Below are 72089 nucleotides of genomic sequence, written 5' to 3' on the forward strand. Positions count from 1 at the left end.
ATAATAATAATAATAATAATAATAATAATAGGTGTTGTTTGTAGCAAGGCAAAATCTTTTTCAATTCTTCTTCAAACGAAATGATTGTAACGCCATATCTCCCTTACAAACAAAATATTAGCAACTTATATCGAGAGAACGGGAAATTGTAGAGTGATGGGAGCAACGTTGGACAGTATGCACTCATAGTACTCAGAAAAATAAGCGATTTCAATGCAAAATGAACGAAGAGTCATTGTCATGGGTAGTCATGGGGCCACGGCAGAGCCCTCTTTAGGCAAAATGTCAATAACTTATATCGAGAGAACAGGAGGTGATAGTGAGATGGGACCAACGTTGGACACCGTGGACCCATAAGGCGCATCGAAAAAAATTAAGAGGGCGGGCGCCAGCCAGCCTTACTTACTTCTACATAATAATATAAAATTATATTGTCGAAATACACACACGAGTTAGCTAGTAATATTTCATATTATTATTATTATTATTATTATTATCAACAGCGTTTTTCATTACGTGTGCATGTTTGGCATGAAGCCAAAGAGAAGATGCATCATTCGAAGAAAAAATAAGAATAGTCAGTTACTTTAACTGTGAACGACGGAGAAAAATACGAAAAGAGTGGCTACCTGTAGCGAAAACAAACAATACTTTCTCTCAAATGGATAAAAAATCAAGCCGAGATAGATTCGAACTCGCATGGACGGCGCAAAAAGCCAGTGTTTTGTTCAGTTTTTCTTTTAATTGACTCACGGAACGTGTTTCAGTAACTTACTTATTGATAATTTCACTTGCATCACTCGTTTAACTTGCTTTTTCTAATAACTTACAACAACAGGGACACGAACACAGAAACACCGAGGACAGTTAAAAAATCAGAGAGGCTCTCCTGCCGGGAATCGAACCCGGGACCCCATACACCATACATTCGGCGCACGTGCTAGCCACTAGACCAGCGGGGATGACACCGCTTGCTCCCTGTGTCGTTAGGGATTAGGACCACTGTATTGCCAGGTATCACTTCTGTGGGTTGTATACTATGATCACATGTTTCTTCTTTGCTGGAAGAGTTAAACCTACATTGTATGTAATACATGAGCTATTTAGGCCTACATGCTCTTCATATAATGTAATAAAAGGGTCATGCTGGGAATAAGGAAAAGAACATTAGGGAGTTTAACTGAATTCCATAATTTTCCGAAATCCGGAAAGTGAAAGTTACGCTTCCGAAAAATGAATTTATTTTTGTTAATATGAATCGTGGCGGAAATAAGTCTTTGACCAGGTAATGGCGACTGCTTTGAAAGAAATGGGGTGTATTCAATTCAATTCAATCTGTCATATTTGTAGTTTCGTGTGGAGAAAAACCAAACTTGTGAACCAACGGTTTAAGAAAAACTCAAGTTATTAATGGAAACTTTTCCGACATCATAAAAGAAATACGAAAGACATTTTGAATCGAAGAAATATAACATACAAGTTTGCAAGCGGAGACAAAGAAAACTAACGTAATCAGACTATAGACAAATCGTTTACCGCGTAGCGATCAAGGTCAACTGTTTTCGAGGGCGAATTTCGAGTTGAGTCGAGTTTGATTTTGGCTCGCTCGCTCGTTGAGCTCGTTTTAACTCGTTTTGAAATAATGATCTGATTAGAATGGAAAGCGAAAGCCATGAGAAATGTAAGCAGTAATGTGGAATACTTTTAGTGTTGCTCACGACAGGGGTGCGTCTCGTCTCGTAATTTTAGTGCATCTCGTGGGGCAATTTTAGTGTATCTCGTCTCGTCTAGATAACGAGAAGACAAGAGTTTTTTTTTATTATTATTACGAGACAGCCTCAAATGTCGTAGTCACCAATATAAGTATATACGGTAGTTCTTAAAATCAAGGCTGAGACCTTCACTGTCGAATTCTTGAGCCCAAGCAGAAGACCAACTCGGGTAGTGATATCAACCGGCTCGGCTCGTATCAACTGAGCGAACAGCTCGAGTCGGCTCGGTTGGGATAAGCCGATGACCCGAGCCGGCTCAGTTGGAACGAACCATCGACTCAGCTCAATTGAGCCAATGGCTCGAGCTTTCTCGGTTGGGATGGGTCCTCTACTCGGATCATGTAAACCGGTTCAAGCCAGCTAAGTTGAAACTAGTCCATCGGCACGTTTAGATCCAGCTCAACTAAGCCGATGGCTCAAATCGGCTCGGTTGGGTGAGCTGTTGGCTTGGCTCACTTCTCGGTTCGGTTCAAAGTGAATGAGCTGTAAGCCGAGCCGCTCGGGCCGTTGAGAAGCCTAAACCCGGTCCCAGCTGTTTTGAACATGTTTGGCTGAAGCCTATAACTTTTAACAATTTTTGGCTCGAGCCCGAATACTTGCCTCTTCGGAACTCAAACCCAGAGCGTGACCGCTGTCCTTCCCTCCTGAAGACTTCTCGACGACCGAGATCGACAGTCAATTAGTTTTTATTATTCAGATACAAACCGTATATCTTTTAAAGATTATACAAGGTGTTGATATAATAATAATAATAATAATAATAATAATAATAATAATAATAATAATAATAATAATAATAATAATAATAATAATAATAAAAGTTTTAAACTTGCCGTTGAAATTTGGCAAATCTTACTTAAAAGTAGAGATTTCGGGGAAAGGGTTCCGTACCTTCAAGACACACCTCTGCAACTACCAAAATTTTAAACTGCAACGTTCCATTGAAGTTTCATGTAGAAAGTATTCTACTGTATGTTTTAAGGAAATAACTGTAATAAATATAACTGAATATCACGCAACAGTAAGGCATATAATAAACTAATTTTTAGAATATGCAGAGGCAAATATAAAAGCTTTGCTACAAAATACCTACACAGAGCATAATTCAATGAGCTCTGAAATAAAATGTAACGAAATAGCCTATGAGATTCAGTCTACAGAGCAATTGTTACTTAAAGAATGGACATACACTATTTCGAGAATCGAGACAAGACGGGAAATGTTTACCATACTTTTCGTCTCGTCTCGATTCTCATCTCCAAAGAGAGACGAAAATTTTGAGTTAGCCTTGACCCGTCTCGAATGTAAAATGTTAATTCTCACGTTATTTTATTTGTTTTAGAAACGAGATGAGAAACTCCTCTTCTCGTGAGCAACATTAAACCAAACCAAAATATTCTTTCCAAATGTCACGTTTCTGCTTGTAATGGTATGACCTGAGCGATAATTAGCTCCTAGCTTTTAACCTTCTACGAGATAATAATAATTATTATTAGGTTATTATTATTATTATTATTATTATTATTATTATTATTATTATTATTATTATTCCTGAAGATTTGATAGTTCAAGTATTGAAACATCCGAGTATTCAAATATCTGAATATAATAAAACGTATGTTATCGCCGATCAATCGCCATTCGCACAAGCACCATGACAACTGAACCGCGATCGCTACGCGGTAAAAGATTCATTTTTAGTCTGGTTACGTTAGGTTTCTTTGTCTCCGCTTGCAAACTTGTATGTTATATTTCTTCGATTCAAAATGTCTTTCGTATTTCTTTTATGAAGTCGGAAAAGTTTACATTAATAACTTGAGTTGTTCTTAAGCCGCTGTTTCACAAGTTTGTTTTTTTCTCCACACGAAACTACAAATATGACAAATTGAATTCTCATACACCCCATTTCTTTCAAAGCAGTCGCCATTACCTGGTCAAAGACTTATTCTCGCCACGATTCATATTAACCAGAATAAATTCATTTTTCGGAAGCGGGACTTTCACTTTTCGGATTTCGGAAAATTATGGAATTCAGTTAAACTCCGAAATTCAGAAGAATTCCGGAAGTCGGAAACAATCCGGAATTTAGAATATTCCGGAATTGAGAAAACTCCGGATTTCGAAAAAAACGGATTTTTCGGAATTCCGGAATGTTAACAAAATCAGAAATTTATAAATGCCGGATTTTTCCAAATTCCGGAATTATTCCAAAATCGGAATTTTCCGAATTCCGGAATTTGTCCGGTTTGACCTTCGGGAGTCCGGAAAGTAATAATTCCGGAATTGGCTATCTCTAGTTTATACACAACCTTTCAGAACACTAAGCTAGTAGCTGTCTACAAACAAACATGTAATGCAAAGCATTTTGTATCCTGTAATACGTCATGTATTAAAATCCGACAGCAGTTTCAGTATCTAACCAGAAATTGCATGTATCTAGTTACCGGAAGCTGAGGTATGAAGAATTGTATTGTGTCTTATCTTTTTGTGTCTTATACAACCCTGCAAACCACTGAATATCTAAACGGCTTTCGTTAAATCCAAGTTGTAGTACTCACAGTTACAGCCATTTGTGTCTGTATGATCGTGTTACTAAAGCTTTCTATATGACAGCGTTAGTAAGTCTTTTTCTGCTCTCCCGTAAAGTTGTGATACGATCTACTACAGAATAAAGAACCAATTATCAATTTAACAAAGTTGTTGTATTACTACACATCTGCTTCCGCCTCTGTCAATTTCGATTTCGTTGGTCGATTTCGTTGACGAGACATAATTGCTTTTTTATACCCCTTTCTTCGTTTACTGAACTAAATAGTAACTATTCTGAAATATACTACTGTGCATGCCTCGTAGATAAATATTTCTGATGCCAATAGTTTCCGTTTTGTCCAAGGAATCTTCTTTTTCTTATTCCCAGCATAACCCTTTTACTACATTATATGAAGAGTATGTAGGCCTAAATACCTCATGTATTACATATAATGTAGGTTTAACTCTTCCAGCAAAGAAGAAACATGTGATCATAGGATACACCCCACAGAAGTGATACCTGGCAATACAGTGGTCGTAATCCCTAACGACACAGGGAGTGAGCAGTGCCCTCCTCGCTGGTCTAGTGGCTAGCACGTGCGCCGGATGTATGGTGTATGGGGTCCCGGGTTCGATTCCCGGCGGGAGAGCCTCTCTGATTTTTTAACTGTCCTTGGTGTTTCTGTGTTCTTGTCCCTGTCGTTGTAAGTTATTAGAAAAAGCAAGTTAAACCAGTGAAGCAAGTAAAATTAGCAATAAGTAAGTTACTGAAACACGTTCCGTGAGTCAATTAAAAGAAAAACTTTACAAAACACTGGCTTTTTGCGCCGTCCATGCGAGTTCGAATCTATCTCGGCTTGATTTTTTATCCATTTGAGAGAAAGTATTGTTTGTTTTCACTACAGGTAATCACTCTTTTCGTATTTTTCGCTGTCGTTCACAGTTAAAGTAACTGACTACTCTTATTCTTCCTACGAATGATGGATCTTCTCTTTCGCTTCATGTCAAACATGCACACGTAATGAAAAGACACTGTACATAATAATAATAATAATAATAATATGAAATATTACTAGCTAACTCGTGTGTGTATTTCGACAATATAATTTTATATTATTATGTGGAAATAAGTAATGCTGGCTAGCCCCCTAATTTTTTCAATGAGCCTTATGGGTCCACGGTGTCCAACGTTGGTCCCATCTCACTAACGCCTCCTGTTCTCTCGACATAAGTTATCGACATTTTGCCTAAAGAGGGCTCTGCCGTGGCTCCATGACTACCCATGACAGTGACTCTTCGTTCATTTTGCATCGAAATCGCTTATTTTTCTGAGTACTATGAGTGCATACTGTCCAACGTTGCTCCCATCACTCTACAATTTCCCGTTCTCTCGATATAAATTGCTAATATTTTGTTTGTAAGGGAGATATGGCGTTAAAATCATTTCGTTTGAAGAAGAATTGAAAAAGATTTTGACTTGCTACAAACAACACCTATTATTATTATTATTATTATTATTATTATTATTATTATTATTATTATCATTATTATTATTGTTTTACTTACCACTAATGTTGCCTACCTTTATTTGCAATGCAATGTGTTACTAAAAAGCAAATCAAATAACACTCCTCGCCATTCAGGCTCCCGAACTCGAAATACATGATTTACAGTTCTCTGTGTTAGATGAAAGCACATTTATTATATTATTCTTTCAAATAACACGTTTAACAAGTTACTTCACTCTCAATGTGTAATTTTATATTATCACTAATAATCATCTTGTTCCGGTACGAAAGGAACCCCCTTCTAAAAAAAAACTGACCGTAGCGAAAGGGCGTGAACCTGCTTTAGACGATTAATCGGGTCCAATATTTCAATAAGTCTCTGCACACAAATATTTCAGTAAAAGAAGAAATGTTATTCAAACTTTCTGAATACCTATTTATGGGCGAAATTTGGTTCCCTTGGAAGTTTTTAAGAGTTTGAAGGGCCACTATTTTGAACATTTTCATCTGATTATTCTGGTTAACGAACTCATCAAGATATTTCAACAATTAATGTTTGTGTCAAGTTTCGTCTCAATCCGCTGAAAATTAGGGTGGTTAATGCATTCACAAATAGCGTTATATATATATACACAGATAGATAGATAAATAGACACACAGAGGAAGAGAGAAAAAGTGTTTTGCTCCCTTCTCGCACCTGTGGTGCGTCAGAGCTAAACCGGGCCCCTTTGCAAAACTTATTGAGCAGCCTAACCTAAACAGAAACCTCTTACTTGCTAACGTAGAAACGTGGTCGGGAGGTGTAAGGTATGTAGAAATTGTATTTTTAATAACCATGAGTATGGATTCGAACACTCCACTTCCATGATTTTCTTTTTACTTTTTGCAGCTACATCGGAACGTTCAAATTTTATTCTTTACTAATTGCAAATGGCGTTTACATTCAAAATATGAGGAATTTTGGTGGCATTTGTTCGGCTTTTCTTCTCTTTCAAAATTAAGACAAGAATAAAAGCAATACGCAAAGACAAAAAGTATTATCAGTACTAAACATTACCAATAATAATTGCTACAAAAAACTAAATACGACCTCTTTTACCATCTCTCACGAGCTGCATGTATTATTAACAAAAATTTTTAAAAACGTCTTCACCGAAGATTCGAACTGGCGACCTTTGCATTTGTAAGCCAGCACCTTAATCACTACACCAAGATCACGGCGTGGTGAATGTTTAGTTGTCGGCGTATTTGTTGTATTTATGTTTTATGTTCTCACTTCGATAATTTTTACTCTTTTTTCTAAGTTTAACAGCTGTTTCTGGCTTTCTCTTTCGGTGTCGTCCTTTATTTACACTATGCACTATTCGTATTCACAGCTTGTGCCCCTCTGCAGTGTCTTATTCAGATTAAACTTTTCTTTTTGCCCCTCAGTAAACATTTGATTGATTTAATTCTCATACTCTCCACGGATGGAGCGCAGGAATGCCAGACTCGAAAAATAGGTGTACATTTACTTTCCTGACAGATAATACTGTTTCTGCAAGTTCGAGTCTTGATCCATCCGAAACAGCAGGGCGTAAAAGTAAGTTCCAGGATTACTTTGAAATTGCGACGAATGCTGAGTTGGCTATTTGTAAATTATGTAAGCCAAAGAAGATAGAATTGAAAATGCATTCTCGTAATATAACGGGGTGAAGAAACACTTGCAAAATATTCACAAGAAAGAGTACGCGATTCTCTACCCCGACAGCAACAAAGATCAGAAGAGTAGCTGCAGGAAGGAGGATATAACAACATATTTCCCTCAGAAGAAGGAAACTAAGGTAAGTGCATAGCATACTTGACAGTGTCTAAAGTGTTGAAAATTAATTATCACTATTCCCCGCGGCACTCCAGCCATTGATATAATTGTTATTAGTATATAACATAATTATGTTGTATATCAGTTATTTAGTTTAGTATATTAGTATATGTTATCCACAAGTCCGTTGACACTAGTAATGTTATTCCTTGGTGGCTGGTGTAAAGGGAGATAGGCGACAATAGATGGCAGCGCTGTTCTCCTACACAAGTAATGTATTTTTATATTTTCTCTGCTGCTTCCACAAATTTAATGCTAGAGAGTTTAAACTTTCTGAAAAGAAAGTTCAAACCTATTCTAAGGGATCTATCCGTGTCAATTTTGGATATTGTGACGTTAGAGCATTCCTCGGACTAGAAGCAGGCAAAGACAAGGTTGAAATCCGGTTAAATAAAGACGAAGAAATTTACATATAGATATATTAAAAGGATCCGGGTTTGGTTCAATGAGTTCCAAAAAACAGATACGAAAACGTTATATTCTTTATATCCTAATTACATTGGCGACTTTTTTTCGGGGCGAAAATGTGCCCGCATGCAGGGGCGGACTGGTCCACCCTGCTACCCTGCAGATGCAGGGTGGGCCTCCCAAACAGGTGGGCCCCCTCCACCAAATTTTAAAAGATGTGCTCAATTAAACCTACCATCATCAAAAATATGGCAGGGTAACTCCCGCAAACTTGTGTTTTGCATAAAAAAGACGTAAAGTTAAACTTTCATGAACAGGCCTTATTCTTCTTCACGTTTATCGACTTGAAAAGGTTCCGTCTGTGAGACAATCAGGCCCTAAAACATTGTGGGGTTTGTGATACAGCAGCTGTTAAAAACGAGCACGTTAACTACTACTTTTTTAAATATAAGAAACACAGTAGATTTCAGGCTGTTATTGGATTTGGATACCATTGCCTACTCCGGTCCTTTTACAAGCCGGCGAGTGACGATGTTTTAAAGAAACAGTAGTTTCGTAGATATTGTTATTGGGTAAAGTGGAGGTGGAGCCGGAACGCTTTTGAACTGCATTGTCCTCAGACCAAGCTTCGAAGAAAGAAATCGGTTCAGTTTTCTTTTTTTTTTCAGTGCGGTAAAGCGAAAAGAAATTAGTCGCCACTATCAACGATTGTTTTATACAAACCTCAAACAATTACTATGAAGTTGCTGCTCACTGCTCGTGTTTTATTTGTATATTACATCGAAGAGCAAATCCGATAGCAGCAATTCAATTATTGGAACACTAGTTACGTGTCGTTTGTCGTGGAAGACAGAGGAACTGCTCCAATTTGCTCGTCAATATAGGGACTATAATCCACCAATATGTAAAAAGCAGGATATTTTAAGAAATGAGCATGGCAGTGAGCAATATGCTCATAGTAGTGAAAAAGAGAAAAATGAAGAAGAGGAAGATAATGAAACTGAGAGTGAGGAGGAAGATGAATGGAAATGCAAACCTGCAAGGCAGTGTAAAGTGTGTCTAGTTTGTGCACTGCACCTGCTTCACGAATTAAATCTTTATGGTCCATTATATCCATCGTTGTATAAAGCGTGTAAGTATGTTCTAACTCTATCGTGTACCCAAGTATCATGTGAAAGAATTTTCTCGATTATGAAAGTGATCAAAAATCGGTTGCGTTCATCGCTTGGACAAGATTTGTTGGAAGACTTTATTCTTTTATACATAGAAAGATCATATACGTTTGATTACGACAAAGTGATTGACGATCTTGTATCTAGCTCCAAAGAATTAGGTAGATATTTGAAATTGTGAGTGTAACTGGGGCATGATGAAGATATTAATATTAGGATACATTTCTGGCATTCATATTAATATTATATTATAATAGGTTACAGTATGCAATTCAGTAGAAAATTTCAACCAATTTGATATTAGAACTGATTTATGAGGAAAGAAACATTATTTCTGTCAGTGCTTTAATTATTTATGTTTCAAAGTTGACTTGAGATTAGTTTTTACTTATTGCACATGTATATATTTTGGGTTTTCTAAAACATGACATTCATTTGTTTAAATAAATGGTTTAAATTCATTACATAAAAAACAATAGCACTATATAAATAACTGAAAGCACCAATTCCGGTATTGTGTGTGTTTACAATAAAAAATGATAATGCCAATTACACACTGTATGAGTTACTATTAAAATGTTCCTACTTCAGATTTTTTGTAATTAATGTTTTGCTTTTGTATGAATATATGGGATACTATTTATAGGTTCGAAGATGGACTTTTATATGTAATACATATGAAAAATGCCAAGTACATTTTTTACATTTTTATATAGTGGGCCCTCATTTCAGTTTAGCAGGGTGGGCCCTATGGTTGCCAGTCCGCCCCTGCCCGCATGGCATATTGCTGAGAACTCTAAGCTGGAAAACAATGTTGGATGCAGCAACAATTTATGCTGGTTTTGCTGTAAATTATGCTATGCGAAAATTAATGGTCCAGCAATCAAATTCCAGCACAACTTTTCTTTTAATTTGGAGCGGAATGGACACAAGTTCGGATACCATGTTGAACTCTAGTTTCCGTCTCCTTAGGATGTTATGAACATTCATCCCATGGAAAGCAATGGCAAACCACCATGGATTCACCTTGCCAAGGGACTTTTAGGTCAAATACCTGCCTTCGGACAGAATATCACATCATTATTCATTAACAGCCATATAATAACACATTGCAAAATTTTGACCCAGAATATATGCGAGACTGTGAGACCATGCGAGAAAGTCTCGCGCGAGACGCGAGACGAGACTCAAAATTTTATACGAGACGCGACATCACATTTGCGAGACGAGACGAGACGCGAGACGAGACCAACATTTGAGGCTGCGAGACGAGACGAGACTTTTCCATTTCTCGTCTCGTCTCGTCTCGCGTGCATCCCTACACGTAATTTATACTTTATACAAATGCGATACTTCTCCATTATCCTGTACTAACAGCAGAATCGTAGCTAGGGAGGTGGGCGAGCGAGGCCGTAGCCCCGTGCCCTGATAGCAAGAGGGTGCCGAACGAACAAGAAGAAAGAAAAATTGTTGGAAAGGAAAAAGTTTTGACGCCCTATTAACTCAATATTGTGGGATTGCAAAGGAAAAAAAAATTTTTTTAATCATCTTCGCTTTCCTTGCAACGCAAACGTTTCAAGAAGTCGCAACAAACTTTTACTTATTACTTAAAGAAAGTCACTATATATGATTTGTAATTGACAATGTGATATAGAAGGCCGCAAGCTGCTGTTTGTGCGAGAATATTAGAAATAAAGGTAAGCAAGGGGGGGGGGGGATAATAACATTTTCGAACTTGATGCAACTGTAGAATAGGGGCTTATGGAGTCAGAACTTAACCCAACGCATTCCGTTTTTTTTTCAAAGACTGGTCACTACCAGCGATCTTTTTTTTATTCCATTGGCATGAAATGCTTCCAATTTGAAGGAATCTATTGGTATGATTTCACCATCAACTGCTTCTATCGCCAGGATATATATATTAACATATGTGTGTATGACTTAGTGTATTTTCAACATGTTATTTAATAATAAGTAGCCTTAAATTCAGAACTTTCAAGTAATTGCTAAAATTTCAAACATATGTAGCAACCAAACCACATTTGTATTTTAAAAAGATACATTATACATATTCTTCATCTCCATGATCAATATTGAGAAATTCGCAAAGAAGGTTCCTTCTGAATTTCCGTTATGTTTCACAAAATTTTTTTTTACCGTAAAAGAATCGAAATTTAAAATGCTATTTGTGTGGTTACATACAGATTAAAATTTGAAAAGTTTACAATTATTACTAGAAATAATGGTGTCACCCATTTCGAACATTTTAAAAGCACATAGATCATAATGCATTGAAATTTCATTTATTATCGATAGTATGAAACGTTGTAAATAGTTGTAAATTTCTATAACTGTACACCAGTTGGATTTGCATACAACAAAAGGTAGTTTTTTTTTTTTTTTTTTAGTTTAACGAAACTAATATAAGCCTCTTTAAAAAAAGCTCTTATCTGTAAAAGAACACTAAGCGTGGTGAGGTGAGTGTAGGGGAGGAGAGCGTCGAATTCTACTTCGTCTCGAGCGCCGAAATCTCTAGCTACGGCTCTGATTGACAGCGACCAATGGGATCCCAAAAAATTTTTAAACTTACTGAAAACATTTTCACCATAAAAGTTTTAAAAACATGCCATAAGCCACTCGTATATAATTCATGGATCCTTTTGAACACGTTGAGAGAGGGCCAACATGAAAGTTTTGGTGCGGTTCCCTTTTATTTTCCGCTCCAGGGCCCTAATTGTCTTAATCAGGCCCTTATATTTTCTATACGGGAAACAAGGTGCTGTAAAGAGTAAATTATTATTTAATTTCAAGTTATGGCATTATTTGAGATTCCAATTTAGCTTAATACTTCAATATTAGCAAAAGTGTCAAGCAGAGTGAGAAATCAGGAATCTTTCAAGTTTTGAATTACGAAAAATGTGAAAGCTGTTTCTGCAACATCATGGGCTAGCAACGCTGGTCTTGGATTAGCTGACTGTATTGCCGGTACTCGACGTGTGCCTTTTTGTTCATATACCGCTAGTTACAATACGAGGCGGAGGGCCCACTAAAAATTCACCGTCCAGGGCGCACAAGGAAATTTTCCGGTTTCCCGCCTGGCCAGTATGGCCCTACTCCTTAGACTACAGAAAACGGATTAATCCATGAAAATGAATGGCTATTAAGTAATTGTTAAAATCAGAATATGGGAGGAAAGGGCAGAACCCTGAGAGAACCACCGACACAATGTTGTCCAGCACAAACGTGCGTGGCTGGGGATCGAAACAGTGCCCCTCACACTAGATGTGAGCGTTCTACCTCTGAGCCAACGTGCCCTCTCTTTATTATATTAGAGAATTTATACATTTGCTAGGTATCCTTGCCGAGGGAATTGCTTTGACAGCCCTAAGAATTATGAAACTGGACAGAGCCAAGGTAGATTAGATGCAGAGTTGGTTCAGAAGTATAAACTACTATTTCCATTCATTGTCAGCTTTTAGCAATCCTTGATGAGGTTACACACTATGCAGTTGTCCCATTCTGTTCTCGCAAAAATTGACTTCTTTTAGAATTAGAAATTTTTCTAATTAGAATTAGGCAATTAGAATTTTTTCTTTTGAAGTAATTCAATTCTACCTAAAACTTCGTTCTTTTTTGACCTGAATACTTACAACCTGTATCCTAATTACCTTATAAGGTTTACCAAATCCACCTAGATCCTACTCCAGTATCTAGTAAATATAACCCTTATCCGACGAAACGTAGAGGGCCGCGGTGGCTCAGTGGTAGAGCGTTCACCTGTGGTGCTAGGGGTCCCGGGTTCGATCATAGCTCCCGCCAAGTGACCTTTGTGGTGGAGAAACACCGTGTGCGTTAGTTTTCTCGGGGTTCTCCCGTTTCCTCCCACTTTCTTCATTCCACCATTTCATTCATTACTCATCATCACCGTCTCCTTTAGCCTAACCGGCATAATCGTGGGACGTAAAATTCAAAGATTTCATTTCCTTTTTCCGACGTAACGTAAACTACTACATATGAAATTAATGATTTTAGTTAAACGTCCGATGGCTTTGCTCTTTATGCTAAATCATACGGATAGTTCACCAATGTGAAAAATGTGAAATTACTGTTTTGTTTTCTTCCACCGGTAATCAAACCTGGGACCACATACACGTAAATATTACGTTCTTTCTTCTTGATAAGATCATAAATTGTATCATCTGTACAACAGTTCATTTTAGAAAAACGAGATGGTAGATGAAAAATAAACAAAGTGCACCATTCTCGTTTAATCGTATGTACTGTAATCGTCATCTTACCAAAAGCGAGAGAAAAGCCTCAACATGGTAGAAAGAACTATATGCACTGATATACGTTCTTCGAAAATTTCGATATTTCTTATTGTATAGAACATTTAAATTATTTATAGATGCTAAATATTTGGCTTCACTCAATACCCAACCGGACAATGTCGGGAAATTTAGTCGTTATAAAATATTCTTGGCGGATTACAATTTTGAAATTCAACACATTAAAAGTCAGCAGCATCCTGCAGACATTTTTAGCCGCTTAGAAGACAAGGTAAGCTATAGAACAGGACAAGAATCAAGAACTTGATAACTTCTTCTACACAGACGACGCTAGAGTTTTTGCTTTGCACTTTTTAGAGCACACTTTTCAAATTAACCAGTCCATTATGTTACCCAATTTAGCAGATGAACAAAGGAAGAACCCTTCATTTTCAGACATCATTACTGTATTGGAAAATAAGAATCTAACAAGTTATCTACACTCCGAGCGGTGAAATACTTTTCTCTTAAAAGTGGACTGTTATATAGGACTCAGAAACACCCTCAATTAGGACTGCTGTATTTACTTTGCGTACCATAATCTTTACTAGGCTAATGGTTTGAGGCTATCCATAACAACCCAATGGCACCACATTTTGGGTATACTAAGACATACCAATCGGCACTCAGAAAATATTAATTTCCTAATATGAAAGCTTACATAGAAAATAGAATAAAGACATGCAATCTCTGCCAAAGTATCAAGAAGTTACCAGTTAAGCCGGCGGGCCAATTGCTTCAACATCCTCATGAACCGATTGCGACAGCGTGGCAGTATGATTCAATTGGAAAAATTCCAATCGCAGTAGGAAGATTCAAACATATACTAGTTGCCATTGAAATGTCTACGCGATACTGTCTGTGCGATACCAGGGTTGTAGACAATATTACACCAGGAGAAATTGAACAATTTCTTATATTTGACATTATTCTATAATATGGAGCTGTTTCATACCTGTATTTGGACAGACACCCTGTACATAACGTTAAGAGGCTGCAGAACCTAGCGAAGTTATAAAACTTAGAATTTAAATTTTTTCCAGCGTATGACCACAAGACTGGGGGTGTAGTGGAAACATTCCACAAAATCATACAGAACGCTCTTAAATTTTTTGTACAGGAAAATCATAATCGTTGGCCAAAACTAATTCCGTATATAACATTCGCAATTAATACATTTGTACAAACTGGAACTAAATATTCAAGTTTTTTTTCTTATGCACAGATATGAACGTAGGACCATCTCTGATATTGCGCTAGCACCTACTCCGACGCTATGTATCGACAAAGAATACCTGAATAAGATACGTGGAATCGTACAGGATAATTTAATTGCAAGTTATAACAAACATAAAATATATTTCGACTGTAAACATCAACAAACTAATTTTGATAAGGGCCAGAAAGTACTTGTATTTTTTTCCCAATCGGCAAATTGGAATACCAGAATCCTTCTCAGCTAGGACATTTAGAAATCATCGAAAGAGTTAATCCTAATCTTTATAAGATCAAATTTCCAGACTCATATCGTCCAACAATACACGAGATTTCAGTAGACAGAATTAAGCCATATTATGAAGATAAGGAGAACATTGAGCAAGAATAAATAACCTCTTTTATTTTTTACACGAGCGAAGACTTTTAATTAAAAATAATAATTAAAATATATATAATAGCCAGAGCAGAGCGCAAGATATACTATATGATCTGGAATATCTAATATTTTACATATTCCTCTTCTTTCAATTGGCAGTATGAAAAGAAGGATAATAAGAAGAGAACATAAACGCAACTAAATTATTTAACTCAATTGGAAAAGAACATTGAATAGCGTAAAACATTTCAATCATTCTCACTTCTTACTTTAAAAAATTAAAACACACCACTAGGAAGAAGAAAATACGAAGACAACACTTCAGACAGATAAAAACACTTTTCATAGCGATACAAACATTTCCCATTTCTTTTATGAAAAAGCTGATTCATTATTCTCCAACTGATTGAAAGAATGCTGACATTTGCATTTCCGCATTTAAAAGGCAACTGATCTTTACAAGGACAGCTAATCTATAATTTTACAATACCTTGATTTTTTTCTTTTTCCACTGTGAACTAGATAGTGTGACTGGCATTATGCAACATAAATATTATACACGATGTTCAACAAGTCAGGACCTATCTTACATTATACAAGATGACCAAGTATTCTGGACCATCATTGTCATCATCATCGGCATTTAAAATTGGATTATTTTATTGAAATACATATCTTTAGTGCAAATATTTTAGAAAATTTACACCTTATACCGGGTGACCAAGAAATCACATCGTTCGCATAACGAACCTCCCAATATAAATTATCTTTATATCTCTGTCTTAATAGCAACTTTTTAGTACTTGTAATTCTTATCATTTAATATATATTATATATCCGTATTTGCTCAATACCAAAAATATCCAAGAGATCTCGCTTAGAAATATCTCCTTAATTTCTAATGGACAAATTTAATACAATTCATCCAACTAAAGAGCGACCGAGCCTACACACTCCAAAATCCCTCACTGTAAGTGAATATATATATATATATATATATATATATATATATATATATATATATTAAAGCCAAAGCTAAAAACAGCCCTACCTCGAGGGAAATGAGGTGACATAAAAAATGCACCGATCCTGCCTGTGATTAGGGAACAACTGCTTGGTGCTTTCTTTCGCTACCTTCTAGTGCTCTGAAGAGTGAAACTATTTTTTCAATGTTACCAGTGTCGTTAATGTTTTCAGTGATATTTGTGATATCTCAGTGTTGCCAACCCTCACATCTAGAAAAATAGCCCTTCGGCTTATTTTTTAAACAAGCCAGGGGGTGTAATATCCCATGTGATGTTGCAAACAAACAATTCTACATATCAGTGTTTACAAACATCAGCACGTGATTCGGCAAGAAAACTTCACACCAAATGAATCTACAATCACTTGCAGAAGACGGCTTCTAGCCCCTCCGACGGAGCAGAAGACAACATCGGAGCAGCAGCGCCACCGTCACCCAAAGAACTCTATAAATTGGATGGACAAAGGCAATTCAGTACCGGTTTTCTGGTGACCCTCCTCTAGTCTGCTACGGTACTTCTGGAGTAATCTAACCCCAGGACTCTAGTCTGCTACGGGATACGCCTATCTTATCTCCTGGCTTAGCCTGCTACGGAGCTCTGTCTGGGAATCCTAACCTCAGCCGCATAGCCTGCTACGGGGCTCTGTTGGCCACTTGAACCGCCTCTCCTTGCTACGGAGCAGTGGTTCCTTAATTACACTCTGCTTAGCCTGATACGGGGCTCTGTAGAGATCCTGTCTGCAACCTTACGGTTAAAAGACAACCTATAACTAATCCTGTATATTAGAGAAATTATTAGTGTAGAATTTTGCAAAAATGCTTTTATAGTGGAGAAGTTTTATAATAAAACTGGTAGTGGGAGATCGATTCCGGACACACTTTTTATTAAATGCTCTACATATACCTATATGGGACAAAACTTTACAATATAGACAACCCAATCGGCTGCCTAGGGCGGAAATCTTTAGGGGCGGATCGGCAGGCAATTTTTTACGTGAGGTTTATCAACATTAGTCAAAATGTACATGTTCCAGCGTCCTATACATTTAGGAAGAGGAAGTTAATGAAAAGTCGAATCACCCAAGATCGATTACTGCTCATCTATATGGAGCGGGGAAACATCTATCTGGCTATAGTACGTTTCCGTGTTCCCACATTTCACTCAGAAGATCTGCATTATCTGAATTGTTATCCAGACTCCGGATGCTCGCAGAAATATCACTGACCTAAAGTTTCTACATAAGATAGTAAATATCAACTTAAGGTCTGAAGCCCTACTTCACAAATTATCCCTCTACATTACTACCCGTGTAGCACCAAATACCCACTTCTTCCACCTTTCCCGCACTAGACTGTCGATTATTCAAAGGTCCTTCTTTCTCAGGGCACCAAAATTATATAATCAAATAACAACTGACGTGGATATTTTTTAAAGAGAAAAATTGCACAAATTTAAAATAACTAATGAATTAAGAATCTCCACCTTTGTTTTGTATTTTATTATTTTTATTTTTTTCTATTGCTAACACGTGTTTGTCATGTTTCCCTGCCTAAATGGCACTCGTTATGCTGTATCTGAGTATCTGTTGAAATAAACAAATTAAATTTTTTAAAAAAATCTTCAATTTGGCAACTCAACGAAGAAATTCAGCATCTACGAAGAATCGGAAGTGATGATAAAAGACATACTCATTACCTGGGAAAATATAAAAAATGAATTGATACATTTGTTAGCTAGTGTCATAAATAGAGAGACTTTTCCCCAGTTAAAAAGCTAAATATTTTCCCATCATATTGGACTACACCCCAGACGTTAGTCACACAGAGTAAATGACTGTGATCATTTGATTCGTATAAATATATATCTTTAAAGGTAACGTCAAAAAACGAATCTGAAGTCAATCAAGTTTTCGTAAAAGAGCACTTTTTGGGATTTATGGCCCTGCAATGAAAGTACTGGAGCGTCTATGACTGAGGAAATTTTTGAAAAGTTGAAAGTTGTGTCATTAACTGTTGAAAATATTTGAGGACAAGGTTACGACAGTGGCAATAATATGAAAGGAAAGGTGAGTAGTGTTCAGAAAGGGACACTTGGATATTAATCCATGTGCATTCTATGTCCCATGTTGCTCGCATACTCTAAACCTCGTGGTCAATGACGCAGCTTCATGCTGCTTGGAAGTAATCATCTTTTTTGATGTAATCCAACTAATTTGTGTGTTCTTTTCAGCATAGACACGTCAATGGGAGATTTTACGCCGTCACGTGCCATAACTACTGAGTGATACACGATGATCCAGTAGAATTGATGAACTTAAGCCTTTGCGACAGGGACATCATTTAAGAGGGGCAGGAGGGGTCAATTGCCCCCAAGTGTTTGAGGAATAAACATACTTTAATGGATTGTCTACTACTACGCATGTAAAAAAGATGAAAGTCTTATGTTGGTGGTGCTCTTCTGCCCCTCAAGTGAAACCTGAAATGACGCCCCTGCTCTCTGTGTTATCAGTTGTCAAGTATGTGATGCTTTGGACAAAATATCTAAAGATACTTCTCTTACAGGCTCCAGTAGGATTAGAACAAAAGAAGAAACACTTGGGTTACTTAAAAACCTCTTAGACTTCAAGTTTGTATTTGCTCTTGTCACATGGCACAACATTTTGTTTCACTTCAATTTAGCAAGTAACATACTACAAGAAATGGATTTGTCTCTTCAAAGAGCAATTAGTCACATGAAAAGAACAGAACAGTATTTAATCAGTGTTAGAAGTGATTTGGAGTTCAAGAGAACTCTAGTTGATACTCGTGAAGTAGCAGAAGAAGATGGAATAGAACCACTTTTTGAGAAAGAGAAGATCCGCATTGGAAATAAGAAGATAATGTTTGATTGCTAATCAATAGATGAATCGGCAAATGTAGCTGACCCCGCGAAAAAATTCCACCATATCCTCTAGCATGTCCCTCATAATAAAATTCCTCCTCTGCCAATGTCCCAACTAGTTTCTTAAGATTTATTTTTATTTTGCTGTTTGAGACACGGCTATGGATGCAGTCAAAGAATGATTTTCCCAGTTAAATGATGTACGTTTTGTCTTCGGAATTTGTACAACTTTCATGATCTTAAAAACAAAAACGCAATATAGGTCAAACTGTTGTGTGAAAACTTGGAAAAGTCCTTAACAACTGAAAATCAAAAAAGTTGTGAAGGAGTGTGATATTGATGCTATAGTGCTTGTTCTGAGCTCAGAGGAATTTATCATTATCTTAATGACTCAGTATTAAGCCCATGAAGAAGTACTAAGCTATATTTACCACCATAATCTTTAAAGTGGATTTCCTAACGTAAGTACAGCTCTTCGTATTTTGCTCACGTTGCCAGTGTCCGTGGCTAGTGCAGAAAAAAGTATCCAAACTAAAACTTATTAAAATATTTCTTCCTTCTACAATGTGCAGGAAAGACTAGTAGGTCTAGCCACAATTTCTATCGAAAGTGAGTTTTCAAGAACAGTCCGACAGTCCTAGTGGAGGAGTAAGCAAGGCAAGTACCGTTAAGGATATAAATGCTGCTGTTTATCAATTTATCTCAAACAGTGACTGACAGACTTATGTAAATATTAATATGTACTATCCCAACATCACCGAACTTTATGTTGTTTTTCACACTGTTGCAAACAGAACTGATTTTTCTATGTTATTTGTTGAATCTAGGTAAATCTACTCCAATCAAAAAATGTATGTAAGAATAAACTTTTTATTACTACTTTAAACTAGTTATTAACGTATAATTGTTTAAAACACAAAGCTGTTTAGAGTACACCTCTTAACTTTTGATTTCCTTAAACAGGCAAAAAATATTTTTTTTGGACAGATTGCAGTCATTAATCACGTTTTCTATGGAATATTTTTAGAAAGAATTACAGCCATCTTTTGTTTTATATTTTCAGCATGGTATACATTTCAATAAAACTTGTAATTTCCTATTGCACTGTGGTTATATTAGCAAAATTTCATTCCAAATGCTACAGCAATAAAAACGTTTCAAAAAAATAATTGGCTTATTAATACCATAGAGCATTGGGAGTAAGCTTTATTTTATATAATGCTTAAACAAATGGTAAAAATGTGATGATGTGGTGGAAATGTCAGGGGTGACAAGACTTCAGTTTGGTTTGGGCTTGGCGGAGAAGGAGAATATGGGGATGCAGGGATGTTTTTTGCCTAGGGTATAAAATATCCTAGAGCCGCCCCTCAATCTAGTAGAGGTAGTTTACTCTAAGGAGGGACTTCTTTTCGAACGATTTTCTCCAAAACGATTCAGGCAATTTTGTTCATATTTCATAAGTAAATGTTCCATTAACAGACCCACTATAAGCCATTTTTCACTTAAAAATCATTAGAGGAATTCTACTCTTGAGGGTTAGATCTTTCTGAATAATTTTCTGTGAAATTGAACTTTATTTTGTATTTATATGATAAATAAGTATTTCTTAATTAATACTATAATAGGACATAAATCATTTTGAATGAAAAAGTTCTCAATATATAGTTTACTCTTGGGTGACAATTCTATATGAACGATTTTCTTAAAAAAAACTACTTATGGAATGTTGTTCATATTTCATAAATAAAAATCTCACAAACAAACCTACAACACTGAATACAGTGTTTCATTTAAAAATTTTAAGAAATAGTTTACCCCCAGGGGTGATTTTTTCAGGACGATTGTTTCAAAAACTGCTCACTTAATTTTGTTCATATTTCATGAATAAAAGTTACATCAAAATTATAACATGACGTAATTCATTAGTCATGAAATAATGCGCAAGAGGTAGTTTACCCTTGAGGTGAGTTTATTTACGAACAATTTTGTAAAAAAGTGTTGAGTTGATTTTGTTTCTATTTCATAAATAAATATTTCATTAACAAACATAAAATAAAACATATATGATTTTTCATAAAGCAATTCGTAAATAAATGTTTTCTCAATAGTTGCAGCATGATATTACTTACTTTAAAAATTTAGAGCAAGAAAGTTTAGTGCGGTTACCATTAACTACTTATTTCTTTTGTACAATACAGAAAAAATAATGCACATAATAATTTTATTTCACATTATATTTATTTCTTCTCAAGGTAAGGTTCAAATAACGCGCACATAAGCGTACACTACTTTTTTCACTAAATTTCTTATAGAGCTTGCGTATAGGTCTCGCGTAACAATATCAATTGAACAAGCGGCTAAAACTTCATTACTACACAAATAAATCGTATGAAGTTGACAGTAAAGTATCTCAATTATCCTAATAAAATTTTGTATAAAAACGTGAAGTCTGTTAGACCTACTAGACTGATTTTTCACGTGAAACAACTAATCAATTGGCTGTTTCCTTAATATACTATTGAGTTCAAAATCAAAATATGTAAAGTCAAATTACAAACATATCATATTGGATTCTATGTTCGCAGGCAAATTTCCGATAAAATAAGGTTTTCATATCTATAGTTACATTAATTTCAATACATTTTTTAGAACTGATTTAAAATTTTATAAATGTGTAAAAAGATCTCAACTACTTACACAATGTTCATCTACTTTTTCACAACCTTCCGGAGTTTATGTCTAATAATACTGATAATAATAATACATGTAATTTCTTGCTACCACTTTTTATATGTAAATCTTACATGTTATGTTTGTATCATATATAAGAAGTATCACTTTAGTAAAAATCGTCAGTTCTCATTTATATTTTAAGAGCTAACAATTAACTTAATCGTTGAATTACTCCCATTAAACACATTGCTCATATTCGCCCATCAAAATTATAATTGTCCTTACAATTATTGTTTAGGACTAACGTATTATTCCCCTTTGATGTTTAAATCTTACTAAGATAATAAATAGATATACAAACAACTACACTGAACACGAATAAAACGACTACACATTGGGAAATCAAACATTCACAAGAAAATACAGTTTCTGAGAAGAAGAGAAGAAATAATAATGTTTGTTTAGAAAGCTATAATTTGCCACTACTATAACAAAAGCGATGTTTAAGCTGTGATAATATAAAATTTATACGTGTGCAGAAACAATAGTCGAGGCAATCTACAACCAACCGAAAGTTGCTCAAGGATAAAGCGAGAACGGGCTCAGTTATATTCTGCTTTTTGAACACAGCTTACGGTTGGTGGAGATTTAAATTAAATTAAGTTGCTAATTACTTGGTTGTGAATCATCATTCCTTATTACGTCAATGAGTTACACATAAGCCATGGCCAGTGGGTATGCTCTATCGTTATTAAAGCCTTTCTAAACATCTCTCTTTCATTCATTAAAGTAACTTCGTTTTTTTCTTTTTTTAAATAAATGAGAATATGTTTGATCACAACATAAATAAGACATCAAACATAACCTCACAATTCATGCAGCTGGAGACAACACAAACCACTCAGAAGATGAATTTATGTAAGACAGTAATTAAACGCATTATTTATATTCTATATGTGAAGATATGACCATAAAACAGCAATAACAACATATTTTCTCTGAAGTATCCTTTACAGAATTCTGTATATCAATGTTACTACAGTAAATTATAGTTTTCTCACATTTAAATATTAGTTGTGCGACAAAGTCTATCTTATAATACAATAAACATGTTTTATGAGAGTAGAAACTACACGATTTTACTTGGGCTAACACAAGTCACGAAAGCAAAAATACTTGGAGAGAAGTGGGATAATCTTAAACAGAGATTTTGTAGCACAGAAATATCTGTGTCTGTAGGATTAATGTAACACACTAGGGGCATGCAAATTTACTAAGAAGGAAAAAGGAAGTCCTTAATATTTATTCCTGATATATTATACCTTCAAAAGACTGTCGTATTAATCATCAAGCACACACAATACACACCATATATGGAAACTGAAATTATCTCACATGATAATACAAATTCATATTAAAGTACTTAAGTTTTGCTATCGACTAAAAATCCCTGTGGCAATCCCTCTTGTGGTTTACATTAAAAATATTACCACGACATTTCAGTCATTAGACATTAATAGTACAATAAGAACAAGAATAAACATTATCTCACTTTCAGCCATTTGTCTTAATATTAAATTATAGTCCTTACATTGATTCACGATTTATTAACGTAAGTATAGGTTAATATCATGTGTATCAGATACAAGAATACAAAGGTTACAACATTCACACGTCGAGTGTGGCTAAAATAATATGATTGAATGAGTCACACAATCATGAAATCCAAGGGACAAAGAGAGAATTAAACAGAAATGCATGATTATGAGCATATATATAACTGTTCTTGGCTCCCGAATTGATGAACAATTATCCAGCATCGTCATTACTGTGCATAATTATGTGCTTGGTACTAAATGAATAACAATTCACTTTAGCCCACAGATTAGATACTTCGTAGCTCAAATTGCAGGCAGTGATGGGCAGGCTTGTACAGATAGCATCAGTGTAAACATAACTGCAGATTAATAAGCAATAAGAGGATAAACATTTTGGAGGCGAGGTTGAAAAATATATTAATTCCTTTATTGAACATTTGCTCAATTTCATTTATTTTTATTTAGTTCGTTTCTGATTGCGATTTCTTTTGTATCACAAATCAGATTTTTGAGTGAAAGTAGTTGCAATACAAAAAAATTAAGATGAAAGAGGGAATAATATCCATGAAACAATCATTGTTTCTTAATTATATAACATATATACAGGGTGTTAATGAACTATACCGATAAACTGTAACAGGTGACTCCTTACATCAAAACAAGAAAAAAACTACATATGAACCTTTGCGGAAAAGTGCATAGTTTCAGAGCTAGGGCTGTCCAAAATCGTGGAAAAGCAAAATTTCAACACGCACTATTTCGAATTCGAGATATCATGGAGTCTCGATCCATATCAACGTAAAGGAAATCATGCATACGCCATCCAAAAATGTACATTCCATTAATGTGCAGGGGTGCTCAAGGGTTTCTCTAGAGGGCATAATTTCTAGACATGCTCCCAACAAAATTCTCAAACATGCTCTGATTTCAACATGCTTCCAAAGTGGGGATTTTGTAAGCCTTTACAACAGTAAACACAGAATACTTCGGCGGTAAATCGGAAGTGTTAGAGACCGTCAGCCCAACTGTCCCTAGTATTTGAAATAGTGCGTGCTGCGGCGTGTTGTTTCACGCTTATATGTAAAATAAACGTGTAATATATCGTGACAAACTTCATAGCAGCACGCGTTATTCCTAACGCGAGAGACCGTAGTGCTGACGGTCTCTAACACTTCCAATTTCCCGCCGAAGTATTCCGTGTTTACTGCTGTCAACACTTACCTTTTGCCTACTTTGGGCACACCTTGAAATGAAGCACATCTGAGAATTCTGTTGGGAGCATATCTGGGAATTATGCCCTCTAGGGAATCTCTTGCGCACTCATTGAACTTTGAAGGAATATGTATTTGTGGATTGGTACGTACGACCTACTTTATCCTGATATGAACTACCATTTGTGGGGTGCAGAGGTGGTATGTGAGAAGGAATATGAGAAGTGTTGAAGATGATTATGATTAATTAATATTAATAAGATGGCTGAAAGCCCAAATTTAGATACCTCTTACACACCAACTAATCGGTAAAGCAAAAGTTAAAAAAAAATAAAATAAAATAATTTGCCAAATAAAGATTTAAAAAAAATATTACGTTAAATTTTGGTGAACATGAGACTCCAAATTTCAAGGTACATGTAGTTTTAATTCCAGGTGAAATCACCAAATAGATTACCCACGCAACAACAACAAAAAGTTACTGGCTTTCATGCCTCATAGGCTCTGCATACTCCCAGCAGCTGAAATAAAAAAGGGTACATTTATAAATTTATTGCACATACCTTTTGTTCTCCTGGAGAAGTCCAAGAAAGACGAAAGAGATCCTGGTTGAAACCATTTAATTTTCAAAAGCACACGGGAAAGAAACACAGTACAAAATATCACTCACTAATAATTTTTATAATATAATTAAATCGATTTTTTTTTTACAACGTTGAACTTTTACTTTAAGGCCTTTTGTTTTCCCGGATATTGTTCGTGCACATAGTTTTAGTGTTCTGTTACGTTCGGTGTCGTCGTTAGCATCCTTGGTCCTCCATAGAAGACAGCATTCCACGTCGGCAAACCTCTTCCCATTGGCATGCCCTGTTGCTTGTAGAAATCCTCTGGTGGACTTTTCACCGTCTTACTGGACCTGCAGCAGCATGATGAGATGGACTCCGCTGGTCTCGAGAATCTTGCAGCCCCTGTCGCTGTCTCGCCTGGAGTTCTCGAGGTTACGATATTTAATGGCCTGGCTGTTGATCAGCACTTGCATCGTGTTATAGCACAGACACTCGTTGCACCATGTTAGTGTGTTTTTGAGTTCGCTGATGCGGTTGGTAATGGCACAGTTAATTACCGCGGCTCACACAATTTTACAACAATAAGAATGAAAAGCACTTTAAATATGAAGATAAATGAAGATAAATACGAATAACTCTGTATGTACTAGTCTGTCTGGCTAGCGAAGAGTTTACTGGCTAGACGAAAAAGAGTTTAATGTTTTTTTTTTTTATCAAGTGCTCGCGTCCAGAGCCGGTTTTGTATGAAAGTTTCAGAAAAAAAAACTGTATGAAACTTATAATTTTGATAACATTGTTTTGTGTTTGAATTAACACACGTTAGTACATTTCATAGTTAATAAGTAACCAATTTCTGTAGTTTGTTACCACACAACACACATTGTCCAAGTGCACCGTTACGATAAGCACTATATCGCAAACCTTCGCTATTCGCGACGAGAGAAAACAATCCTGTCTCTCCGCGTATCGAAATCAAAAATTTATGAACTACCTTGTCGCTTCGCGTCTTGAAAACCAACTTCCCTTGTCTCTGCCCTGCCAACTATTTTTATATTTTTCCATTTCAGGACAAAAATATAGGCTCGCGCCAAATATACCAAGTTTTCTTATGACGGGGCAGGGAGACGTCAGGGGAATCAGAGAAGCGTGCTTAGCTACCCCTTGTGACCTACATATTTTGTAAAAACACACTTTTTCACATTTTAATTATCATTGTGATTTTCTGTAATGTCTGACCACAAAGTTGCTGCTATCACTTGAAAGTACAAACATGCAGCTTTCTAATGATGCTTGTTACTTGATATTTTATATTAAATTTGAATGAAAAAGCACTGTATAAAGATTTGAAACTTTTAAAAATGACTGTCCTCTCTTACCCTTTCTTGTGTCCATCCCAGGGAGACACCTGGTGAGTGACTTCGAAAGGTTTCCACCTGTATGAGAGGGATGAGAGAGGTTCTTTAAGCACTGATTTTTCTTGTTTATAATCTATTTCAGCACAAGACTTGTTGAAACTCATTACAAAATGACTCTATAAGTAAAAATATGCATATATTGTAAATACCAAGTGCTGTCATCTGATAGTTAATAAGTTACAAATGAAAATTCTCCTTTCCGTCGTCTTGTCCCTTTGCAGGAAAACGTCTGCTGGAACATGGTGGTATGGCTCTTACGTATCCTATTTCATTCACGTACTGTGGGAGCTACCACCCTTTTCAATATAAGCCTTTTATTTTACAATAATAAACACTAAAACTAGCTATGACCTAATTTAGTAAACAAAAATCATAACGAATACATCAAGAGAACGTTTAACATATATATAAAGAATTATGTGTGGATCATGTCTAGACAAAGGAGGTGAAGACTGTTAACAGGAATAGCACCGAATCATAGCTTCTCAAGTATAGTTTGAAATTAGGGGCTCACTGCGCCAGCAAGAGGCGTCCGTTGGTATACAGACGCCTGCATACTAATATGTGCGAGAAGGAGGTGTGGCTTGCAAAAGTCACACGCCTTTGTATTCTCCGTTTCGACATGTACATGCTAGGTTCCAGCTCCTTCAAGTAACAATAGATTTTTCGGGCTCTCCGGCACCGAGCGGAGACGTTACTTCCTCACGCAGAAAAGACTAAATATAAGAATCCATATCTTGACCTATACTCCATGCGTCTAGGTACGTCTATAAACCGCAAAATTAGATGGATAATATGCTTCACTGTTCTCTTCCAAAACATCTAGCTTCTGCGTCCACACAAAGACTCTACTTTGAAACTATTCTTTTTTTTAACTCTACGTTCTTCCAGAACGAGATACTGAAGCTATGGATTCCCATCCAAATCCATGATACATACAATTAATATCTAAATGAACATTGAATATACTTAGTTATACGCTTCACTTCACGATAAATAACATAATAATATATATATAAACAAACTTAAATCTGATTAATGATTCCACACCTAATCCTTTATTTTAAAAAATTAAATGTAAATATAACACGAAAATTTAAATATCCCATATGCAAATAGGGCAAAAAGTTGATATGTAAAATAGGTATATGTACGCACTATACACATTCCACAGTTAAGCTTTTCCACGATTTTGGACAACCCTTGCTCCGAAACTATGCACTTTTCCCCACAGATACATATTGACAACCTCCTCAGTTCGTGTCTAAAAACGGGGATGAAACAGTGAACTGAAGAAGTCACCTTCCACTCACCATCTAAAATGAGTGGGAACGTTTTTCACTTCTACGCGAGAGGTTAATGTAACGTACATACTCTTACGGGGATTTTACCATAAAATGACAACTCAGATATAAATTTAATAATAGATGTTTGTATTTCTCATAGGAAATGTCTAAGTGTAAAATGTGATGTTTCTAGTTACGGGTATTTAGAAATATTGCCAGATTAAGCAACGCAAACCAAGCATTGAGCTGTTGATCACTGACTTTAAAGTTACACATACCTCTGGGTTCAAATTCAGCTGGTGCCTCTGTGGTGGTCACTGGTGGTCTCTCCGTGACTGGTCTCCGGTTGAAAGATATCGCCTGGGTTGATATCTCCGTCGTGGTTCGTGCCTCAATTGGTAAGACACTCCGCTGTAGTCATCGACAATTAAGATGTGATTGGACTCCACATCCAAGGTACTCAATGTATAACTCGAACGTTAGTTCGCTAAACGTGGTAGGATCGTGACTAAGGGTTAGTCATATCGGAACTAGACTTCTTTCAGATCGACTCCTGGGCTTCTGTATGAACTTCTGCCTCCTGTCCTTCTGTCGCACTTCTGTCTCGAGACCTCTCGTCCCTCCGTTTTTGTTTGAACTTCCGTACCATTGAATTCGACTGTGGCGAATGACGTCAGAAACACGTGTGTTCCTTTCTTGAGGAAAACGAGGTCGTTTCCTCATAGCGATCAACAACTGGCAACACTTGGAATGCTTTGTCTCATGATTCTTGACAATTTCTACATACCCGTGAATGTGTCTTCTGTTCACAATAATTGTACAAATGCATGATCGTAGAATTCTGTCGTAGAATTATAAATATTAATGATAACACCACTACAAAATTAATTAGTTTCATAAATGCTATAAATTACCATGCCATTAGTGGGATAATAAAACTAGAACGCATGACAATACGCTAACTATATCAACTGGGAATCGAACTCTCAGTAGTCTCTACCTTAACAATGGTGTACTAATATGAACTATTATCTTACTCGTGCTGGGATTGAACTCATGACTACTGCACCATAACATAGTTACGGTGGGCGGGATGGGATTTATATTTTATATTTTTAAACTAAACTTCTAAAATCTCTTATCATGTTATAATGAGAGGCTTAAAACTAGAATCGCTACATAGTCGTAAATCACCATCATTTCTGTACCATGACACTGCGTTCTGTACTACTAAAACCCAAAGCATACTTCACCATGACATTGGTGAGGGTGGGCGGGCGGTAATTATATTCTATTGACTACACAACTTAAAACCAAAATTAATAATAGACCGGGAACGAACCAATAGCATCTGCACCATGACAACCCGTGCTGAGATCGACCCAGATCATCTCCGCCATGACAACCCGTTATGTGCATCCCTTTTATTGGGATTTTATCATATAAATTACTCAGCTATAAATTTAATAATCGACCAGGAACGAACCTCTAGGATCTCCACTATGCCAACCTCCTCAGTTCGTGTCTAAAAACGGGGATGAAACAGTGAACTGAAGAAGTCACCTTCCACTCACCATCTAAAATGAGTGGGAACGTTTTCTACTTCTACGCGACAGGTTAATGTAGCGTACATACTCTTACGGGGATTTTACCATAAAATGACAACTCAGATTAAATTTAATAATAGATGTTTGTATTTCTCATAGGAAATGTCTAAGTGTAAAATGTGATGTTTCTAGTTACGGGTATTTAGAAATATTGCCAGATTAAGCAACGCAAACCAAGCATTGAGCTGTTGATCACTGACTTTAAAGTTACACATACCTCTGGGTTCAAATTCAGCTGGTGCCTCTGTGGTGGTCCCTGGTGGTCTCTCCGTGACTGGTCTCCGGTTGAAAGATATCGCCTGGGTTGATATCTCCGTCGTGGTTCGTGCCTCAATTGGTAAGACACTCCGCTGTAGTCATCGACAATTAAGATGTGATTGGACTCCACATCCAAGGTACTCAATGTATAACTCGAACGTTAGTTCGCTAAACGTAGTAGGATCGTGACTAAGGGTTAGTCACATCGGAACTAGACTTCTCTCAGATCGACTCCTGGGCTTCTGTATGAACTTCTGCCTCCTGCCCTTCTGTCGCACTTCTGTCTCGAGACCTCTCGTCCCTCCGTTTTTGTTTGAACTTGAATTCGACTGTGGCGAATGACGTCAGAAACACATATGTTCCTTTCTTGAGGAAAACGAGGTCGTTTCCTCATAGCGATCAACAACTGGCAACACTTGGAATGCTTTGTCACATGATTCTTGACAATTTCTACATACCCGTGGATGTGTCTTCTGTTCACAATAATTGTACAAATGCATGATCGTAGAATTCTGTCAATTGTACTCTTATACACATTTGCAGAATTCAGTTCCTGAATTCTCAGACAGAGAACAATGTGCTACGATGTTTTTAAAGAGCTGACAATACAAGCATGTAAATTTACTAAGAATTGCATTCGTGAGATTACTTATACCAACGTTAATTATTTCCGTGTTTTTAATCCTTCACCAAAACAAAAATAAAATCTTTTAATAAAATGAATATCACAAAATATACATGAAAAATTAACGATAAAATATGGGCTCTGCCACAATATGGACATTTCCCTTTATTTTGATGTAAGAAATCACCTGTTACAGTTGTTCGGTATAGTTTACTAACACCCTGTATAAACATCTTTAAAGAGTGCACTTCCAGAACATTGGTAAAATTTGTACTGAGAGCTTTGTCGCCAAAAGGATTATGGCAGCAACACTTAGTTTTATGGAAACGGTTTGTTGGTGAGGAGAAGAGAAAGATAAGGTGCAATCTATGGAATATAAAAAACTGATGGAGCGGTATATTCTTAATGAACAAATATTATCTTCCTGGTTGTTAAGTATAGGGTAGAAACCTTACGATCTTATGATGAAATGATGCACAAAATTCTCAATAAAAATGAAGACAATCATCCCTTGTCATCTCAGTCAACGTTCTTCCAGATCAAGGAAGAATACGTGCAAATTTTGACTTGAAATGAGAATAATTATTTATATGCTAATCTTAAAATTTAATGTTAATAATGAGAGAGTAAGTGAAGTGAACAGAGAGAAGTTAACTAATATATATTTTCTTCTTTCCATAAATGAATAGTTAGAACCTATGCATTAGTGTACAAATAGCCATTCTGTATATCGAATATCTATGGTTATAATTATTGTAATTAATTAATTTTGAAAATACTTCAGGCAACAACTTAGAATTCAAAACGATATTCTAGTTAATTTCCGTTTCAACTGTTTCAGCTTAGAATTCTTGCACATTAAGTACCATGCCAGAGATTAGATTCTGTATCGGAATAATAAATATAATCATTTCAATTATTTTATTATTATTTTCCTGCTTGACTTACATCTTCATTTATAAAATTAGTAATAATACCAAAACACATTTGATTAGTATGACGTAGTAGTTGAGTACTTCCACTAAACATTTTGAACACCATATCTTTGCAATAAAGGTTTGAATTCATACAATACCAAATATCAGGTGCTCACCCCTTGTTAAGTGTATAATGCATATGTTTTATGTGCACATAGTCCCAGGTTCAATCAAGGGTATAGGCACTTAGCCTCAGTGTTTTTGGCTAAGTTTCTCTTTAAGCAGTATACTCTATCTTATATAATTTAGGCATTGAAAAGGAACATTAGAGCTGCAACCATTCAATCGAATATCAATAAGAACGGAAAACGGCATCAATGTATTAATATAATTTGGACATTAACAAAAAGTAACTATCAATATATATAGAAACAAATAAATAAATAAATAGTGAACATATAAACTACTGTGTGTGTTTTCTTTTAATTATGTTTAATTACATTATTCAATTTCATGGTACGCTAGAACAACGTTCCTCAACCGCTGTGCCGCAACACATTGGTGTGTCATAAATACATGCCAGGTGCGTTGGGAGATTTTTAATGTCTTCAAAGAAATTATCTTTAGAAAAAAAGAAGTCATAAGTTTCTTTTATGCTAATATGTTTCTATTCAAGCGTCTTACTTAATTTGCTTGTGAGATTTCTATTTCATTGTTGTTCCAGAATAATTTTAAAAAAATGCATTTTATGTATTTTTGTGTTTGCTTTATTGCATCTAGGAAAAAAATCACATGCAGGGGTATCGCAAAAGTTTGAAACGTACGTTAGTGTGCACCAAAGAAAAAAAGGTTGAGAAACGCTGCGCTAGTAGACACTTTGTAGTTTTAACATTGTCATGTAAAATAAGTCGAAATAAACAAATAACCTTTAAGTTAATTGGATCACGAAAAGTCATATAAATGAACTCAAGGTAAATGCAGAATCTTCTATATAAGCTCAAAAACTACTAACAACACTGCTAATAATTAATTTTTAACCTTTATGAAGAATTATCAATTCGAATCAGAAAGCTGATGATATAGTGTACAATACTGACATTAAAATATGAAGAAATAGGGAAGCTTAGTTTCCTTGTAGTTCACAGTTAACCTTCTACATAACACTAATAAATTATCTCCAATAATAAGTAACTATTTAATATAAGTGGACATCATAATTGTAATACCAAAGCGTAGTTTTAATCAGAATCGAAATAAAATAGAAGCTAATTTAATTCTTTCAACACAATTACAATTTGTGCTAAACATTATCAACCGATAATAGTAGTTAGGGGTGGTTACTTCTGGCGCAATTTGGGCCCTTTTTTTGTGACCAGATTATTTAGACATAAAAATGAATGAAGTAGCGTTATGCTCAAAAGTGAAGAACAAGTATCTATTTTATATTTAATAAATGAAGAAGTGCATTACTTGTAGCGAATTAAAACAATACCAAGAGTTTTCTAGAAATGGTAACACAAGACGTAATGAGTGCAAAGCATGTCGTAATAAAAAGAAAAGAGAGAAATATAATAGTAGTGAAGTTGAAGAAGTAGATGATGATTTTGAGTTTAGAGCATTTGAAACATATATTCTTACGAAGAAAGAACTGAACTTAATACAGAAATACCCAAATATTCCTAAGAAGAGACCAGATGGTGTATCTCTTTTTTGGTGGAAGACCGTTAAGGACGGCATAAGATTAAAATGTATAAAGGAGTTTAAAATCGAAACAGCTCCAGAACCTCTTCCACAACATTTTAAAGAACGGTTTCCTTTTCCTCAGTATAAACATTTGATTAAGCGAGTGATAAGTCTTACCAAAATTGTTCCTAATAAAGGTTTTACAGTTACTGACAATGAGATTTTTATTAATGATACAGTGTACGGGATAAAATATATTGTAGATGATAAGAGCATTTTCTTTCAATAGTTCTTGCTTTCACTTCTGGCGTATTTTCAGCTAATTATTCAAAGTTACACGGCGCAAAGTATTCCCATAACTACAATGTTAAAGTGAGATTGAATATGCTTTTATGACATTTAAAATCATAAAAACTTACATCTAAAACTACAACTCTTCTAACTTATAATGACCCCATGGTAGAGTATCCATCCCATTCTTTAAAACACATCTCTTATCATCCACACAACTTAAAGCTAACTTATTTACTTCTATACTGTACAAATCGTGCTTATAACTTCTAATCAAATTCATCTTCTTATAATATTCTTTTTGGTTGAACAAGCAGTCTTTATAATCGTTAAATGACAGTTCTTTACTTATAACATTTTTCTTAACTCCTTTTGCTTTCTTACAACATTTATCTTTTTCGAACCTGATTGAATACATTTTTGATCTTAAACCAACAAATTCTTCTATGATTGTTCCTTTAAGTTCATCTTTCATCTTACCAAGTATTTTCTTATTGACCTGTGGTATCTTATATCTGTTATCTTTAGAGTAATCACTCGTGTCGAAGTAATCAATATAATTTTTCATGTTCTCGTACACATCTTCTGTTTGGATATGGTATATATAGCTATCAGTATCTGTATAACATACTTCTATTTTGTCTTGGTATTTTGGTTTCATCACATTGTAATGGAAGTCGTACATTAAATATTTCGATAGATCTAAGATACTCATTCCAACATATATTGGTTTGTTAAATTGCACTTTAACCTTGTTCATGTGAACTGCTACTAAATTTTCCGTAGAAACTGTAGTACTCTTATAATTCGGTTTTGCTACAAGCTTCTCGTATTTTTTCTCATCACTTACAAGTTTGATATTAACTCTCTTTCTAATATTTTCCATAGTCTTTCCAAAAACTGAATTGTTCATGAGCTTATAAAAGTATTTTTCAAAGTCATTTGTTGCTCTAGTTCTCATCTGCGTGTCCATTTGTACAAAACATCGTTATTGTTGTTAGCTTTCGTAAATGCTATTCTCAATCCACCTTTCCACATAACCTCTTTATAATCACTTAAGAAGCCTGGAATTAATCTTAATGGATGCAAAACACTAAAGTCCTTTCTTAGAACAAGTTTATCATCTGTTTCAAATCCTGCTTGTTTTAAATATTCAACTTCTGTCTTGGAAATATTTAATGTTCCGACAGCTGTAGATGTTATTCCTGGTAGTTCAATCTTATCTATAACAACACCATGCTTTCTAACCTCAATTTGAGAAAAGAAGAATGGGAAAAAGTTATCTACAAGTTTTATAGTATCATTTGCACCAAATGTTCCTCCAACTGATGCACCAACAACTTCAAAAGTCATATGACAATCTGCTTTGTGTGGATGTATGAACCCATCACCCACATTGAAATCGAACTCAATATCTTTGTTAGCTTCATTCAAATTATTAAATGTTCTTGTGTTAGCTTTAAAACTCTGTAATTCGTAACTCTCAACACTATCCATTTATTATAAAGAAAATCTTGAAACAACGCTTTTATGGGATATGCCCATAAAAGAATCATTGGCCCTTCACATGTGAAGGGCATATTAACAATCAAAAACTTATAATCCCCATCCCAACTTAACCTTAGCATTCATAGCAGTACCAACCCCAAAAGCAGCTAATCGTTCACCAATTGATGCATCGCTACTAAACGCTCTTTTCCATGCTTTAGTTTCTAGTTCCCTTATCTGCAATATGTCTTGACTCTGTATCTTTATTGTCTCTGTAGTATATATCGTGTTCTTTACAAGCCTCATCTAATGGCTTCATCACCTCTCTCTAACCTTTCTTGAAGCTTAGTCCCAGGCCCGCAAAATCTAAAACCTGGAATATGTAATTCAAATGGGAGTTTATTAATCAAATCATTTACTAATCCTTTCCCAAGCTTCTCATCATTCCAGAATCGTGGTGGTAATGTATTTAAGATCTTAATCAAATACCCTATACCTTTTGGATCACTAGGAATAAATTGTGAAAGCTTATTATTAATCATACTCACTATACCTACTTTCTCATTGTAAAAGTTATGATTACCAGCCCTTTCTTCTCCATCTATAACTATTAACCGATCAATTAACTTTCTCACATCATCCATCCATATATATTCTTTAGGTATCTCTGTATATTGTTTAATTCCTTCACCAGTCCTTTTAGGTGTCGTGTTCTTTTTAGGAGTTGGGGGTAAAGTTGGTTTAATATAATTATCCCAAATAGGCTTGATAATATTAATGTACTTTGAACCTCTACTAAATGCTACCTTTTTATCTCGATTATATTTTTGGAAGGCAGCATCTGAGTCTATTATTATTTCCTTGTACTGTTCAAAATCATCATCATCATAATCTTCAATGGTTTTACTAGTATTCGTCGTTAACAATTCCCATAGACCTTCTGTTCCTTTATAAGTTTTACCATTAATTATCAAATCATCACCATTCACTTTAACTTCCAAATTTCCTATCTTGTTTATTATTTTTCCATCTTCTTCTACAGTTCTTATTCCAATCATAGTACCATTTCTTTTACTATAATATTTCGTTGCAATCTTACCAAATGACTGTGCTGTTGTTAAAGGTTCTACACCTTCCACTATGTCTTTAATTTGTTTTCTCATTTGTTTTATTTCTCCCGTTATAGGCGTATCACTACTACTTGGAGAACTATCATAAGTTATCTTTTTAGGTGTTTCTAGTAGACTGGGATCTATTGAAGCCGTCTTATGTGCAACTGGAACAAGTTCAGTTATTAGATTTTTATTTTGTTCTGCTACTTCTTTGATCTCACTTTCCAAGTTTTGAATAGCATCAATTACAGGTTGCTCTTTTGTTTTAAATTTATCGTATATACCTGCTCTTTCTTTCTTCCAAGATTTGAAGCCCTTTATCAAGAACTCCTTCAACTTGATATTCTGATTAATTTCTTTCTCATCCATTTATTATATAGCAAACGAACAAACGTTAATAAACGTCAAAGAACGTCAATAAACGTGAAAAAGCGTCAATAAACGTCAAAGAACGTCAAACGTTAAAACGCCAAACATCAAAAAACATCAAACGTTCAAGAAGTGTTTTATCTTGTCCCTATACTTACCATTGTTTACCTTCCTTGTCATATCAATTACTATAAAACCATAATCTTCTTGCCAACATTTTGAACACATCTCTTTAAATTTATCATAAGACATATCTCCCCCAACAAACTCATTATACACATGTTTAAGATTAGTATCATCTTGTCTGAATATGCATAGGAAGTTAACGTTATCTCTTATAAGCTGTTTAGGTACTTTTGAATATGTTTGTGCAAGATAGAAACAGTCTAAATGTCTATGCCTACCTCTTGTAAAGTAATTTCTAACAGTATCTTGATTCTCCAAAATGTAATCGTCAAACACAACCACAGAGTATTCTTTACATTCATCAATAGGTACAATAGAATCATTACCGCTTAAGAACGTTGCTATTTGCTTCTTAAACTTTAGTTCTGCCTTTTCAAATCGATCTTTTAACTGCTCATACTTTGGCTGATTCATGCTTTTAGAATATATGTAGAAGTAATTATTGTTTAACCAACCTGGCTGTAATAAGAAGTTAAATAACAAAAAAGTTTTACCACACGCCGACGGACCCACGATAAGACAACGAATATCATCAGGTATAAGCTCTCCATTTCTTTTCTTAGCTGTTGTTTCTTTTATCATCTCTTTTACATCCCAATTAATAGTTTTCTTACTCATTTATTATAGAGAAAATCGTTCTTTTATGATTAGAGAGTACAGACCCGGTTCATTGATGAAGGTTGTGTGAGGTTGTTCATTTGGAAGGGGTGTCCGGATTACGGACGCCCTTTGTAGTCTCCAGGTCTTACGTTGTCTTTAAGGGCTTGACTTGTATTTGCATAGCTTCTTGTTCTTTGAGGCGGTTAAACAGATTGATAGAGTTAGGATCGTAGCAAGTGCCTTCTTGTAGTATGTGCCTGAGATTAAGAGGTCTGCTGGATTTGAACCTTTAGATGCGAGAAAATACTTAACCCGTAAGCACTATGGACCGTCTCTCAGACCGCTGCGACTTTTCGTATCATTATATTTTCCACAGTCTCACTACTACAAGTGAATCTTTTCGTCTACCTTCCTGCCTAGCAAATGGTTACGTATTGTGAAGTTCGTGTTATAATTGATCCCCTGTACGCGGCGCTGGAGGGGTCGAGCGGTCTCACAGACGTACTATAGTAGTTACGTCAGTATTTTGCTGTTCAGTTCTCTTTCGTTATCTACTGAATATTAGCAGTTTTGTGTCTTACCGTGTGGCACGTCTTGCACCACACATCAAATAATGACCCAGAGACTAAAAAATAATAATATTTTATAGCGCCTAAAGGCGAAGTGGATACTCTAGACAAACAATATACAGATAACACATCAAGTTGTCGGACAAGACGATAGCCATTGACAATTTTCTTTATGTTGGTGGATGTTGTGTGTGTTGTCAATGCGTATGTCTTGCATCAAATCTACGCTAAGTCCGCAGTGATGACAAGACTTGATTTCATGAAAACGTTGGCAAAAGGACTTCTTAGGCCTCACATAGAACGTAGATTGTTCTTCAGACATCTGCCACAAGAGCTGATTTTTTCAATCAAGATTATTCTACAGCTTGAAAGTGAGTTTCCCACCATCGCGCACAAGGAGTTGAAGAGGAAAACAGTCTTCTGTCCATTGAGTTGTAAGCGGAAAGAAAATATATTCGTGTCAGCGGTGTAGGTTACCGATTTCTTTGCAGTGCAGAAAAAAAAGATATGTGCTTACCTGAAGAAAGTGCATACTGTCAGAAAATTAGTGCGGTACTTTCTTTACCGGCAAAACATATTTTCTTTACTTTCGCCATCATATAAGAACTAAAAATAACTACTATTCATTACCTTTTCACTACAAAAAATGTAACAGTACCACTATAACAGTACTTTCTTGTAAGTTTAAAAAAGCTAAAATTCCATGTCTTTTCTCCGTTTTTACTGTATTTTTTATTCTTAATACATCTATAACAACAGTGTATTTTAAATTAGTGTTATTTTGACTAGATAGAAACGGAGAAAAAAATTAAATATTTCAACAATTAAAATTTTAGAATGACAATGAAAGCATTGTTGCAAATTTTGACTATGTTCTCTTTCTCATTGTTTTAAAAATATAAAGCTTTTTTTTACATCGTGAAATTACTATGTTATATTTATCTGTAATTAACTAAGATATGTAGGATAGCATTTTAAAAAGTATGCAATAAAACTACTATTCAGAAAATGTGAAACAACAATGCGGTCTTACAGACCGTTCCATAGTAGTTACGTGATTATTTTCGTCCATAGTACTTAAGGGTTAACAGATAGGGAGCTCCGATCGGTGCTACCAAAAATATACACGTTGAAGTCTTGGACTTTTTGGACCTCCGAATACAGCGGGGCAAATTTTATGATCTTATATCTTTAAGTTGTTCTCTGATCTTAAGCAACGTATCTTTTATATATTCGCTATCCATTTCGCCATTCAATGTTATTATCATCTCTAACTGTTCTTTAAATGAGTTAATACAAGTGACAATGGTTTTATATTCGTCTTTTCTTTTGCTTATGTTTAACTTCGAAGACAAACTTGTTATTATAGCACTTCCAGTTGCAAGAGACGTTGTTAATATTGAGTAAATTGTTACAGGTATAAAAATATTAATAAACCCAGTTGTTGCAGAAAGTATAACCGATAACGTAATCAAAGTGTAGTATGCATATTAAACAATTTGTAGTTTTCTCTTTTTCTTCTTTAAACTGTATTCTAACTTTTGAATGACATCTTCTATTAACTTGATTACTTTCTCTCTCGGAATATCTCTAGGTAAATCAAACTCATTCATTTATTATATAATAAATGGCTAAGGTATTTAAGCTAACGAGTGATACTTCTGTTTTAAAGAAGAAACTCCATTACGAATTAGAAAACAGGAGCAACTATTTAAGTATAGGACTAGTTGGGTTTTACAGTACATATCTAACTCCAAACATAACAACACAAAAAAACAGTTTCTCATATGGTGATAGACAAGTTTTTATACCAGAAGGGCAATACAGCTTAAACAGTCTTAATGAATATTTAAAATCTCAATCCATCAACATAACATTATCAGAAGATCATTTAAGAAATAAAGTTAAAATTGAAACTGATAGTAATGATGTTACAATTGGGAGTATAGGCACTGTCCTCGGGTTTAATGTTTTTGAAGTTTTAGAAAAGAACAAAACACATATTGGAAGTAAGTTGCCAAAGTTTCATCCGTTTGATACTCTAAATGTTCACTGTAATATAGCAGATGGCATGTTTGTTAAAGATACAGAATACACACATAGAGAAACAGGAATTTTAGCATCATTCAAAACAGATGCCGAGTTCAAACATAGTATTATTTACGAGCCTACTTATCCATTATTTTTTCCCTGTATCCAAAGACAGGGTTGAAAATTTTGAGATAAGGATAACAGATGAGAATGATTCCTTAATTGATTTTGGTGGAGCAACAACAACTGTTCTTTTGCAAACCAAGATTTTCTCTTAGATAAATAGAGAAGATGTGCTCCATTAAAGGTTGTATGTTTAGTGTTCCTTATAACGAACTAAAGGATTTAAATATCGATCATGTATTAACAAAGAAACAACTTAACGATAAATCTAAGAAAATTAAAGAAGGTAAAGGAATGGATTTAACTTTAACTACTGCACAAATGAAAAAGATTAAGAAAGAGCATATTGGTGGTTTCATCTTTACAATTCCAGCCATTTTAGCAGCTTTAGGAGCAGTTGGCTCATTAGCAGGTGGTGCAGCAGCGATTACTAAAACTGTACTTGATGCTAAGAAGAATAAACAAGAACTTGAAGAACAAAAAAGACACAATATGGCCATGGAAGAAAAGCAGGGGGCAGGTAAACCAAAGAAGTCAAAAAACTAAAACCATTGACCAACTTCGATATAGAGAGGTTGGCTAAAGAATTAAAGATAAAACGATTTAGAGGTGTATTTATGAGTGATGAACTTCCACAAAAACCCAATGTACATGAGTGTGGCGTAGTTAACCTTGATAAATCAGAAAACATTGGTACTCATTGGATATGCTATTGGAAAGATAACAACATAAAGTACGTGTTCGATTCTTATGGTGGTGTTCCTCCTAAACAACTAGTACAATATCTTGGTACCGAAAACTTACTTTACAATGACGAACGAATACAAGACTTTAACTCAGTTATATGTGGTCATCTTTGTGTTAAGGTTTTAAATCTTCTAAATCAAGGGTATTCTTTTAGCGACGTTATGTATATGATTAAAAATGATTAAGCGCTTTTATGGTTTGTATCCATAAAAGTTTTGTTTTAAGATAAATATGGAAGCTATACACAATAGATTTTTAGATTATTTTGAGAAGCATGAGGATGAACTAGATGCACTAGATAGATATAATTTTTATCAGTATTTTCAGCATGTTAGCGAGATAGACTTAAACGATAAAAACAACGTATATAATGTAATTGATCTATGGAAAATGTTAATACCAAAATTTTTGTACACGGAAGAAGAGTTGGAAAAGTTACGTCCAATAATTACCTTAAAGGACTTGTTGTCAAATTATAGCTCTAGACCATTACAATGCAGTTATTGTGGTAGTAAGTCATTAACAAAAGGTATGAGTAGTTACATTTGTGACGATTGTTCTGTAGAGAGTGGTTGGGTTTACAGTACTTGTGAAGAAACGAAAGCTGCTTGCGTAAGAAAACCATGGTATGATACTATAAAAAGATTTAAGTTACAGCTATCTCGTTTGCAAGCTTTACAGGATAGAATTGTCCCCGAAGAGGTGCTCAAGGTGTTAAATGATGAACTTAGAGATATACCAAGAGATTTAATATCAACAAAAGATGTTCTAGAAGTACTAAAGAAAAACAAATACACAAAATATTATGATGATGTCTATTTAATATACTATCACCTTACTGATCAAAAACCATTAAACTTACGACATATGGAGGAAACACTTATAGACGACTTCGAAAACTTACACGAGGTCTTTAGGGAGCTGTATCCGGAAAGAGCATTGTTTATTAACCTAAAATGTGTATTGTACTATCTGCTGAAAAAGCATGATGTTCATGTTGATATTGATTTTAAACACTCACCTAGACAAATAGAAATGTTAAAGAAATGTTTTGAAAAACTAGGATGGGCATTTTCTGTATAATAAATGTGTATGGATATATTTGGTAATGTTAAAGATAGAAAAGGTGATGTTGATATTAGTGAAGAAAAATTAAAATTGTTGGAGAATTTAAATGATATTGTTAGCGTAAGTCAACTTAGATCAATAGAAGCCCAATTAGAGAACGATAGAAAACGATTTGAAGATGCATTAGAAAGGTTACAAGACACATACATAAAGAAAGAAGATTTTCAAAAGATTAGGATAGATACTACTAAATTGGTTATGCAAAAAGAAACCATGCCTCTACTATATCGATTAAGAGCTAAAAACGTTAAGGAGCCAATCTTTAGAATATTTAATCTCTCTAACGGTTACAAATTTCTCTATAATGGGAAAATAATGCACATGGACTTAAGTTTGGATAAATACTTTCTAGATATATATTTGGGTGATACTTTGATTAGAGAGATACCTTTTGACTTTAAGAAAAACGATATAATTACGATTAAACCAAATAAAAATTCTGCTATGGAAGAAGGACAATTATTGTTTGTTGTAATGTACATAGAAAGAGAGCTCTCCTAAAGACGTTTGCTATATAATAAATATGGATATCTTTGGTAATGTTAAAATGACATCAGAGTTAGATAATACAGTTGTGAGAAAAGACATTGCTATGTTGAAAGAAGAGCTTAACTTCATCAAACGGAGTTATGTTATAGAGCTTCATAGTCGATTGATATCAGAAAATGTTGAAACTCCGTTCTTTTTAATACATAATCTATCTATCGCATACAAATTTCTTTATAAAGGTAGGATAATGCATATAGAGTCATCTTACAATACGTATTATATAGATATATATTTAAATGATTCTCTAGTTGAAACTTTTCCATTGCACTTTAATACAAATGATAAATTGACAGTTAGACCATCTAAAGATTCTGATCTGAAACATGGTAAATTATTATTGCTTAATATGCATGTAGAAAGAGAAGACGAAGATAGTGATGATGATGGTGAGAATGTTGATAGCATAATATTAAACAGCGGTAGTTATTGATTTTCTATATAATAAACAGGATGTATTGTGTTAAGTGTAAGAAATTGACAGATATGAAGAAAGATACCATTAGAATTGAACAAACAAAGAATGGAAGATATCTAAAGAAAGGTATTTGTTCTGTATGTGGTGTTACTAAAACTCAATTCGTTAAAAAGCCTGATTGACTAGAAGAAGGTAAAGGTGTTAGAGAAGACATTATAGAAGAAATTCACAAACCATCTAAAAAAAACTTTGACAGATTAAGTGTAGTTATAAAAGGTATCGATGATCTTTGGCAAGCTGATCTTGTAGAAATGGATACTGGAGTATTAAAAGGTGTTTCCAAAATCAATAAAGGTTATAAGTATTTGCTAACGACTATAGATGTGTTCTCGAAATATGCGTTTGCTGTTCCTGTTAAAGATAAGAGTGGGAAGAATGTTACAGAAGCATTCGAATCCATATTAAGAACGAGAAAACCTAGCAACTTACAAACAGATCAAGGTAAAGAGTTTTACAATAAAGAGTTTAAGAAGTTGATGGGGGAAAATAAGATTAATCACTACTCAACCTATAGTGGTAAGAAAGCTTCTGTTGTTGAGAGATTTAATCGAACACTTAAGCAGAACATGTGGAAAAGGTTCACGACACAAGGGAACTACAAATGGATAGAGATATTACCAACACTAGTTAAAGAGTATAATCATCAAATTCATAGAACAATTGGTTTAAAACCTATAGAAGTTAATAAGAAGAATGAGCGAACAATATTGGAGAAAGTGTATCAAAAAGAATATAAGCGTGTTAAGCCCAAATAAAAGTTAGGTGATCATTTTCGTATAAGTAAGTCGAAAGGGTTATTTGAGAAAGGATATACACCTAATTGGTCAACAGAAGTATTTGTTATTAGTGAAGTTATTCCATCTAATCCGCCTACATATAGAATTAAAGATTTAGAAGAAGAGGATGTGCAAGGTAGATTTTACGAACCAGAACTATTAAAGACGAAACACAAAGATGAATACTTGGTGGAAAAGGTGATAAAGTATATGTCAAATGGCTAGGGTTTGATGATTCGCATAATAGTTGGATAGATAAAAGTAATGTTGTAGTGCAAATATATAATGTCTTTTATGGTTATTATGCCATAAAAGGATAGTTTGAACGAGATAAGGGGGTAACGAAACGATACCCCCATAACATATATTTCTAGCGCTTGTATTCGAGCTGTGGAAATTATCAAAAAAGGCGATGGGGACGATTCTACCAACCGCTCATTTGTGTGGATAAAAACTCTGAAAATGATTACTGCAACAAACTTCGAATTCCTCGGGATTCCGGTCACTTCAGAAACTCATCAATACATTGAGTTTTTGCTGGCTTGAATGTAAGCCAGCTAATTTTTGAATTGATAAGATACTACGATCAAAAAAGCGTAGGTCGACTTTCCGGCAGACGCTCTACTTATCAAATAACAGGAGGAGCAATGGAGCACTTTTGCTCTGTTGCTCTACATAAAAATTAGGTGGAGCAGATATGCTCCGGTAAAAATAAAGAAAAACCTAGCTTCCCAGTTTTCTGGGGAGCTGCAAAACCCATTTTACTATGTAGAACCATGTGGAAGATCAAAAAATAAGCGACTCCCTCATATACGGGGGTCGCTCCAAAACAAAGTTAATAACAAACTAAGTGGACCGAATTCGGGCTACTTTGAAAATTCATCTTACACAGTAATGAAACGTTACTCTCATAACATATATTTCCAGGGTCGGTATTCCGGCTGTGGAAATTATCAAAAAATAACCAACCCCCAGAATTCTGGGAGTCGCTCCAAAACAAAGTCACATACAAACAAATCAAGGTCCCGGAAACGGGGACCCGCGTTAATCCACAACAACATACAATCTTCATTAACGAGATAAGCGGTCTAGATATAGACCACTTCAAAGAAGCGACGTATGCATGTTTGAAAGGGGTTCAGTGCTGGTGGACCCCACGAAAATGAAGTTAAAAATAAAGATTTTCTATATAATAAATATGGGTACTATGGATAGTTCTCTTAGTCTTAATGACATTTGCTATGAACAGATCAAGGACAACTATTGGTATGGGGTTTTTGGCGACTTCAAGTTGATTATAGATAAGAGTACAGGATACTTCAACGCTACTAAGTTATGTCAAGACGGCGGTAAGAGGTTTGCTCATTGGTTAGAAAACAGGCACTCCAAGGAGCTTATTGAGTATTACAGTACAAAGTTTGCCAGCCGGAATTCCGGCGATCTAAAGCCTTCTTATTACATTCAACCCGTAGGAAGATCCAAACTCACCAATCTTATATCCGGAACTTATGTACACAAGAGAATTTTCCTTAGCATTGCTTTATGGTTGTCGTTTGACTTTTACGATAGATGTTGTGAGATTATTGAAGATTTTTTTTCTTCAAGACTTTAAACAACTACAACAAAACACAGCCGCCCTAGAAGCAAGAGTTAAAGAAGTAGAACAGTCAATGAATGACCTCAAAATACACAACGAAGAACAAGCAAAGGAGATAACAAAGCTTAAGACTATAGCAGCTGAACACACAGAAGACCCAGGAAAAGTACACAAGTTAATCATCGTTAAAAAGAACCTCACAGATAGTCAGCTTCAAGGTATAGTAGACAAGTACGACACAGACAAACACAATCATGTTCGACGTTACGAGTCATACAAATATTGGGTTGGAAGGGTTCAGCAGCGTAACGTTAAAGCAAGACTTCAGTGTCTCGAAGAGAAGTACCCAAACATGTCAGTGTTATCAGAAACCAAAGATCCAAACTCAGTCAACCTCCTAAACAAAGTCAAAGAAAAATACAGCTGTGTTGTTTCGTATGGTTGTCACGTGGATATTGAAGGAGAAGACGACGATGAGTTTGTTGTTGACTTGTTTTTGAGTATAAGAGACAATTAACAATAAGTTGTGTGTTTAGATATTTGTAAAGGTTACAACTTTTATGGTATAATAGCCATAAAAGATAATTAGTTATACATTACCCTCTGCTGCAACAGTGAATGCTACATTCAACATATCACCTAAATTGGGATTATTATGATATTTTCTTATTATAGCTCTCCAATCCACAAAATATTTATATGCATATATAAAGTCTATAGATAGGTCTTGATAAGTTGAAATGTTAACCCAATGAACTCTACTTTCAAACTCTGCAATAAATTCTTCTGTTAAATTTTGAGACATTGAAATCATTTCCCAATCTACTTTGTCAGCGTAATCTCTTATAAGGTTTTCTGATAATTGTTTAGTTCCTGATATGTACCACCAATTAACTCTATCTGCATGTTCTCGTATAAAGGCTTCAGAGAGTTCGTTTTTATAAGATATAGCATCAAAATCAACTTTATCTATAAACTCATTAATAAAGTCTTCAGATAGCTTTTGGTTATACGATACTTCTTTCCAATCAACTCTATCTGCAAATTCTCTTATAAAGTCTTCTGATAAGTCTTGGCTTCCTGAAATAATCTCCCAATCAACTTTATCAGCTAATTCTCTTATAAACTCTTCCTATAACTTTTTCCATAAACATATTTCGCTCAAATTAACTTTCTGCAGATATTTGCGTATGAAATCTTCTGTAATGTGATCATAGTTATATTCCTCCTCATAATCATCATAACCTATAGATAACCATTGTTCATCAGTCAGTGAATCTAATATTTCATCTGACAAATTCATAACATTTGCATAGAGAATGTTTTGTATAAGAAATGAGTTGTTTTCTTTAGTAGCCTTCTTGAACAAATGATCTAACATACCTATGGACACGCTAAAATTTATTTTGTCTTCATCATTATAACCACCAATATCTAAATATTTACATACACAATCAAATACAGGTTTGTAAGACAATATTTCCTTAGCACTAGTCATGTTTGTTTTTTATTCTTAGATTTAAATTTATTTCATTTTTGTTGGTTTTCTATATAACAAATATGGAGAAAGATTTTGATTTATTACATGATAGACTTGAACTAATTCATCATGATCTTAAACTCTTAGCAACACTACTAGAGAAGCAAATACTGTTAAAGGAAAAAGAGTTATTAGTAATGCAACAAAAAACATCTGATTTGAGTAGTGATGATGAATATAAATATGGTAGTGATGATTATGATGATGCTGATGATGATGATGATGAGTAAGTTTACAAAAATGATTCAGTTTTAAATGTGTATATGTGACTTTGATGGGTTAATCCCATAAAAGCCGTGTTCTAATACAACGCGTAATATGTAGACAATAGCAGGGGTGTACAATGTTAAGCGTTGTACTAGGACAAATGAAAATGAACTGAAATAACCCGGTGAAGATAAAAATTGAAGATTTTCTATATAATAAATAAGATGAATAATTATAGTAAATTTACTGTAGTAGAGTTAAGACGACAATGTAAAGAGAGGAAAATCAGAAGATATTCCCGATTAAGAAAAGCAGAACTGATAGACCTTCTTAAACAACATGACGATGAGCAAAGCAGAAGGCAGATTAGAAATATATACCCATTTCAACAAGAAGTATTTGAAGAACCAAGAATCAAAGTTGAATCACAACCAATCGATGTAAAACGGCAGAACATTGCATTAAAATCAAGATTAGAAACATGGAGATTTACAACAGATTACAAACCACAAGATCCACTTGAACAATATATTACTGCAACATCTAAAGCTATATCAAACAGATTACAAATTAGCTTAAGTAAACATAGTTCATTGAAAGCTAATCTTTATATAAGTTGTACGTATAAAAAAGGTGAAGAAACTCAAAACTTCTATTTTAACACTGAAAACCAAGAAATATATCGATCAAGTAATTTAAAAGAAGAAATAACTAAGATGAAACAAAGATTAAGAACAAGAATGGATGAGCTCCAAGCTAGAGGTTCTGGCTGGGCTCTTATAAACATTAACTTTTTACAACTAGCAATCGTCAAATATACCCCATATAGAGGATCAACATACATAGAATTACCTAAACAAATTCAAAAAAAAGGGCAGTAATTAACGTAAAGAATGAAGATGAAAAATGTTTCTTATATTCAATTTGTTCTGCACTATACCCAGTTAATAAAGATCCACAACGACCTTCCAAGTACAAGCAAGCCGTCAAATACTTACAAGAAAAATTTAAAAAAAATATTCATTTTCCTGTAAAACTATGCGATATTCCAAGAGCTGAAAAATTACTTAATATTTCTATAAATGTTTATGCATATGATAAAGACTATTCAATCTATATACTACATCACACACAAAACAAGCAAGAAAATCATGTCAATTTATTATATGTAAAAGAACAAAATGAAGATCAAGTTAAAACACACTATTGTTGGATTTAGGATTTAAGCAGACTAGTATGTACACAGTTAACTAAAAAGAGAGCTCGAAAATATTTATGTGATAGATGTTTGTTATACTTTTACTCTCAAAACGCTTTAAATAAACATGAGCAAGATTGTTCGTTAAATGAGCCAGTAAAAATAATAATGCCTGAAGAAGGTAAATGTGTTGAATTTAAAAACTACCAATACATAATGAAAATGTCATTTGTGATTTATGCCGATTTTGAATGTTACATAAAGTTATGGGTTGTAAAGAATGTTATCCGGATGACGAGCCATATACGAAAAAATATCAACAACATAAGCCATCTGGATTTTGTTATTATGTAGTAAAGAGCGATGGAAGTAAAACTAATCCTGTTTTGTATAGAGGTAAGAACGCTGCTAAGAAATTTATAAGACTGTTAACAAAAGAAGCTAAACACATATCGAACATATACAAACAAAATAACGAATTACCATTAACAAAAAGTCAGAGAAAAGAGTTCAATGAATCTGAATGTTGTCTTTACTGTAAGCAGGAGTATACTAAAGAAAATCATAAAGTTAAGCACCACGATCATATAACAGGAAAATTTGTAGAACCTCTATGTAATAACTGCAATTTAAAAGTTAAAGTACCAAAGTTTGTACCAGTGATCATACATAACTTGACAGGATATGACTCACACTTGTTTATAAAAGAGCTTGGATGTAATAAAGAAGAAATAGATCTAATACCTAATAACGAGGAAAGATACATATCATTTAGTAAAAAGGTTGGAACTATTAAATTGAAATTTGTAGATTCATTTAGATTTATGGCTTCTAGTTTAGACAAATTGTCATCGAACTTGAAACCTGAGCAAATGATACATACCCAACACTTTTATCCTAATCAAGAACAGTTTCGACTTGTAATAAGAAAAGGTGTTTACCCATATGATTATGTTAACAATTGGGATAGGTTTAGAGAAAGAAAATTACTACCAAAGGAAGCATTCTACAACAAGCTTAACAACACACATATAAGCGATGAGGATTATAAGCATGCAAAGAAAGTGTGGGAAACATTTGACATTAAGAATCTCGGGCAATACCATGATTTATATTTGAAAACAGATGTATTATTGTTAGCAGATGTGTTTGAGAACTTTAGAGAAACATGTCTTAAAGCTTATGATCTTGATCCAGCTTGGTATATGACGGCACCAGGTTTAGCTTGGGATGCAATGTTAAAGATGACAAATATAAAATTAGAATTGTTGTGGGATTATGTTATGGTATTAATGGTAGAGAAAGGTATAAGAGGTGGGATTAGTCAATGCTCAAAAAGATATGTGAAAGCAAACAATAAGTATATGGAAGATTACGATAAGAATAAAGAAGATTCTTACTTAATGTATCTAGATGCCAATAACTTGTATGGGTGGGCAATGAGTCAATATCTGCCGTATAAGGGATTCAGATGGTTAAGTGAAGATGAGATAAGAGAAATAGATTTCACAAATATACCTGATGATTCTGATACTGGTTACATATTAGAAGTTGATCTTGAATATCCTAAAGAATTGCATGACTATCACAAAGACTACCCATTAGCACCTCAAAACATGTGTTCACCTGGTTCAAAACAATCAAAACTCTTAACAACCTTATATGACAAAGAAAAATATGTAATTCACTATCGAAACCTAAAACAATGTCTTTCACTTGGATTAAAACTTAACAAGATACATCGAGTAATAGAGTTCGAACAATCAGATTGGTTAAAGAAATATATCGATTTAAACACGCAGGTGAGAACTAGAGCAACAAATGACTTTGAAAAAGACTTCTATAAGCTCATGAACAATTCAGTTTTTGGAAAGACTATGGAAAATATTAGAAAGAGAGTTAATATCAAACTTGTAAGTGATGAGAAAAAATACGAGAAGCTTGTAGCAAAACCGAATTATAAGAGTACTACAGTTTTTACGGAAAATTTAGTAGCAGTTCACATGAACAAGGTTAAAGTGCAATTTAACAAACCAATATATGTTGGAATGAGTATCTTAGATCTATCGAAATATTTAATGTACGACTTCCATTACAATGTGATGAAACCAAAATACCAAAACAAAATAGAAGTATGTTATACAGATACTGATAGCTATATATGCCATATTCAAACAGAAGATGTGTACGAGGACATGAAAAATTATATTGATTACTTCGACACGAGTGATTACTCTAAAGATAACAGATATAAGATACCACAGGTCAATAAGAAAATACTTGGTAAGATGAAAGATGAACTTAAAGGAACAATCATAGAAGAATTTGTTGGTTTAAGATCAAAAATGTATTCAATCAGGTTCGAAAAAGATAAATGTTGTAAGAAAGCAAAAGGAGTTAAGAAAAATGTTATAAGTAAAGAACTGTCATTTAACGATTATAAAGACTGCTTGTTCAACCAAAAAGAATATTATAAGAAGATGAATTTGATTAGAAGTTAAAAGCACGATTTGTACAGTATAGAAGTGAATAAGTTAGCTTTAAGTTGTGTGGATGATAAGAGATGTGTTTTAAAGAATGGGATCAATACCCTACCATGGGGACATTATAAGTTAGAAGAGATGTAGATTTAGATATAAGCTTTTAGATTGTAAGTTTTTATGATTTTAAATGTCATAAAAACATATTCAATCTCACTTTAACATTGTAGTTATGGGAATACTTTGCACTCTGTAACTTTGTATAATTAGTTGGTTCCTTCTGCGCTAGTTAAAAATATTGGGAGGGGGAAATTGCGCCAGAAGTAACCACCCCTAACTACTGATAATAATATTGTTATTACAGTAACATATTTAATTAATAGTTGTAAGTAATAATTGTAACAATAATATTAACTGAATTCTAAATTATTATATTTAAGGTAGTGTCTATGTGAACGGTAAACATTCGCGCTTTCGACAACGATTAACATTAATAACATCCAGCATTGAAATGAGTGATCGATAAGATATGTATACCGGTATGAAATATGAAGAGTGCAGGGGAAATAGAGGGATGTCCATTTTTACTAATTTTTCACGAAACGATTTTTAAAGTTCGAAACATTTTATTTCTTAAACAACTCGTGGAAAATGGTTCAAATTTGGTTTATGAGTTTGTTGTTATATTGGAAACTGGCTTGCAAAATCTTATGTTCAACGTGTAATATTGTAAGTAAAAGAATACAAAAAAAAAAAAAACTGACATGAAGTTCGTTTGTACTAGGGAAAAAGGGTTTTATTGCAGGTAAAAGAATAGGAAAAAAGGCGATTGTTTTTTTAATTATAAACAATATTATTAAAAATAGATTGTTTTGTTCCCTTGTTGTTTTTATTCACCTTTTACTCCGCTACTTACTGCATTGGTAGTTCCGTATAGAAAGTGTGAGCATCTGGGCTGCATAAGACCTTCAAAGCTTACAGATCCTGCCATTTTTCTTTCGAGATAGGCAACTTTTCTTTAAAAAAGAGGAAAGGATCTTGCAAATCTCACCAATAATTATCGTGTTGATAATAGCATCCTCTTCAAACTGTTCTCAACCGATTAAACCTAGTACCTTATTGTATAACGTAAATTTTGGAAATATGCTTTTATTCTCGAATTGATCAAGTATGGGAGAGTGGGGCAAGGAGAACAAATGGGGTACAAACGTTCATTGACTTTGTTAACCTGATAGTCAACGTCGTATAAAGACAATCTGATATTGCTTACGGAAATGTGCAGTTGCTTAAGCAAGTTTGGCGACATTAGAATGTCAAAAATCAGGTTGTGAGGCAAGAGCGATATATTTTAACTCATTTAGTATATAATAATTCGTTGACTATATCTGTATTGCACGCATGTCAGTGACAGATCAAGATGGCATGAAAATCTAAAATTTGTCCAAAAGTGGACATCCCTCCTTTTTCCACTGTAGGTGATGACGATACCCCTTCTTCCATTTTACAAGGATTTTTTAAACGGCTATAGTAGGCTAACCGTAAACCTTTTCCCTTTTTTGATATATTGAACGAAACTCTTCAGCGTGCTCTACAAGATTACATGAAAATTTGAATTTTGCCCCAAAAGTTGATATCCCCCCTTTTCCACCTGGACTCTACATATGCGAACATATTTGGTCTAGGAATTAATTCGTGCGGTTGGTACGCACACATTGAAGCTGTAGTACAAACACAAAATACATAAATACCTTAAGAAAAATATTGTCCATAGCTAGCCACCACTTTCGCCCATCTGTCAGGCAATGTACTGATTCCGTAGCGAAAGAAGTCCTCATCCTTGGAAGCGATCCAGTCAGAGACCCATGTTTCGATATCTTCTGAAGAAGTAAACCGCTGTCCAATCAAATCGTTGTTCATGCAATCGAACAAGTAGTAGTCCGAAGGAGCAACGTCTGGTGAATACGGCGGGTGGGGTAAAACTTCCCATCCGACATTTTCTAAATAGGTTTTGACCGGTTTTGCGACATGTGGGCGAGCGTTATCATGTTGAACAATAAGTTTATCATGTTTGTTCTCCCATTCTGGTCGTGTTCTGGCCAGAGCTTGCTTCAAACGCATTAATTGTCGTCGATAACGTTCTCCATTCATAGTTTCACCCGGTTGCAGCAGCTCATAGTACACCAAACCTTTCATATCCCACCATATGCACAGCATAACCTTTGCACAGTGAATATCTCGTTTTGGTTGTGATGGACCTGGTTCACCTGGTTTCACCCAGGCCTTTTTTCGTTTAGGGTTCTCGTAATGGATCCACTTCTCATCACCCGTAATAGTTCGATGCAGAAACCCCTTTCTGCTCTGTCGTTGAAGCAGCAATTCGCAAATGGTTTTTCGTCTTTCAACGTCTCTGTCTTTCAATTCATGTGGAACCCAATGTGACATCTTTTGAATCATTCCCATGGCTTTCAAGCGTTTGGAGACTGTTGTTTGATCAACGCCTAATGCTGCTGCAAGTTGTTCCTGCGTTTGACACGAATCCTGCTCGAGCAATGCTGTCAATTCTTCGTCTTGAATTTTTTTTTGGCTGTCCAGCTCGCTCTTGGTCTGCCAAGCCGAAATCACCACTTCTAAACCGTGCAAACCACTTCTGACACGTTCGCTCAGCTAGAGCATGGTCACCATACACTTCCACCAAAATACGATGACTTTCAGTCGCACTTTTCTGCATGTTAAAGTAATGCAGCAGGACACCCCGCAAAAACACTTTATCAGGCACAAATTGCGCCATGTTCACTTAACTACAAACTGGTGTTGTTGACGCTTTAATCCACTGCCCTATACTACGAACGATACGCGATGACAGGGGTTTGCAACACATGTGTGGATACACGGAACTGTGGGACGCTCCGTTCGTTGCGCCATCTCTTGTCCACCCGCACGAATTAATTCCTAGACCAAATATATCAACTTTGAAAGTTGATAATCGCATAACATGTCATGTAAGGGGTAAAGAGGAGTAACTAGAAGCAAGCTGCATCTAAGGTATCTTCCTACCCTTCTTGTACATTTTCCATTTTTTTTAAATAATAATTCTATAAGTTCGTAATTCGCAAAAGAGGCATAATATCCTGAACAGATACATTAAGGATGACACACACTCAGACTTCTATATCCTGAAAAAAAAAGACATGAATTAATGAGTGACTCTCCGCTATTGTTAGAAAATGATCTATCGGAAGTCTTTCGAGATGCACTATGGAGCGTGGAAGCCAAACTATGACCAAACAAACGTCACAGAAGTTTGGGATGTGGTAGACGCTGTGGAGAGTGTGCTATTTGAAATCACTGTCAGAAGTTCAACATATATTAACTTAGTAAGGTTAAGTTAAACATAGGTTAGCTTAATTTAGATCCCTTAAAGGTTACATGAAATGAAGGTAGCAACCTTAAATTCGTTAACTTAATCTACTATAAGATGAAATTTACACTTACATGAAGAATGAAGAAGAGAAACATTTATTAAAGTAATTATATTCATGTAAGTATAAACTTTATTTGAAAATAAATTTACGGTCGCTATACAAATGTGACTCTTTGAGACATGAGGCATGAGGGTTTTTAAATGGGAAAATCACTATACTTGAAGTCAGTACGGTGCACACATAAAACAAATCTCCACAAAGATGGACGGTAAATCGTTACACAAATTAGTTACTTATATATTCATTTATCATTTAAAATATCAAATTTGAGTCGTAAATTATAAAGTTTATGCGGTAGAAAACTGAATTTGCACAACAAAAGAAGTGCTATCAAGCGGAAAATGAGGATCTATTACTCCAATTACCTGCCTCGAAATGATTTTTTTTTTAATTCTATTATAGCATGTCTCGGAATGCGTGAACTAAGATCTACATCCAAAAGTTATCGTATATTATGTAATTTCTTATCTACTATCGAAATTGTAAATGATTACCGTTCACGTAGTCACTGCTTATTTCTAAATCTTAAATGAATATCACATTATAACTAACTAAAAATAAATGGAGGGGTTTTGTAAAAACATTGTTTTCATTATTGTTTACATTAATTGTGAGACACATGGATGTCATTAAATTAATATTTATATATTATTATAAATAAGCGGAACATAGCTTTCGGATGTAAGCCTCAGTGATGGAAAGCTGTGGTTAAAGATTGGTATAAGAATTAGTGAAATGACTCAGACGTAAACACAAAACGATCCCTCATTTTTTTCACTGCAAACGAGAAGCAACATAAATATCTTATAAGACAGTAAGGCTACGTGGCAGTACGTTATCTAGCGTAATTCTTTTTATTTTTTATTACACACACACACACACACACAGACACACACACACACACACACACACACACACACACATATATATATATATATATATATATATATATATATATATATATATATATATATGTGTGTGTGTGTGTGTGTTTCTTACACTAACATAATGGATGATAGGATAGAAACACACAAAATAATATTTATTATTATAAATAGTTAAGAAAATACATAAAATTCTTATTGTTCAATTAGAATCTCATGTAACAAATATTTAGTAGAATCACACGCTTTAAGAAAGCTGTATCTCGCTTTCTTTTACTTATAACTGACTCATACATGAGTGTAAACACAAATAAATTTGTTTACAACATCTTTATGCTATCATGGATATTTGATACTAACGAATAAGTACATATTCTTCTCCATACTAGTACATTCTCTCGTCCTCATTTAAATGATATTAATTACACTTACATTCAAAGAAATTCTGCAAACATTATCCAGTAAGTGCCATTTAAAATAGCAAATGTGAGGGGAAAGAGAACACGTGAATATCGGTCAATGGCTATGGCTCGGATTCTATTCTTTGAAACTGCTCCTGAGTGGGCTGAAGGAGCTGCCGGTTGCCTATCGTTTTGTCTCTGGGTCTCCTGAAATATATTAATTTAATTTAAAAATAGCCAACTGTCAAATTAACATGTGTTAAAAAACTTACTTTATATTTCGCACTATTTGTGAAACAATGTCAAATAGATAAAAGAAAATGAGTAACAATGAGACATTTTGTTTTTAAATTGCCATTAATACGTATATATTTATGACAGTTTTTTTTTCTTTGTAAAAAAAGGTACATATTGAGTCTGTAAATTGAACAGATATTGTTTAAGAAATGTCTCACACATTTCTATGGAACACGTGAAACAAGGCAGACTGTTTTGTTTTTAATACTGACAAGGAAGGGTCACGCAGTGGCTCCGTTGAGATCCGAACGAGACAATTGTGTTTGCATTTGATATGTTATAACTAGATGAATCCCAAAGTTATACGTGCCACCGGGCGGAATATCGTGAGTTACAACATATTTTGTAATGTAAGAACTACAAAAAATTACCTGGCAGAATTGTTTGAACCGAGTCATTTGCTCGGAAACGGTTGGGAAAGTGGAAAACTCGGCTAACACGCATCCCATCATTTTCAACGACAATTTTTTGGGGGTAAAAAGCTTTGTCCCAGGGTCCCCCGCAGGGTCCCAGACGGGGTCCAACTCAAAATTTTCAAATGGCAAGAGGAGTTAAGTAGCACATCAATTGAAAGCTGTTCTAAAGTGAAAGAAAATGCAGCAAGTCTCAACTCTCTACAACAACCCTGTGCAAAATGGCGACGGGTCAAACTGTAAACAAAAACTTACTTGAAAAGTCCATGGTCACCAATATAAATCGGAAACGGTGAGACAAATGTGAAAACAGGAAAGGAAGTGTGGCATTATTTTCAAAGTACAACGATTTAAGTGAAAACGTCTTGTAACAGGGTCCCCACATGGTCTTAGGTGGGGTCCAATTAAAAAGTTTCAAATGGCAAGAGAGGTAGCACATCGTTTGAAAACTCTTGTTAAGTGAAAGAAGATGGAGCAAGTCTCGACTTTCTACGGCAACCCTGTCCAAAATTGCGGTGGGTCAAAATGTAAATAAAAGCTTAATTGGAAATCTATGGCCACCTTGAATGCAAGATGGCCGCTTAAAACCTACATCAAAAGGATAAGCATACCAAACTGCTGAAGCTAGGAAAACCAATTTTTTCATTAATGTTGATTAGTAGGTGACGAAAATATGCGAAATATTCAAAAACGCGACATCTTGAGTTCAAAATGCCGCACTATGTATCGAACGCATGTCCAGCTCACACCACTGGTGTTGGAGAAGCGAAATGTGGTATTTACGTTTATGGTTAATAGTAGATATCCACAAAATATCAAGGAATATAATCTGTAATCCAATATGGCTGCCAGTGTGAAAAATGAGTTTATATATAAATATGTTATTTCCTGGAATACTGTGACCAAACCAACAAAGTTTGACGCAACTAGATGTACTGAAAATGACTTACATATGGTTTGGTACTACTCGCCAATCTTGCAAATGATTTTTTTTTTTTTTTGTATATTTGGTATTGCTTGAGGTATTGCGATCAAACCAACAAATGGCATACAAATGTAACCATCACGAATACGTTACAGTAGTCCCCAACCTACTGGTACAACAAGTCCTTTATGCATGAACTACGTATGACAAAATTAGAAAAATACCCGAAGGTATTCAACTTTTGTTTACCAGTATGAGTAGGAAGTCAGAGTTGTGTGTTCATCGCATATTCGTTATATTCAAATAAATGACGTTGAGAGAACCGTGACGAACGTGCATTAAGATCAAAACGTTGTTACCGAATGAAATAATAGTTGAAGTGAATCGAAATTCAATTGTTCTTTAGTTTTCCTATTGTTTCTAAATACATAATAGAGAAAAATAGAGATTTAGATTTGTACTGTTATGAATGACATAGGTTTTAAGCGGACATCTTGGGTTCAAGGCGACCATAGCTTTTCAATTAAGCTTTTGTTCATATTTTGATCCGCCGCAATTTTGGACAGGGTTGTCGTAGAAAGTCGAGACTTGCTCCATCTACTTTCGTTTAACAAGATCTTTCAAACGATGTGCTAACTCTCTTGCCATTTGAAACTTTTTAGTTGGACCCTACCTGGGACCATGTGGGGACCCTGGCACTAGTCGTTTAGCTTAAATTGTTGTACTTTGAAAATAATGCCACATTTTCCTTTCCTATTTTCACATTTGTCTCACCTTTTCCGATTTATATGGGTGACCATGGACTTTTCAAGTAAGTTTTTGTTTACACTTTGACCCGTCGCCATTTTGCACGGGGTTGTTGTAGAGAGTTGAGACTTGTTGCATTTTCTTTCATTTTACAACAGCTTTCAAACGATATGCTACTTAACATCTCTTGCTGTTTGAAAATTTTGAGTTGGACCCGTCTGGGACCCTGCGAGAACCCTGGGGCAAACTTTTTTATCCAAAAAGCGTGTCCTTGAAAATGATGGGATACGTATTGTCCGAGTTTTCCATTTACCCAACCGTTTCCGAACAAATGACTCGATTCAATCTATTCTGCCAGCTTTGTAGCTTTTATATTACAAAATATGTTGTAACTTACGACATTCCGCCCGGTGGCACGTATAACTTTGGGATTAGTCTAGTTATAACATATCAAATGCAAACACAATTGCCTCGTTCGGATCTCAGCGGAGCCACTGCGTGACCCTTCCTTGTGAGAAACACGTAGGTGGACTAGAGAAATACAACAATGTTTTACTCTTACCTACTATAATGGTTTGTCAATGAAAAAAAAAGTAAGAGAATAGAATTGTAGGGATGTCAGGGAAATAGTCTGACTGCAACGCCGTAGTGGCAAAAATGGAACTACATTAGTTAAAATTTTCCGTCACGCATTCTATGCTTCAGTTGTGAAACTGAAATCAAACTGGTCGCAAAAATTTGATAATATTGAGTTAGCAAAAAGTTTGTAGAAAGAAAATACGATAGTAGAATTGTTTCGCGAGTGTAAGAAAGGCAGCTATTTGTATCGTGCTAGATGCCAGTTATAAATTATATTGGGTGAGATTATTTTTTGAAATAAGTGGTTTAAGAGGTTGTTCAATGAATGTACGTTGTTCCTGTATTCATGTTAGAACATGCAGTCTAAGACAGCTTGTTTAGCCTCAATCAATTATTAGCCAATTAATTTGAACGGCATTAACTAATAAAGAAATTCTTTATGAGTAGAAACTTAATTTGAAATTATTTGTTCGATTACTTATCTTTGAAGAAGTTACACAGTTGTTATTTGTTGCATTTTGAGAAGGGTGTATACAAATAGTATCATTTTGAATTGACTTTCTCATTTCACCTCAATAAAAATTCCGAGTAAAAGAGTTGTAATATGGTCGAAATTTTGGAATATATATTCTACATCATTTTTCTTTTAGGGCCTAGTAGCTCTTTTCTTGGGCTACTAAAATTCTGTTGCTTATTTGCATCCCTGATATATACAGGGTGTTAATGAATTATACAGACAAACTGTAAGAGGTGATTACTCTCATCAAAATAAGAAAAAAGTTCATATGAACCTATTGCGAAAAGTGTAGTTTCAGACCATGGTCTGTTCAAAATCGCGAAAAAGCCAAATTTCAAAGACCCTATTTCGAATTCGAGAAACCATTATGTTGCGGTCCTTATCAGCGTAAAGGAAGTCACGCATACACAATCAAAAAACGCATATTTCATTAATGATCAATGGGTGTGCAGAGTATTCCCTGCAGGGTAAATTTCCCAGACATGTCATCAACCGAATTTTGTGATATGCTCTGACTTTATGATTGCTCCAAAGTGTGCACATTATAAGACTTGATAGCAGTGAACACGGAATTCTTTGGCGCGATGTCGGAAATCTTAAGGAACATCAACAGCACGGTCTCTCGTACTCGGGAAATAGCATGCTGCAATTTTTCTTTCAAGCTTATAAGTGAAGAGAACGTGAAATATACCGTGACGAAATACCCGCATTACACGTTATTCCGAACACAAAAGAACATGGAGCTGCCGGTTCCTAACACTTCCGACTTGCCTCCGAAGCACTGGATGTTGATTGTTGTCAAGGCTTACGTCCTGCCTACTTTGGACCATCCTTGAAATCAAGGTATTCTGAAAACTCTATTGAGAGCATATTTGAGAATTATACCCTGTACAGAATTCCCTGCACCCTGATAGAAAATTGATGAAATATGCATTTTCGGATTGTCTATGGATGACTTACTTTACGCTGATAAGGACCACTATCCATAGTTTCTGAAACTCGAAATAGGGTCTGTTGAAATTTAGCTTTCTCGCGATTTTGGACAGCCCTAGCTCTGAAACTATGTACTTTATACTATAGGTCCATATAAAGTTTTTCTCTTATTTTGATGTGAGGAATCACCTCTTACAATTTGTCGGTGTAGTTAATTAATACCCTATATATATATATATATATATATATATATATATATATATATATATATATATATATATATATATATATATATATAAACTACAAGAGCTGACATAAATTATTGAGCACTTCCTGTAGAGCTGCGATGATTAAATTTGGCATGATTGTAGCTTTCAGGGACTAACCGACAGGAAATTGCCAATAGTGAATATTTATAATTTTTAGGGGGTCCAAATAGGGGATGAATAATTTCCCCATGTTATTTAAATGGGTCTTTTTTGGGCCTATAATCTCATGTTTCAGGTACTTAGAATTGGAATAAAAACTTAAAATTCGGTATTCTTGTACGTTTTTGTTAGCGTTACCTAAGTGAATCATTAGAAATAAAATTTTCCAATCGTATAGTGGTTTTATAGGGAAGTGAAAAATCTTTCCCACGTTATTTATATGGGACGTCTTCTACACTCCAAAATGTTTAGGCACTAGATTTTTCGTCTTCGAAGCGAACATGATCCTCAGCAAAATCTAGTTCTTTAGACGTGGAATTGTTTTGCTTTATGACAAGAGCTGTCCTAGGATTGTTTTATATAGATCTTCCTTTGATTATATATATAAAAAAAACATTATTAACTAACTAACTAACTCTATGGCCTATGGAACCCGGAGGTTCAATGCCGCGTTCACAAAAGCTCTCCACTGACTTCTATCCTTAGCTAATTGCATCCAGTTTCTACTTTGTATTCCTATCTCTGCGAGATCCATCTTAATATTATCCTCCCATCTGCGCCTAGGTCTTCCTAATGGTCGTTTTCCTATGGGTCTACCAGTCAAGACTTTGAAAGCGTTTCTACTTTCTTCCATTCTAGCTACATGACCCGCCCACCTAAGTCTCCTAGACTTGACGACCCTAACAATGTTGGGTAAACCGTATAAACTATGTAGTTCCTCGTTATGGAGCTTCCGCCATTCCCCATTCTCGTTCCTCTTGGGTCCGAATATTCTTCTCAGGATCCTGTTCTCAAATACTTTCAGTCTATGTTCTTCCCTCAGAGTAAGCGACCATGTTTCGCAACCATACAGAACAACAGGCATGATTATCGTTTTATATATTTTAAGCTTCAAATTCCTCGACAGAATTCGCGACGACAAGAGATTTTGAACCAAGTAGTAACACGAATTTCCTGCTTTTAGTCGACATTTAATTTCTTCGTGAATATGATTTTCGTCTGTTAACATTGATCCTAAATATTTGAAAGTATCCACTTTATCAAAAGCATTATTTAATATTTTAACGCCTCCACAATTTGCCGTATTACGGTCCCGACGCACTTCCATGTATTTAGTTTTCTCTGCATTTACTTCTAAACCCATGTCCCTGCAAGCGTTTAATAAGATCTCTGCATTTATTTCTACTGTTCTCCTATCCTCCCCTATTAAATTTACATCATCAGCATATGCCAAAAAAAAAACATTATTAGGGTGAATAAATACACACTATTTTACTTTATAATATTAATCCATTAAATAATACAATAAAACAATTAATTTAAACAACGAAATTTGCAAATTGTACAGTCAGCGACAGTAGAAAATGGAGATTGGATACATAAGAAATGATAGCTTTTTCCAGTAGCAGAATAGTTTCACTCGATGTCTGATAGTTGGACAACCAACATGACAGCGAATACGTGCCCGAAAACATAACATGCCAGGATATTCCTCCATTTGGAGGAAAAAGTATTACTATCTGAGAGCATCATTTAGAGAAACAACCACGAGATAAATCTGCAGAAATTCCATTCACATTAAGTTCAAAGAGATAGGAATTAATGCAAAGAAAACGAAAAGAATAATACGCTTCATGCAGAAACCGAAAAAGTACGGAAAGCTAAACAAAATGAGAAAAGAAGGAAAGGAAAGAGCAAAAGACATGGGAATAAATTAAATATTAACACTTAAGGATAAACAGTGTCCGTCTTTCCCCTGCCCCCGTCTTGGTTTTTCTCCCTTCATAGGATAAATCTCTTTCAGTATCAAACGCGAACATCATTTATAGTGTTGAATTCCTTGAAAAAATTTTTAACTCAGTCTAGGCCGAGACTCGAACCCCAGACCCTTAGAATGACAGTCTCACGCGGTATCCACTTACCTACACAGGCTCTATCTATAAATAAGCTATTACCCGCGCTGTTATCAAACGTGTTAAATCAGCCATTGTCGGTGAGCCACCCCAGTTCCATTTGAAGTTTAAATTTTATTTACCTCACTTAGCCATCTATGGGTAGCAGTCCCCTTGCTTTCATAAAAAGCATTTGTTCTGTAGATTAAAATCAAGAATGAATTAATCTGTACTCTTGGGAGCTTACTGGTGCACCAACATATCTATCTATCTATCTATCTATCTATCTATCTATCTATCTATCTATATATATATATATATATATATATATATATATATATATATATATATATATATATATATATATATATATGTGTGTGTGTGTGTGTGTGTGTGTGTATCGGATTGATTGAGGATTAAAAAAACGACTTCGTAAATTTACGGAACGCGTGTTAACACAACAGTAAGGACATCTCGTAACGTTGTTACGTAACACACGCAATGTTAATAAAGTTTCAAAACCAGAAGTCGGAAGATATGCCGTGAGTAAGTCGGTAAGACGTCTGCTTGCTGAGTGGAGAAATCCGGGTTCAAATCTGGGCTGATACGTTTCTTTCTGTTCCGTTGAAAATACATTTCTATATTTTTGCGTTTGAAATTGCTTTCTTTCATTTTTTGTAGATTATCTTAAATTAGTGAAGGCGAAGTAAGGTCAGATTACATATATGTCTGCTTTATCTGTGTGTACAGTCCAGAGATGGAGTGAGTCAATTGGGTCAAGATTTGTAAGTAGGTCAGTGGGTCAGTGGGTCGTGGGTCAACAGGACGTGACTCACTGTGACACACCACCCACCGTGACCTCTCTGACTCACACTGACCCTACGTTTTAAATTTTAAGGTCTCCCTCTTTATTCGGCCTCCCTCCTTATTATTAAATTCAATGTATAGAGAATTATCGAGTTGAGTTGATTTTGAGTTTAGCGCCCTTTTCAGCAGCGAGGCTATATGAGACGGGACCTACTGATTAACATGTAATCCGAAGCACATGAGCTCCCGTTGGAATCAAACCAGGGTCTCCCACGCCACAGGTATATAATTGTGTCTTATATAGCAGTTAATATTCTTGCTATAAAGTATAAAGTTATAGAAAACTTGTAGCTTCACGAAAGGCATTTGTTGGTCCTTCAAGGTCAACACAAAAACAAAAACAAAAAAAAATAATACTAGGTGTGCCTTTACAAGTGACTACTATGATGATAACAGAATGCTGCCTACGTTTAACATATTATGCCTCCGGGGATTAGTAAAACGCTTAACTGTGTGGAAATCGCTGCACACAACAGGTCTTAGGAACACTCACAAGTACGTAAAATTGAAAGAACAGAAAATAGTGCATTTTTGAAATGAGCATACAATTCACACTTCACGCAAAGTTCCAATATGGGAAATCAGTCAATATCTTCAGTTGGAATTACTGAAAAAGACAGAAACTGGCTATTTAAAACTCCAAGTGTAAACCTGCGCTTGGAGCGATTCTATTAGCTATATCACAACGCATTTTCGTGAGTTGCCTCTGTGGTCAAGCGTGCTTAATAGCGCTGTTAGAGTTCTAGAACCGGAGGGCGGTGGTTCGAGCCTGAGTACAGTAATTTTTTTTTTTTTTTAAATAGGGATGGCTTTTTAAAAGTATATATAAAGTCGTATTTTGAAGTGATTGTAAAACAAATTCAGATGAACTTTCACATTTCCAAGCTCACTCGTATTTTTTTTATAAGCCTCCAAATCCCCCTGCCTTGGCCGATTTCTTACGGTCTTATTATATGGTAGTCGCAACTTGCCTCTGCCTTTTTTTCTCTCTCATATACTCTTTTATTTCAGTTTTTCTCTCTCTGCTATTCGGCTTTCGTCCTCGACAGATTTGAGGTGAGGCTCTGTTTTATGGCATGGTACCTAATTATATAAACCATGCCTTATTTTGTTCTTTTTTTAAAATTACTATTTATATTTATTACAATTATTATTTTTTTTTTTTACAAAAGTACATACACAGACGATCACAGACATAAAACCTGAAAAGAGACAGAGCTGAAAAGATACTAAAAATAAAAAATGATTAATATAATATATAAAAGTGATAGTTATGATAGTAAAAACACAAAAATTTCCTTCTCGTTTATTAGGAAATCGGTACTCCAGACTTCCTAAAAGTTTTTCTTCTTGTTTGTTAGGAAATCGGTACTCCAGATTTCCCAAACATTTTCTCATATTAACTTATCTTTATTGTTTATTTACTTTTTATCTAGATTTGAATTTTGCCTCTTGACAGAACACAAACACTACACCTTCTGCACTACAACACTACACTAACATTAAAACACTAAGCAGATAAAGTGTTTAGCTCTTGGCTTCCTCAGAGCTGATTGTTTTATTTGATATCAAATCTATTTAATTTTATTTTTATTTTTAGTGTATCACACAAAATTTATCTTCTTCTTCTTTCTTCTCGTCTTTCTTTCCAAAGGTTTTCCAAAACATGCCTTGCCAGAGTACTAAATTTTTCTAGTTTATGTTCTTCTTCTATGATCGTTTTTATGCTATTTTCTTTCAGTTCATTCCTTATTTCTTTTATTGTATTGTTTGTTATATATCTGTCGCAAGACCAGAAAATATGTTCCGGAGTGTGAAGATCGCCACAAAAGCATTTATCATCGTTTTGTAAGTTTAGTCTTTTAAAATGTGTTTTAAATGGTCCATGTCCTGATATATATTCTATCACATCTTTACTTATATTTCTCATCCTTTCTCTTGTTTTTAAATCTGGTATAATATTTCTAGTCCTGGCACCTTTCCTGGAATTTTTCCATTCTTCTTCCCATTTGGTTCGAATGATTCTTTCAATATCGTCATCGCAGCTTGGTATTTCTCCTGTGATTTCTAATATCTTCGTCATTTCTTTATTTTGTATCCAAGTCTTGATACATTTTCTTAATATTTGGAGATGTATCGGTTCTTCATATGTAAGTAATTGCAGTACTTCGGCTGGGATTGTCTTCATTATGTTGTTTACCCTTATTAAAATAAGTCTCTGTACTCTTGTCAATGTTTCTTTTAGTTTAATGTTCATAAAAAATCGGTGTCCCCATATGCCCACGCAGTACTGTAAGATTGCCATTAAAATTGTCTTGTTATATAATTTGAAAATCTTCTTGTCCAATCTAAAGTCCTTTGTTGCAACTGTTAGTAATTTGTTGGCTACCTTTTTTGCTTTTTCTGTTATTTCTGTTATATGTTTATGAAAGTTTAATTTTTTATCGATCCATACTCCAAGATATTTGAATTCATTTACGTGTTCAATTTTTTTATCATTAATTTTTATTATTGGATCGCTCTTTAAGATTTGACCAAAGACCGTGTATTTAGTTTTACTTGCTGATAAATTTAACTTATTTTCTTTGCACCAATTATCTAATTCTGTTAATACTATTTTCCCTTTTGTTTCTATTTCATTTCTTGATGATGCTGAAAATACAACTGCCAGATCATCAGCATAACCCACAACACCGATTGTTTCTTGCATATTATTTAAGTGATTTAAACATGGCTGTAGTGTAACATCCCACATTAAGGGTCCGAGTATCGAGCCTTGTGGGCAGCCTTTTGTGCTTATTGTTTTAATGGTTTCTCCCTTTGTTTGTATTTGTATTTGTCTTCCGCTACAGTAATCTAACATTATATTATACAGTGTTTTACTGATGTTCATTTTCTTTAATTCGTTGAAGAAAGCTGGCCACCATAAATTATCAAATGCTCCACTTATGTCAGCGTAAATCACTACTTGATATTTTTCTACTTTTCCCTCTTCTATCAGGTCTATCATTCTTTTAATAGCTGTTTCTGTGTTTTTTCCTTTCCTAAAACCATATTGTAATAAGTCATTTTCTAAAACTCTCGTCCGATTAATCCTTTCTGTTATTGTTCTTTCAAACAGTTTGCTTATAATATTTAGTAAACATATAGGTCTATAGGATTTCGGATCGTCATCTTTTTTATCGTCAGATTTCTTAAAAATTACTAAGTTAGTCTGTTTCCATCTTCTGGGTATTTGTCCTTTTTTAAAACATAGATTAAACAGCTTTGACAAGTATGGTGCCCATTTATCCGCGTTTTTCTTATAAATTTCTGGTTTTATGCAGTCTGGACCTGGTGCCTTTTTATTTTTTAATCTTTTAATGTGATTTATTATTTCTTCATTCTTAACTTCTTCATTTTTATCTTTTATTGGAGTCACCGTCATTAAATTTCGTAGTTGTGTCTGTGTTTCATTGTCTTCCCGCTGATCGTCTTTTGGCAGCAAGATGTTCATCAGGTATTCCACTGTTTCTTTCCAGTTTTTTGTGTACGTCCCGTCCTGTTTTCTGAAGGTTGAAAGAGTGGTAGGTGTTTTTACTTTTTTGCTTATTATTTTATAAGGCTCTCCCCACGGATCTATATTCAGATTTTTTTCGATATAAGATTGCCAGCTTCTTTTCTTACCTTCTGTTATTTTATTTTGATAGTTTTGTTTTAAATTTCTGTACTTGTTTAACCTTCTTTCTCTTAGATTATTATCTATAGTATTTTGGTATAATTTTCTCGCTTTTCTTGTCTTCCTCTTTAAATTTTGTAATTCGTTTGTCCAAAATGTATTATTATTTATTTCTAATGTAGTTGTTGTTTTAGTTTTAGTTGATTTTTTTTTTTGCACTTTTTGTTGCTTCCTCTATCTGTTGGCCAAGTTGATCTAGGTTGCTCCCATCTTCTATTTTTGGTAATTTTATTTCGTTCCAAAATTTTTCCAATTTATTTTATCTGGGTTATATAGAAATTTTTCCTCTCCCTTGTTTGTGACTATTTCTTGAGTTTTTGTTTTTATTATGTCGAAGATTATTATATTGTGGTCACTTTCAGTGGCCGCATCTAAAACTTTCCAATTTTTTATTAGGCTGTGCATCTTCGTTGATGCTATTGTTAGATCAATATTTGACTCTCCTTGACTGCTTCTATAAGTGGGAGGATTTCCTTCTTCGTTGATTATTGTTAAATTATTGTTCATTATTAGATCTTCCACTCTTTCTCCTCTTTTATCTGTTCTATTACTATGCCATAAATTTGATTTTGCATTCGAGTCCATGCATATTAAAATACTGTCTCCCTGGTAGATCTGACAGAAGTCATTGATATTGTTTAAAAAGGGTTCTATATCCATGCTATATAGGCAGTAACAGTTTACTAGTTTGAAATTTCCTAAAGTAGACCTTAACTCTAAACACACAGTCCAATTATCTCCGAATTGCGTAATATTTAATATCTTTATATTTTTGTTCCTATTTATAACTGCTGCCTGTGGTTTTTCACCTGTATTGTATAAATTATGGTCTCCTCCTGTGTGACTTTTAGATACAATTGTTTCCCATGTTCCCATGTTTGTTAATTTTTTGTTTCTTGTATATGGTTCTTGAAGGATAATCAAATCTGCTTCCACTTTTTCTGCCAAATCTTTGATTTCATCCATTACTGTTTTGCTTCCCTTTGCATTTAGTTGAATGACTGTTATTTTTTCTTCTTTAGCTTGGTTATTCATTTTGTTAATATGAGTTTGTCATAGTTCAAAGATTTTGTTGTTATTTTACTATTTTCTTCTATTAAAAGTCAATTCTTGCTATTGTTCTCTCATATAACAATTTGTAAGTTGCACAGTCTTGATCGTTTTTTGCACTACATTGTTTTTTTCCTTTTTGTGCAAGGGATGCATACTTTCTGTTTATCCTTGTTAGGACAATTTGTCCGGTCATGATTTTCTCCACAGTGGTTACAGACACTTCTCTCCTCTTTACAGTACTTACTTATGTGTAGGTAGTCACAGCACACCGAACACTTGGGAATAGTTATAAAATCTTTTATTACATGGGCCTCATACATGAGGTATACCCTGCCATTTTGTAGAAGCCTTCTTCTAATTCTAGAGGTGACTTCTATGACTAAATGACATTTTGTTTGATTTTTGGGTCCAGTTCGAAACCTTGGTTTTATTTCACTTTGTACTTCCCCTGTTTCTTCTTTTTCGAAGTTTTGTTCTATGAGTGTCTCTATTATTTCTTCATCTTTGAAATCAGATGGGACACTGTATATAATGAGTAATGGTTTTTTCTTCTTGGGTTGTTCTACCATTACCATTTCCTGAAGTTTCTTGTTCCTTATTATTTTTTTCATGTCTTCTTCGGTAGCAGTCTCTACAATTACTGTGTTCTTCATTTTCCTTAATGATGTAATTTTTATTTTCTCCTTTGCCGAGTTTACATTTGAACAGAATTTTCGGTGTACTTCCGTTACATTTTCGTTGTTTTTTCCTTTCAGAAATATTGTGGGCTTCTGCTTTGTTATTACTTGTTGCACCACCTGTGCTCTTTTGCTAGTCAGTCCTATATTTTGTGCTCCCGAAAGAACTGAGGAATATGTTGGTTTGTTTTCTACTTGTTTTCCGTTTTCGGCTTTTAATTTTGCAATTTCGGTCTTCAGTCTTTCATTTTCTTGCTTCAATTTTTCGTTTTCCATTTTCAGATGCTCGTTTTTGCCTAGAGTTTTTGATTGTTGAATGAGCCATTTTGTTAGCTCCTTCTTTATGCTTTTTGCAATAGCACCACTAGCCTTGCTCCTTTTTACTGCGTTGTCCACAAATTCTAAAGCAGATTCATACATCTGTGATATATCTCCCACTGATCCCTCCTCCTGATATTTGTCCTTTTCTCTCGCTAATTCTAGTTCGTCGGCAGATAATATTTCCTCATCTTCCTTTTTGTTTATACTTTTATTTTGATTTGAATTTACACTTTGGTACATTAAATGTCCTTGTTCCTGTTCCAGTCTATCAAGCATATCGTCATACGAGCCACTTGAATATCGCGGTAGTCTATCCATTTTATTTAATTTGTATTTCTTAGTTCTGGGGGGATCCCGCCCCCTGTTTATGTTGCAAAGTTCTTATCTGTTTTGCATATACAAGTCAGTGGAGAAAAAAAAACAAAGAAAGCTATAAAGTCCACTTACCTTGTTATGTTGATGTTTAAGTCAGCCAGAAATGTCACTATATGCACACGTGATCTTTTACTATTGTTTACTACAAAACATGATACAGGATGAGTTTCCGCGGGAGAATTTCACGCACACTTAGGTCACTCACAGTTCATTTACACTTTGTCACTTCCTATGTTCGCACAAAATGCAAGCTTGCAAATATTTCTTTTTCCTCTTCAGTCTCCACGTCTTAGGTTTTTAACATTTAAAAGTAGCCATGTAATACACTAAAAACACTAGATATTTTACTAATATGTCCGTAAGTTTCTAAAATTTTTAACATCTATTTTCGCACACCTTGACGTTATACCTTTACGCGTCCACAGACAAGCGGCTACTTTCCAGCTCAGTCTGCAAACCGTACGTTTTACCGTATTTTGCCGGAGCGACACACACACGTCCACTCGCGCTCACATATGGTTGAATCCCATTCGCTCGTATTTATTCGCCATGTCCCAAATTTCACAGAAATAATTCCCAACGTTAAGCGGGTTTACATATCCAGACTCCTAACAAGGAAGGGTCACGCAGTGGCTCCGCTGAGATCCGACGAGACAAATGTGTTTTCATTTGATATGTTATAACTAGATGGATCCCAAAGTTATACGTGCCACCGAGCGGAATATCGTGAGTTACAACATATTTTGTAATGTAAGAACTACAAAGCTGGCAGAATATTTTGACCGAATCATTTGTTCGGAAACGGTTGGGTAAATGGAAAACTCGGATAATATGTATCCTGTCATTTTCAAGAACACACTTGTTCGGATAAAAAAGTTTGCCCAGGATCCTCGCAGGGTCCCACATGGGGTCCAACTCAAAATTTTCAAATGACAAGAGGGATTAAGTAGCACATCGTTTGAAAGCTGTTGCAAAATGAAAGAAGATGCAGCAAGTCTCGACTCTACGACAACCCTGTGCAAAATGGCGAAGGGTCAAAATGTAAACAAAAACTTAATTGAAAAGTCAATGGTCACCCCTATAAATCGGAAACGGTGAGAAATGTGAAAATAGGAAAGGAAGTGTGGCATTATTTTCAAAGCACAACAATTTAAGGTAAAACGTCTTGTCCCAGGGTCCCCACATGGTCCCAGGTGGGATGCAACTAAAAAGTTTCAAATGGCAAGAGGGGTTAAGTAGCTCATCGTTTGCAAGAGCTTGTTAAATGAAAGTAGATGGATCAAGTCTCTACTCTCTACGACAACTCTGTCCAAAATTGCGGCGGGTCAAAAAGTAATCAAAAGCTTATTTGATAAACTATGGCAACCTCGAATCCAAGATGGCCGGTTAAAACTTATGTCGTTCATAACAGTACAAATTTAAATCTCTATTTTTCTCTATTATATATTTAGAAACAATAGGAAGATTAAAGAACAATTGAATTTCGATTCACCTCAACTATAATTTCATTCGGTAACAACACACATATGTTTTGTTTGGTTCCCTCGCCATCATTTACTTTAATATAACGAATATGCGATGAACATACAACTCTGACTTCCTCTAATTTTGTCATACGTAGTTCATGCATAAAGGACTTGCTGCACCAGTAGGTGGGTGGCTCTATTGTAATTCGTAACTGCGTATTCGTGGCGGTTACATTTGTATGTCATTCGTTGGTTTGATCGCAATACTCCAAGCAATACCAAATATACAAAAAAAAATCATTTGCAAGATTGGCGAGTAGTACCAAACCATGTGTAAGTCATTTCAGTACTTCGAGTTGCGCCAAACTTTGTTGGTTTAATTACAGTATTCCAGGAAATAACATATTTATATACAAACTCATTTTTCACGCTGGCAGCCATATTGGATTACTTCCAACACCAGTGGTTTGAGCTGGACATGCGTTCGATACATACTACGGCATTTTGAACTCAAGACGTTTCGTTTTTGAACATTTCGCATCTTTTCGTCATCCACTGATCAACATTCATGCCAAATTTGGTTTTCCTTGCTTCAGCAGTTTGGTATGCCTATCCTTTCGATATAGGTTTTAAGCTGTCTCTTGGATTCAAGGTGGCCATAGATTTTCAATTAAGCTTTTGCTTATATTTTGACCCGCCGCAATTTTGGACAGGGTTGTCGTAGAAAGTCGAGACGTGCTCCGTCTTCTTTCACTTAGCAAGAGCTTTCAAACGATGTCCTACCTCTTTTGGCAATTTAAACTTTTTAGTTGGACTCCACCTGGGACCATGTGGGGGCTCTGGAACAAGACATTTTCACGTTGTGCTTTGAAAATAATGCCACGCTTTCTTTCCTGTTTCCACATTTGTCTTACCGTTTCCGATTTATAGGGGTAGTCATGGACTTTCCAATTAAGTTTTTGTTTACACTTTGACCCATCGCCCTTTTGCACACGGTTGTTGTAGAGAGTCGAGATTTCATGAATTCAACCTGATTTACGTACGTTATTAGGACGTAAAATTAAATGTGATTTATTCTACAAACAGTTTTATACATTGCAACAGCTGTGACGTCTAAATATTCACTGAGAACTCATAGTCGTATCGCAATAAACAAAAGCGAGTATGGAACAGTAAACTGCTTTCACAAAAGTTAAAAGAAAACCTGCAAAAGCATGCAAAATGGTCGAGTGGTTTAGGTCGATACTCTATCAATCATATGTTTGTGCGTTAAAACCCGATAATAAGTTTTTCTAAGTGTCTTCCTATTTTCATTTGGAGGCGGCAAACATTTCTTTGAGTAACTCATTGGAAACTTCTTTTGTTTCAAATTCGGCTAAGACGGAACAATATATCAATTGCAAATCTAAAATCCATAGCTGAAAACAAAATATAAAGTATGTTTTCCCATTATTATCCTCCGATTTCTAACGAGACCCGGGTTCGATTCCCGGAGGGAGTTCATGTGGTTCGGATTCCACGTTAATCAGTAGGTCCATGTCTCATATAGCCTCGCTGCCGAACGGGACGTAAAACTCAAAATCAATCAATCAATCTCCAAGAGATAGAAATAAAAAAAACTTTGTTATGGTAAATTCTAGTTTAAAGTTCGAAGCACTTGCTTTTGCACGTGATTTTTTTTTGAGGGAACAGAAAAGTTCTGGCGCCTAAGAAATTATACCATATAATATTG

The sequence above is a fragment of the Thermobia domestica genome, chromosome 6 (genome assembly GCF_964235325.1).
Source record: "Thermobia domestica chromosome 6, izTheDome1.hap1.1, whole genome shotgun sequence".
NCBI lineage: Eukaryota > Metazoa > Arthropoda > Insecta > Zygentoma > Lepismatidae > Thermobia > Thermobia domestica.